Genomic DNA, 72089 nt, shown 5'->3' with positions numbered 1-72089 from the left:
CCGACCAGTAATTCTTCTTGACCCTTTTGAACCTTGCTAAAAAGCTAGTTTTTCTCTCTCTTGGGTCACATTTTCTGATTTTCCACCATACAGCTGTGTTGCACTCATCTGGGAGGCCACCTTTCTGGGGTGGCCGGCCAGCATTTCTCCTTGAACCTTTTGACCCCTGATCGGCCGACCAGGGGGAGTGGCCGGCCGACCACCTTAATTGGTCGACCTACTTCTTGCTTTTTGCTCTCTCTGAATGCATCATAGCTGTGCCAGCTGGGGGGCATTTGGACCATCCTCCATACACGTGTATGGAGGATATTTGAAGCTTCCAAGAGAAGCTTTGGCCTCTCCTCTCTATAAGAGAGGCCCTCATCTTCCATTAGAGGGGTTGAACAACTTTCAAGGCTTACAACTCTCTCTCGCTCTCTCTCTCTATATCTCTACACTTGAGCCTCCAAACCCTAGTTTTCTTGGACCATTTGCACTACAACCCTTAGCACCACACCTCCACCATCCATTCCAGCACTTTGGGACTGATTTTCAAGGGTTGAAGGTTCACCAACTTGCTCCAAAAGCTCCAGCTTTGCTGTTCTTCAAGGGTAAGCACCTATTTCTCTTAAACTTGCATTTTTTTGCTCCATTGGTTAGCCTTACTCGCAAGTATTTTTGGACTTTGTCATAAACTAAAAAGTGTCATATTTTGACCTCCTCTTGAATAGTTATTCAGGATACTTTTCTGTTTGAGGTCTCCTACATCCTTGTATGCTTTATCCCTCTTTGTAGGCTTATTTTGCATCATATATTAGTCCTACTTGTGAGCATTTTTGAGATTTGTCATAAACTTAAAAAAGTTTCCTTTTGATCTTATAAACATGTTTACTTGAAGTCACTTTTCTGTTTGGGGTCATCTACCCCTTTCATGCTTTATTTCCTCATGTTTTGAGCTATTCATGTGAGCATTTGCATTGGCCTTGGTTTGGCCTCTTAGCCACTGAAATCCAGTGGATTTTCAGTAGCTTGGATATGTTTTTGAGAGCTAAAATCAGAGGGGGGTGACCCCCACTCTCCTTGTCTTGTTTGTTGGCCCTTTTGGCCTTCCAAAGGGCCCCTCACTTGCATGTTGTGAAGTCACTTTTTGGGCTCAGTTTGGTGAGTTTTAAGATCTGCCTTGACTCTATCCAAAGCCCATTTTCCATATTTTATGTCTATGATGCATGTGTAGAGCAATCCCATTCAAGGCCTTTCAAAGGGACCTTTCTTTACATGTTTCCTAGACTGATTTCAGGGCCTATTTGGTGGGTTTTAGGTCTATCATAACCCATTTCCAGAGGTGGTTTTTCCCTTTTGTTTGTCTATCATATAGGTGTAGAATACCCCCTTGCATGGCCCTCCAAAGGACCTCATCATTTTTGCATGCATTGGATGCATTTCAGTGGTTATTTGGGCATATTTTAGCACATCATATTCCTATTTTTGGCTGGTTTTGTGACCTCTCTTATGCTTCATGTACATGCCATGTAAACCATGCTTACTAGCCTAGGTTGCGTGTTGTTTTAGACCCTTGATTTTAACACTTTTTGGCCATGCCTTAAACTGATATTGTGCTTATTTTGGACTGCCCTAGCTCTATTTTTGGGTCTCATGGTTGAATGATGTTGGTTTTGCATGCTTGTAGTTCAATACCCATGCTTAACTTTGAGTTTTGAGGTTCATTCCATGCATATACTGAGGTGTGTTCATGTTTTGGGCTCATTATACATCATATTTCAGAGCTTGTATCAATGCCATATTTCCATGTTTTGTACTCTTTAAATGCATTTGAGAGTCGGGCTTGTGTGTCTCATTTACCGACCATTGAATGAGCTCCATTTTGTTGCATTCCGAGCCATCATTTTAGGCCATTTCCCCACTGTTTCAGACCTGCCTAGGGTCTGTTTGGGGTTGATTTTTTCCATTAGTGCATTGTTTTAGGTACCTCTAGAGTAACGCACTTCACTAGTTTTGGTACCCGGGCCCCTAGCTTGCATTGTGTGCCATGTTTGCATGTGTTTCAGTTGTTTCATTTCCATCACATGGCCATTGATGTGAGTGTGGCTGAGGTCCACTCATGTTGGTGTAAGTCCATCGTGCATTGTGTATTCCATTCCAGTACATAGCATTGCGTATGTTAGGTAGTATGTTAGAGCATTGTGTATGGCATGTTACGTCTTGTGCATTGTGTATGCCATTTTAGTCCATAGCATTGCGTATGCTAGGTTGCATGTTAGAATTGCATTCATGCATATCATGCATATTGCATTGTGTTTGGAGTAGGGTTTAGTCCAAACACGGGAAACGAGGGACGTTTCGTACTCCAAGTGACGAAACGTGCCTCGATTCCCGATCGCCAACGCTCCAGATTATCCATGATGGAGTTTAGGCCTTGTTGTGTTCATATGTGCATTCATTTCACATCGAGTCGTGCAATTCGATTCCTCGACTATCATGCATCGAGATGCGTAATTGGTGGCACGCGGATCGAGGACTATATTCCCTAGAGCTTATGCAAGGACGGGGAGAGTGGTCGTGCACATATATGTTGAAAATACATTGCCTTTTCTCTCTCTTGCCTTTGTTGCAGAAAAAGCTAGAAACCAGAGGTGGAAACTGGTCGGCTGACCAGGTTTTCTGACAGGCCGACCACCCTCTTTGGTATCCACCACAAAGGTGATCGGCAGGTGGCCTCCCATGCTGATAACTAGTCGGTGGCCTTCCCAAGGTGGAGTTTCAGCCTTCTGGAGCTTTGTGCAAGTTTCTGAGATCAATTGCAAACAAAGGCGAGGCGAGACATCGCGATGGAATTTACCGACAAGGCAACTTGAGCTTGCATACACCCTCCATCATTCCGAGCAGCGCTGAGGCAGTCCATTGCACGTAGCGTAGCATGCTAGTTTACTTTGCTTACCTAGTTCATTTGTTAAGTAAGTAGTGTTGTGTATTATTTATTCGGACCCTCCGAGCGAGGGCACAATTGTAATAAGTGTGCGTGTGTATGATGTATGTCTTCCAACCCCACGTCTTTCTCCCTTTTATTTACCAACTTATGATGGTTAGATTATGGCTTGTTTCAATTAGCATACTTATGTTTGCATGTTTGCATTCATTTATCTGTCTTGCATGCACTGGGCTCGGCGCATCATACTAACTGCATTTGTATTTCAATTCCAAATTGAATACGTGTTAGCTGTAGCATCATCATATGCCATCTTAGAATAGCCGAGCCTATTGTAGTTGCATTTTTGCATGTGTTGCATTAGGCATTTCAACATAGTTAGGATCATGCATGGATTTCTAACATAGCTTCTATTTTGGCTTGGAGTACTCGGTAAGTACTTATGCTTTAGCATCCTTGCATGCATATGAGTGACTGCCATGATAGCATGCTTGCCATGAGGTTAACTGCTTATGTGATATAACTGCCTGAATGCCTGTGGGTGAAGGTTGGGTTATTTGGATTGGAACAATTCATCAATTGTGAATTTTAAGCCCACTTGAGAGTGGCAAATCATCATGTTTTCTAAGCCCACCTAAGGGTGGCAAATCCACATTTTAGCCTACTTGCGAGTAGCAAACCGTTTTTCGAAACAAACATGAAATGTTTTGTTCCAATTCAGGTGATCCAGTCTATACTTGTATGCTGTGCGCATCACATAGTAAATCTAGACTAATAACCGGACTAAGAACGCGTAATATTTTCAAAACTAGATATCATGGTTAGTAGAGGCCGATCTTTGATCGGGCGAGCGGGGGTGCTCACGAAGTGACCTTCCCCAATCGTACCCAGGTTCCCGAGCCGAGGCAACTTTGGTGATGACGGACACGTGGCCTTAGGCAACGAGTCAGGATTTCCTAAATTTCCCAAAATAAAATATTTAAGTGGCGACTCTGTATCTGGCAAAGCAGTCCATGTTTGACACTTCTTTCAAAATATCTGTTTTCAAAAACGATTTGCCGGATTTGGACTTTTTGGTGATTCATCGGTCTTGCATTGCACTCTGCGAGATAGATACAGGACTGTGACTTTGAGTCTTGAACTGTAGTGAGCCCAAATGAACAAAACGGGAGGATTCCCTCCCGGGGCGTTCGGGGACGTCTACAGTTAGCAAAACAGGGACAGATTGGTCTTTTCAAGGCCGGATCTGTAAGTATACACATCCAAATCACTTTAGCTCACAAACACAAGGCCGAAACACATTCTCCTTTGCTCCTAGACCCTTTTCTCTCTCAGATCTGTACTTTATACGCGTTTTCCAACGACCCACGCGAAGTTGTTTTACGAAAACTTTCGATTCTCTTCGTTTTGAACCGATTAGAATTTGTTTTCGGAGTTTCTTTCTCTATTTTCACCACTTGAGGTATGTTTGTCTCGAAGTTTAGTACCTTTTCTCGAGCGTTGACTTTTGTTGACTTTTTCTCTTCCCGAGAGTTGACTTTTGTTGACTTTTTGCAATTTTGGCTCATTTCGCTCATTTTTGTATCTTTTTGCATCTTTTTCAGATGGCTGACGATATTCCATATGGCGAAGGCTCCCTGAGAGTAGAGGATGAGCTCGACATTATACCGTTGCCGCCGAGGATGTGGCCGTTTGACCCGGAGGGGTACCACTCGTAGGAGCACATCCTTCCTTCGAGCACCTTCCACCATTTTACGGACTTCGCGCGACGGGCGCCCGCAGACTTACTGCTACGGGAGCCGGAGTCTCATTTATCTCATCATGCGCGCGAGGTGTGTACTTCACTTTTACATTTTTTGCGAAGTACTTTGCATTTCTTGCAAATTTGATGCTTTCGCTATGTATTATATCTGCTCGTTCTGAACACATTCACATACACAGCATTTCTGCTCATTCGATACACAGCTTATACACAGCACAATACTAACTTGGCACACAGCTTATTCATAACACAATCCTGACTTAGCACACAGCTCACAACACAACACTCTGTTAATTTGGCATGCAACTCATTTGGGCACACAGCTCATTTTTGGCACACAGCACATTTGGGCACACAGCTCATTTCGGGCATACAACTCATTTCAGGCACACAGCACATTTGGGCACACAATTCATTTTGGGGCACACAGCTCATTTCGAGCTCACAACACATTTGGGCACAAAGCTCATTTTGGGGCACATAGCTCATTTTGGGCACATAGCTCATTTCGGGCACGCATCACATTTGGGCACACAGCACATTTAGGCACACAGCTCATTTCGGGCACACAGCACATTACACTGCTCAATCTGAACACACAGTTCATAACACAGTATTTTGCTCAATCTGAACACACGGTTCATAACGTAGTATTTTCCTCAATCTGAACACGCAGTTCATAACACAGTATTTTGCTTAATCTGAACACACAGTTCATAACGTAGTGTTTTGCTTAATCTGAACACGCAGTTCATAACGTAGTATTTTGCTCAATCTGAACACACAGTTCATAACGCAGTATTTTGCTTAATCTGAACACCCAGTTCATAACGCAGTATTTTGCTCAATCTGAACACACAGTTCATAACGCAGTATTTGCTCAATCTGAACACACAGTTCATAACGCAGTATTTTGCTCAATCTAAACACACAGTTCATAACGCAGTATTCTATTATTTGCACACGGCTCATAACACTGCTTAATCTGAACACATAGTTCATAATACAGCATTCTGTTTATTTGCACACGGCTCATAACACTGCTCAATCTGAACACACAGTTCATAACACAGCAATCTGTTTATTTGCACACAGCTCATAACACTGCTCAATCTGAACACACAGTTCATAACACAACATTCTATTTATTTGCACACGGCTCATAACACTGCTCAATCTGAACGAACAGTTCATAACACAACATTCTAGTTATTTGCACACGGCTCACAACACTGCTCAATCTGAACGCACAATTCATAACACAGCATTCTGTTTATTTACACACGGCTCATAACACTACTTAATCTGAACACGCAGTTCATAACACATCATTCTGTTTATTTTCACACGGCTCATAACACTGCTCAATCTGAACACGCAGTTCATAACACAGCATTCTGTTTATTTGCACACGGCTCATAACACTGCTCAATCTGAACACGCAGTTCATAACACAGCATTCTGTTTATTTGCACACGACTCACAACACTGCTCAATCTGAACACACAGTTCATAACACAACATTCTGTTTATTTGCACACGGCTCATAACACTACTTAATCTGAACACATAGTTCATAACACAGCATTCTGTTTAATTTTTGAAACTGAATACATCTGTTCATTCTAAATACAGGTATCTTCCCGTTTCACACGGGGTTACGGATCGATTATTGCGAGAGAGTGGTACATGGAGCTCCCAGATGCCATTCGACATATTGTAGATGAGGCAGGGTTTGGCCCATTTTGTATGGGGTTCTCGTATCATCCAGCGAGCAGGACCCTTTTGGGCGCACTTGTGGAGAGATGGTGGGACACCACCAACTTCTTCCATTTTTCTGCCACCGGGGACATGACGATGACCCCGTATGACTTTTCCATACTGACGGGCCTCGATGTGGCAGGCCGGCTGATCCCGTACGATACCAATATAGGTGAGTGGGAGGCGGCTTGGACTTATCTGCTCGGAGCCTATCCCCCGCCTTGCAGATCACCAGGCATAGTTAGGTACACCTGGTTTGCAGAGCAGTACAGAGGGACCACGCCCGAGACTATTGAGGCCATACAGCAGTATGCCCGGTGATTTTTGATGTTCCTCCTCGAGACCACACTGTTCTCTGACATGGGGAACACTGTTGGGCTATATCTGCTGAGTGCTCTGGTAGACCTATCACAGGTCTGGCACTTCAATTGGGGCGGCGCTGGCCTCGCCACCCTTTATTGCTACATGAGCGCGACCTCTCGAGAGCAGGGGACCATAGTAGGTGGCTACTGGCGAGCTTGGAAGGTACATTCTTCCCTCTTGATTTACATTTCTACTTTTCATTATCTGTACACTGCACACGGCACACATTACATTCTGTACTCTACATTCTGCAGTCAGCATTTTGCATTTTCTGTATATTCTGTATTCTAACAGCAACCGTCTTGCCTTTCATAACTATGGGTTTATGCCTACATCCCAACACTCGCTCCTGAGCTCGAGGTCGAGACACCTCTTGAGATCCCTTATTCACGCAGATTTGAGGGTCGGTGCCGGCCCAGGCCTCGGGAGACATTGCCATATCTCCGGTAGTACTTCGACATGGTGTGGGCGGCCGAGGTAAACCAGAACTCTCAGTTCTTCATGCTTTCAGCTTTGATTCATCTTGCATATTCATGACATCTAATCAGTTTATGCACTTGCTATCCGTAGATCACTTAGCAGCCTTGGCTGGCGATGTCCGGATATTCTCGGTTCCAGTTCGCCGGGGCATGGGGCGCCTCCCGATACAGGGTTTTGTTTGAGGGACCAGTCGGCAAAGCCTGGTTTCTTGGGGATCACTTCATGCGCCAGACGATAGGCAATCCCGCTTAGGAGATCCCTTCAGCACCTCCATTGGACATACGGTCCACAGAAAGCCTCACTCCCCGGGAGGTTGACGACCTTATGCTGGGTGTCGACGCAGTTCTTTTCCTGGAGGAGAGGGAGTACGCGACATACCGCCATACATACTTGATGCCTCCACTGACAAGTGTCCGTACTCCTATGAGGAGGGGCTGTTGATATGCCGTCGTTGAGTCGCGCTTGAGCTGGAGACATCCCTTCCACCAGCAGGGCTAGCACATCGAGGGGTAGGGCTAGAGGGATGCCCTCAACTTGCTAGTATGTTGGGTAGCCATATCTTCCGACCGAGCTAACGGGCTGGCAGTATGGGACATCTTACCCGATTCCACTGGAGCCTCTATTGCCTGATCATCGATACATCAGTGACCCTGACTCACCACCGGTATGCTCTACAGTTTTCATTTATCGCTTAGATATTTAGACATTCATTCATTCACTGATGACTTGAACTTGCATCTGCAGCCTCCCAGAGAGTATACTGAGGGGTTGCTCGTAGTGGTGGCCTCACTTGAGAGCATGGTCCTGCGGAGGGAGACGCTGTTGTACGCCTCCGGCATTCTGGTACTTTTCGATTTCCTTGTATTTATCATACTTCTGATGACATACTGAAACTGAGAACTTCACTATATTGATTCACTGCATGTGTAGAGCACATCTGACACATCACATTCACATACTACATCTGAATGCACACACTTCATGCATCATTCTTGCATCTGCATCTGATATACATAGTCTGACTGATGTATTCAAACTGCCTTTTCAGGTCACACCACTACAGGCCAGGCCATCTAGGCCTTCTCGAGCAGCTAGGAGAGGGGTCTCAGCACGCAGCCGGGGGAGGCGTAGAGTGCCTGCTAGACAGGATGACGAGTCCAACGAAGAAGAAGAGTCAGCGCATCCTTAGTCAGAGACGTCTACAGGTAGAAAGGACGACTCTGGTTCTGGTCCTGAGGACGGAGGTGACGCCGAGGAAGATTCCGAGGATGGCGACTCCGATTCAAATGGTGGTGCCGACGGCGGTGGTGTAGAGGCTGCTCAGCCAAAGAGGGCGAAGAGAGCCTCTCGGTCTTGAGCTTGATAGCATTGATGCAGATGTTCCTGCTTTATTTTTCTTTTTACATGTAGTTGTAGCACATTGTACAGCGTTAGACAGTTTTACTTTCTTCAAAACTTGTACCCTTTTGTAAAATGTTGTAAAAAGAAGCTATGATGGAATGAAAACAACTTTTTGTTCAAAAAGTGTTGCATTTGTATTCTTAGCATTGCATCGCATCATTTTGCACAAAAAAAGAGATTGAATAGAAACTGAACATCGTGTATTGCCAAGTCAGGTAGTGCACCAACGAAACAATCTAAACAACTTAACTCACTAAGAAACAACAAAACCTTAGCAAGTTTACAACTCGATAAGCAAAGAGCAACAACTCGATAAACAAATAGCAACAACTCGATAATTAATGAGCAACAACTTGATAAGCAAAACTTAACAACTCAATAAGCAAATGCATTTTGGACAAACAAAGTGACGGAACGCATCCGAAACAGAGGTAAACTCAAACCTTCAATACTTTCAACACATAGGAAAGTTAGAGACTCTCTTTTGGAGACAAGAAACAGCTGGAGACCACATTTTTGCACATGGCCAACCACTTTTAGAGCTGGCCGACCAGAAAAACTGGCTGGTCGACCGGAAAAAGTGGTCGGCCGACCACTTTGCCTGGGGACCTTCAGTTTTCTGACACTTGTCCTCCAAACAGTGCCTTATCCTTCATAAAGGTTCCAGCTTCGTGGTTCCCTCATTCTAACTCAGTTTTGCACCAAAATGGAGGCATTTCTTGTCAAAAATCTCACAAATTAGATTGCTACCTTGGATGGCTCAGAAAAGTTGAACTTCCGGGGCTTCTGCATAAATGCACTATTCACGCTGGGCCACACCCCGCTGCATTTTTCGTTCCTTCATGCCGCGGAACGGTTTTGGAATCCGATCACCCATGTTTTTAGCTTTGGCGGACAAGAGATATGTCCCACTTTTGAAGACTTCCAAGCTTTGATGGAGTCCGAACGCGAGGAACAGATTTTGCCACAATTCCGTTTTGGCCACATCCAAGCCTTAGGACGGATGTGCGGGCTCACTATGCATGACGCTCGGTCTTTGATCCGCGATGGGGAATTGGACATCCCGAGCTTAGTTTATCGATTTTCTGATGCCGGTGACCGCGGCGATCATCACTGGCAGGGTTTTCGGCGACATGCGCTTTGCTTTTGCATGCTGTCTCATTTCTTGCTTGCCTCAGGCTCCAGAGGGTCTAGCGTCCGTTTGATCGAAGTTGCCCAAGGCTTAAGAGGGGGCAAGAGCTATATCGCCATGACACTGGATGAGACATTGATGGGTTTGGATGCCTTCCATCGCTAAGAGACGACTAGATTCGTGGGGAGTCCACTACTGCTGGAGGTAACGTTTCCCACCCTATCTCACATATATTTCTCACATCACTTCGCCCTCAAGCTCGGTTTTTCTCTCAAAACCCTTTTCTCGCTTTTCTCTCAACGTACACCTCTCTATTCTTTAATCTCTCATTTTTCATCCCTCCCCAGATATGGTTGATGGATAAATTAAAGGTTGTGGACTCATGCCCAGCATATTCAGCTCGCGGCTATTTCTTCCGGCGATGTCTAGTCGATGCCCCTGATGAGGGATGGTGGTGCAAATGAATGTGCAATCTATCCGCTACCAGTATTGCTTGGCGCTGCCCTTGGCTCAATCTGCCGGCGATGAGTTACAGCATGTCTCGCCAACCTGGGATTCAGTTGATTGGCCTGACACACTGTGTCTTTTACTTTTCATTCCGATTCTGACGTCAGTTTGGACATGATCAGACTTGCCTGGCAGAGGGGATAGAGTACCTTGCTGTATTTCCAGTCTGAGGCACACAGCTAGCTTGGTTTGCCACAGCATGGAGGACGAGAGAGCTTCTGGCCCCTGCTCTCACCTTCAGTTGCACCCTCTCTGATGAGTGCATAGCTTGGATTGATGAAGAGGCGCAGATTGGGCCTTCTTTGGCATCAGAGGCTTCTACAAGCTCTGGGAGGGGGCGCAGGAACACCTGACTATGTCCCGAATTTATTGCTTTATCAGTACTTTCAAGTTTCTTTATGAATGTAATAAAAAGCAACCTCAATTTGTATTCAAGAGTAGGAGAACTCTGTACTGAAATCAATGTAATTGAAGGTTGTGGGTACTAAAAATTTTCCGTTTGGTCCAAAAATGGTCTAAGTCGTAAAAAGATTAATTTCATCAAAATCAACTTTTATTAAAACTTTTCAAAACCATTTTCGATATGGATCAAAACTAGACACACCCGATATCTAACACTGAGATGTACAACCCCGGATCCCAGCAACTGGAAAGTTGCCCCTAGTCTGAATAGCACTGCACTGGAGATCACAACCGAGCTCTTGAATGCAGAATAAACAAAAATGACCAACATGATCACACAGACAAAGTTGATTTGGAAGTGTTTATGGCTGGACTTCAGAATGAAGTTACCTATGTATCCCGAGGATGATAATCAAGCCTTACGTAGTTCGGCTTAGGTTCACTCGTGTATTAACACTCTCCTTTTTGCGCTCTAACTTTTGTCACGGCCGCCCTTTCTGAGTTTTCAACCTTGCGAGCTTAGTTTTTAATATTTCAAATTTTTCATGCTCTAACTTTTGCCTAGGTCACCCTTTCAGGTTTTTGGCCTAGCGAGCCACTCAGGGATAGTATTTGTTCAACTTGTCCATGTTGATCGGTTGGGAAAACTCTAGGCCATCTAGGTCCATCAGAGCGACAGCTCCCCCCGACTAGATAGACTTGATGATGTAAGGGCCAGTCCAATTGGGTCTGAACTTGTCCCTAGGGTCGTGAATGGGAGCTCGGTTGTCTTTGAGCACAAGATCCCCTTCTTTCAAATTCCTGGACTTAAGCTTCTTGTTGAAAGCCTTGGCAATTCTTCGTTGATAACCCTGAACATGATACAGCGCTTTCAGCCTTCTTTCATCAAAGAGCATAAGTTCTTCGAACCTGCTTTGCTGTTAATCTGCCTCAGCTATCTGACACTCAGCCAATACCCGTAATGACGGAACCTCAACTTCGATAGGCAGAACAACCTCCATCCCATAAACCAAGGAATACGGAGTTGCTCCATAGAAGTTCGGTAGCCCCACAGAGCAAATGGCAACTTATCTGGCCAGTCTCGGTAGGTTTCCACCATCTTCTGCAGAATGTGCTTGATGTTCTTGTTGGCGGCCTCAATTGCTCCGTTGGTTTGCGGCTGATATGTAGACGACTTATGAAAAGCCACGTTCTACATCTCCAACAAATCGATCACCTCTTTCTTGAAGTGGGAACCATTACCTGAAATGATCTCATTCAGAACCCTGTAGCGACAGACGATGTTGTTCTTGATGAACTTAGCAACATGCGATGCCTTCAACACCATGTAGGATTGGGCCTCAACCCACTTCGTAAAGTAGTCTATCGCTACTAGAATGTACTCATGCCCGTTGGACCCCTTCGGAGTGACAACCTCAATTACATCAATCCCCCAGACTGAAAACGGCCATGGCGAAGTCATGTTGTACAACTTGGACGGCGGAATGTTCATGCGGTTTGCATGGATCTGACATTTGTGGCATCGCCAGACAAAGCCAATACAATCCTCCTCCATGCTGGACCAGTAATAACCTTGTCTAAGGATCTTCCGAGCTAGCATCACCCCGTTCATGTGCGCTCCGCACTCTCCTCCATGGATGGCCTCCATCAGGCGCTTGGATTCTTCAGTATCAACACGCAATTTATGCATCTTGAGATGACCTCTCTTGTACAGTTTACCCCCGCAGACGATGCACTAGCAGCCTTTCTTCGAATTGCCCTCTTATCCTTGGTATTTGCCCCTAGTGGATACGTTTCTTTTTCCAAGAAGTTCTAGACATCGTAATACTAGGGATTCTCATCTTGTACTTCATCTATGGCAGCAATTAGCTCGTAGGCTGGCACGAATTTCTGTTCGATGATGATAGGACGCATCCGAACTCCGAACGAGATGTCTATCATAGAAGATAGAGTTGCTAATGAATCTGCGAACCTATAGTTCTCTCTTAACAGATGGGCAAAATTCAGCTTCTTAAACTGAGGAATTAGCACATCTAAGGTCTGGTGATAGATTCTCATCTTTTCTTCTTTAACTTCCCAATCATTTTTAGCTTGAGATACAACAAGGTTCGAGTCTCCGATGACATCTAACCGTTTTGCCTCTAGTTCTAGGGCGGCTTCCAAACCAGCAATACATGCCTCATATTCTGCCTCATTGTTCGATACTCTAAATCAGAGTTTGAATGCTAAGGGTATGCAGGAATTGTCGGGTGCTATCAGCAACACTCCTATCCCATACCCGTATTGGTTTGACGCTCCGTCAAAGTACATCGTCCAAGTCTCTTCTTCGACATACAAAATGGCCTTGTCTGGGAACAAATACTTAATTGCTTCATCCCCTTCAACTGGGTGATCAGCTAGGAACTCCGCTACCGCTCTCCCTTTCACTGACTTGCGCGTCATGTACTTTAGATCAAATTCAAAAAATAGAAGCAACCAACGGGCTAGCCTCCCTGTAAATGCTGGTTTCTCGAAGAGATATTTGATGGGATCTAATCTCAAAACCAGTATTACGGAGTGAGCTAACAGGTAGTGCCGCAGCTTCCTGGTAGCCCATACCAAGGCCAGACAAGCCTTCTTCCAGCAGAGTGTAGTGGGTCTCGTAATCCAGCATTTTCTTGCTCAGGTAGTAGATAGCTTTCTCCACTTTGTCCTCAGACTCCTGCACAAGCATGCAGCCCATTGTAGTTTCAGTCACTGAAAGGTATAGAATCAACGGTTTCCTTGGCTCAGGCGGTGACAACATAGGTGGGTTCTGTAAATATTGCTTGATCTGTTCAAAAGTAGTTTGGAATTGGCCGTCCCATTAGAACTTTTTTCCTTTCTTCAGGAGACCAAAGAGTGATTCACAAGTCAAGGTTAATTTTGTGATAAACCGTCTTATGAATTGCACTTTACCCAGAAAGCTTCGCACCTCCTTTTCAGTCATCGGCGGTGGCATTTCTAAGATGACCTTGATTTTAGAAGGATTGACCTCGATACCTCTCTGTGTGATCAAGAATCCCAGCATTTTTCCTGTTGTAACACTAAACATACATTTCTGAGGATTCAGCCGCAACCGATACTCTCTGATCTGTTGAAAGAATTTCTGCAAGGCGATGTAGTGGCCCTCTCTTTCCTTGGACTTGACAATCATGTCGTCCACATACATCTCAACCTCTTTATGGATCATGTTGTGCAAAATTGTGGTTGCAGCCCGTTGATATGTATCCCCAGCGTTCTTCAGCCCAAACGGCATCACCCTATAACAATAGGTCCCCCACAGGGTGGTAAAAACAGTCTTCTCCCAGTCTTCAAGTGCCATCAGAATCTGATTGTAGCCAGAAAACCCATCCATGAATGAGAGCAACGCATGCCCAGCAGTGAAGTCCACTAATTCGTCGATATGCGGCAGAGGAAAGTCGTCCTTTGGACTGGCTTTATTCAAATCTCTAAAGTCCACACATACCCGAATCCTACCTTCCTTCTTCGGCACTGGAACTATATTGGCCAACCAAGTTGGGTATTCAGATACTAGCAGGAACCCTGCATCAATTTGCTTGGTGACCTTTTCTTTGATCTTGAGAGCCCAGTCCGGACGGATCCTTCTGAGCTTTTGCTTAACAGGTCGGGCCCCTGGGTCAAGAGGGATCCAGTGTTGTACAATCTTAGGATCGATTCCAGGCATGTCTTCGTAGGACCATAAGAAAACGTCTTTGAAATCTTTTAACGAAGCGACTAAGCGCTCGCGTTCCTCCGAAGACAACGTGGATCCGATATGGACCAGCCGCGGGTCCTTCTCAATACTAACATTAATTGTGGTGATTTCATCAACCAAGGGTTTTACAAACCTCTCCTGCTCTTGATCAAGCAAATATTTCAAAACTAGAGGAATTTCTTTCTCGTCGTTTTCGTTGAAAATAAATTAAGGGCACAGAAAAGTACTCGAAGGCCACAGCCGCACTATTCTCATTAATCACTTCCAAATTGCCTGATTCCTCTGTTACAACAGACTCAAAGGAAAACAAAAAAGATGACCTAGACAAGACTGTGGCATCTGGGTTGTCACCCCCAAGAATACCGGACTCAGACTCAGACGAGCTGGAACCTAATTTCGACTCCACAGACTCGGTGGAATCAGATTTCGGCTCACTACCTAACTCGATGCTACTCGATAAAAATCCCTCCTCGTATTGCCAGACGAGGGAGGGTGCAACGGATGCATCCAGAATTTTGAAGATGGGCTCACAGCCGCTTCATTCCCGATCATGGACACCAAGAAGTTATCCCCCAAGCACTCATGTATGATTCGAGGATCTGAGAGTAGACAAGCCAGTGCTACCCCCATTTCAATCTCTGTGCTGTCAGAATCCTCCTCCTTGCACTGTTCAGCCTCAGCCGGTGGGTCTGTCTGCTCTTCGGCAACATCATCCCCAGACAATTGCAAGTCAAAGAATATCTCAAACCCCAGCAACCGCCGCCTTTCTGTGTTTAGCCATGGCTCTGGGAAACCGCAGAACGGGAAGTCATCTCCCTCCCGGACAAAGCGTCTGTTTAGGGTCCTCTGGATAGGTCGGTGCATCAACTAATAATGCTTCTCGGCCTATTTTGCTCTGGCTCTTCCGGCCATCTCTTTGCCTTTCCTTACCCAATCCTCTTTGGTAGGCAGATAACCTAAGCCAAAGGTATGTGGGTTGTGCGGCACTTCGGCCGATGCTGCGACGTCTTTTCGGCCATTTTTCCCTAATCCCATCCCGAGGATGTGGTGGAGCTTGTTCATGAGGTACACAGACTGTGCACTGACATATAACCCCTCATCAATAGCTAGTATGTTCTGTACAACCCGGGCCTCGGCTAGGGTAAATCCTGACAGGAACACATCCTCCGTGCCATGCTCGATCTCCAGAATCAATGTAGACACCTCTGGCGGCAGATGGATTGAACAATTCCCAAAAACTATAGCCACCCCCTTCCCGTGGGGATACTTCAACATTTGGTGTAGGGTGAAAGAGACCGCCTTCACCTGGTGTAGCCACGGCTGCCCCAGGAGTAGATTGAAGGTTGTGGGAACGTCCAAGACATGAAAGTCAATATCCTGTTGTCCTGGACCAACCTGAGTCCGAATCTGTACAGTCTCCATCACCTTTCTGCTAGTATTGTCGTATGCCCATATCACCTGGGCAGTAGGCACAAAGTCTGCGGGCTTCAACTCGATTGCATATGCCGTCCTCGACGGACACACGTTGATAGCAGATCCTGTGTCAACAAGGACCACTGGAATCCATTTCTCTCTACACTCCATAGAGATGTAGAGTGGTTTGTTATGATTTGCGCCCTCAGGTGGCAGTTCCTTGTCAGTGAAGGTCAACATCGGGGAAGCTCCTCTTGGAAAAACCAACCCTACCAGCTGTTCAAGCGTGGTGTCGATTGAAAGTTTGGCCTTGTCTATCGCAGAAAGGACAGTTTGTCTATGAACTCTTGAGGCCATAAGCAGTCCCCAGATGGAGATGTCTGCTTGGATCTTCTTAAGCTGTTTCATCATAGCCTCCTCCTCGAGTAACTTTTATTTCTGCCTCTCCGCCTCCTTGTTCTTCCCGAACGCCTCTAGTTGATCCAGGTGTAGGGGCTTGAAGAACCACCCACTTCTGGTCATGTGGTCCACCTCTCCCATATACCAGGTATCATCCGGTTGGTTTTGTCCCCAATCTTCATCGGTGTGGGCAAGACACAGGTCGTCGTTTTCCTACCACATACCATCGGCAACGAACAGACACCTGTCCGGTTCCGTTACCACTACTTCCGTGCACACAGCACGTTCCGTCCCCGCAGGGGTTTTGGTCTTTCTGGCCCTCTCCAGATCTTTGATCTTTTCCTGCTCAAACTGCTTCAGTGCAGCTTGCTGTTCAGCATCTTTTGTAATCAAACTGCCCATGTTCTGAGCAAAATTCTTAACACTGGTGCCCTCCGTCGATGCTCTCTGTTCCTTGGCCATTCTGGCCACTGCTGATGTCCCTGTGTCTGACGGATCCCGTTCTGGCTGAGGCTGCTCAATAACATCCGGCTCGTCGCTGAGCCACCCAGTAGCTTCCACTAACCCTTTCAGATTGAACCAGTTGACAGTCACGTCCCCTGAGTCCTGCTCATTGAAGAATTAAAGGTTAGCTATATCCTCTTCTAATTCTGCTAGGTCATCTAGCCCTTGATTAGGTCCATCCTCTCGAACTACATAGATCTCTGCCCTAACCAGCAGCTCTACTCTAGGCCTAGTCTGGCCCGTTGATGTGATGTAACCACTCGGGTTGTACACAAAGCTTGCAGACCCCTCAGGCTCTGAATCATCATTCTCATTTGCCTCAACAGTCGACCCAATTCTATCTTCGATAGCAACCACCACCAGTTTAGGTTGGTTTTTGGAGATGCTCAACATGCACAAGTTAGTGCTGTCAGGAATGAACACCTCCGGCTTGGGTAGGTGGGAAGGTGTGATGTATATACTAGGGTCGTATGACACAACCCCAGTTTGGATCAGGTTGATGCATTTGGGAGGTGGAGCTTGGTTATGTGGTGGGAGTGGGTTAGTGGTGACATTTGGTTTCTCCGGAGGCACGATCACCCTGTTGTCAATGAGATCCTGAATCTCATGACGCAATCTAAAGCACTGGTCGGTTTCATGACCATGCTGTTAGTGATAGGCACAATACTTCGCCGGGTTATGAGAGGGAGGAAGCTTTTCTGGTAAGGACCGCGGCTCTAGGGGCTTTAGGTGCCCTTTCTTGATTAAAACCCCCAAAGCCTTGGACAAAAACATGTATAATGGGGTGAAGGTTCTTTGGCCTCGGGGTGCATACTTGGCTGTTTGCGAGCTACTTCCGAACGCACAGGTAAAGGGTGTAGCTGTAAGGGTTTTTGGAGTGGTGGTGGTGACCATTCTTATATCTGAAGCTTTGGCAGTTGCAGCACTTCTTGTGCCTGCATTCATACTACGGTTGAATGTCCTCTTAGGCTACTCTCTTTCATGGTCAATCAAACCTTGTTTCATGGCGTCCTCGATCTACACCCCGATCTCATGTAAATCCGTAAAGGTGGGAAAGGAGAGGACAATCATCTTCTGCATGAGCTTGGGCTGGAGGTTGCGTATAACCATCTGTATTTGGTCCTTGTCGACCGGCTTGATGGTCATCATCGAGGCTTTAGCCCTCCAGTGGGTCATAAAATCGGAGAAGCTCTCCTTTGGCTCTTGCCTAGTTGTCTCAAGATCACGAGTTGCGATCTCGATCTGCGTATTGTAGGATTATTGAGCTATGAAGGCCTCAGCCATCTCCTCCCAGATTCTCTTGACAGAGTCCTCCAGTTTTGCATACCAAATAGCCGCAACACCCGACAGGGTCCGGCCAAGCAGGGAAAGCTTTTGTAATCTGGAGAAGCCCAATCAGAGTCATGGCCGAATTGGTATATCCATCCTCTATATCCGGAATGGATTTCACGCCTTGAGCCTTCTTGAAAAGCTTTTTTAGCTTGCTCACTTTCAGCGCTGTTGGATCCACCTCAAATTCAATGGTGAATCCACTAGATTGGTGGGCGCTTTGCATAACTGAGGTAGGATTGGGGGCGGAGCTGGCCCCGTTGGCACGTCCGTATTTTCCTGGACGTTTGCGGTCTCCCCGAGTATTGGAACTCTAAGTGGGGGAGGAGGTGGGTGCGAAGCAGATGCTCCGATTTGCTGTTGTAGCTTGGCAATTAACTCTGCCTATTGGGCCACTACTTCTGCTTGATGTGCAGCCACTTCTGCCTGGTGGGCAGCATCCCGCTACATGGCTTGCATACTTTCCTGGAGCTAACGCATCGTCTCTTCCATACCTGCCATACTGTCCTGATCTAACTGAACAACCGGTATATCTGTCTCTACAGTAGACTCGGAAATCTCAGCCTGACTACTCAAGGACCACTGATCTGACAACCGCTGTACTGATACACTATGCCTTACTGACCTCCGTCTAGTAACCGGGGGTAAATAAAGGAACACTTCTTGTCCGTCTATCAGATCCTCGGATCGATTAAGTCTTCGACCTCTAACCCAGAGTGCTCGGGGAATATCTGCCTGGTCGGATGCAATTGTGCTAAACTACCTTGCAAAAAGATAAATAAAGCATAATAAGGAAATGTACAACCAGAAAAAACGGACAGCATAACGGCTTAAATAAAGACAACGCACAGTTGACATGACAACACACAGTTGGCACTTGTAAGCTAAACACACTGTTCTCAACACTATTTACTGTGCCCAAATCGCTGCCCCAGATCTGATATCCTTAGGTAAAACTGATTTCCCAAACACTGATGCCCTCAGGCCTGATACCCAGCATGCATTCCTGTAGAGGCACACTCTAAAAGCACATAGCAAGCAAATGAGAGCCAAAACACCCCTATGGAGGGGTAGGGTTTCCCTATCCTATTTTGTCAAGAGCTAGGGTTTCACTACGCACACAGCGGTTTCAAACAGCCTACAACCGGATAAGCAACTTGTCCTAGTTTGGAATAGTCACTATGGATTCCGACATGCACTAGGTCGAATAGTCAAAAAAGGGTGCTTCGGTGAAAATCGAGGTTTGTGTTCCCATCGTGGCAGAGCCCGTAACCGGTCAACCTTATAGCACGCAGCCTCCGGCTAACCGTTCAGGAATAACAGACGGCAAACATGGTGTCCTAGGTGCACCAATGCACATGCAATGCAAAGAAACACATAAGTATAATCAAAACAAGATATCATGAGTTCGAGTCAAGTTCTCCAAGTCCCCAGCAGAGTCGCCTGAAACTGTAGACCGCCCCGAGAACTCCCGGCTCCGCGCGCGAAGGCGCGAAATTGTTTGTTCTTAGCTACTACAGTTCAGACTCGTGTTACGATTCTGAATCTAATCTCACAAAGTGCAATATGAGACAGATAAATCACCAAAGAGTCCAAATCCAGCAAATCGTTTTGGAAAATTGATTTTAATAAAGAAGTGCCAAACATGGACTGCTTTGCCAGAAACAGAGTTGCTACCTAAATATTTTATTTTGGGGAAATTTAGGAAACCCTGACTCGTGCCTAAGGCCACTTGTCCGTCATCACCAAAGTTGCCTCGTCTCGGGAACTTGGGTACGAGAAGGAAAGGTCATGCAATGAGCACCCCCGCTCGCCCAATCAAAAGATCAGCCTTTACTAACATGATATTTTGTTTTTGAAAGCACATGTGTTATTATTCCGGTTGTTAACCTAGAATTATTATATGATGCGCACAACATACAAGTATAGACTAGATCACCTAAGTTGGAACAAAACATTTCATGTTCGTTTGTTTGAAAACGGTTTAGAGGTGCTACTCACAAATAGGCTAAGTCGTGGATTTTGCCAACCTCAAGTGGGCTTTGAAAACATGATTTTGCCACTCTCAAGTGGGCTTAAAACACACACTTAATGAATTGTTCCAATTCAAGCAATCCAACCTTTACCCACAGGCATTCATGCAGTTAATCAACCAAACAGTTAGCCTCATGGCAAGCATGCTAGACATGGCAACATACACATCTTATACAGTATGCTAAAACGAAAACACTCACAGTGTACTCCAAGCCAAAATAGAGAACTAGTCATAAATCATACATGATCCTAGTTCATGTTGAGATGACTAATGCGACACATGCAAAAGTGCAACTAAGATAGGCTCGGCTATTCTAATCATGTCATATGAAATGCAACTTGGTACATGTATTCAAATTGGAATTGAAATGCAATGCAGTTTGTATGATGCGCCGAGCCCGGTGCATGCAAGACAGATGAATGAATGCACGCATGCGAAGCATAAGTATGCTAATTGAAATATGTCCTAAAACTAACCATCGTAAGCGGTTAAGTAAAAGGGAGAAAGAAATGGGGGTTGGAAGACATGCATCACACACACGCACACTTATTACAACAGTTGTGCCCTCTCGCAGGAGGGTCCGAATAAGAAGCTAACGAGCTAATCTAAGCTAATTAAACTAATTATTACATCACAAAAACTAATTAACTAACAAGTTAACTAATTAAGTGCAAAACGAAACTAATTAACTAGCAAGTTAACTAACTAGTTATTATAACACAAATAAGCAGCTAAACGCATTAACAACTTAGGTACAGAACCAAAGCATAAACTAGTTAAGCAAATTAGCTAAGTAAAGCAGTAAAGAAATGTCCTCAGAGTGAGAAGCACATGCATGCTCGGTCGCCTGGTTCGGAAATCCAACGTGATGCCCTGATTTGCCTCTGTTTGCAACTGTTCTCAGAACCTTGCACAAAGCTCCAGAAAGCTTCTAACTCACCTTGGGGACCTGTAGGAGCATGGGCGACCACCTAGGGGTGTTGCCAGCAACTAGCCAACTAGTTACCATTGCTGCAGACCAGAAAAAGTGGTCGGCCAGCTAGTTTTTCTGGCCTGTCGACCACTTGTTGCTGCACTTCTCCAGTTTGCTGTAATAGAGAGCAAGAAAGGGCATGGCAATGTATTTGCAACATATGTGTGCACAACCACCCTCCCTATCATTTCATGAGCTCAAGGGAGTGTGGTTCTCGATCCTCGGGCCATCAATCACGCATCTCGATGCATGATGGCCGAGAAGCCAAATTACACAATTTAATATGAAATGAATGCACACATAAACACATAAAGCCTTGACCTCTATCATGTATGATCAATAGGGTCGGCGACCGAGAATTGAGGCACGTTTCATCGCTTCAAGTATGAAACGTCCTTCGTTTCTCGTGCTCGGATTAACACTTAATCCAAACAAATGCAATGCAACTCAAGCATGCAAACATGCAATGCAACTCAAGCATGCAAACATGTAATATAACATGGCATACACAATGTAATGTAAGATGGCATACACAATGTGAAGAACATGGCATACACAATGCAATGAACAACATGCTCAATGGGCTTAAACTAAAAAGGACAGACCTCAGTCATGTTCAAATCAGTGGCCATCATGATGAAACTAAGGCATGAAGATCAAGACAAAACATGCACATGCAATGGCCCATTGACTAGGCATAAGAGCACAACTCTCAAGAGTGCTCAAGGAGTGACAAATGTGGTAGTGTAACAACATTAAATGCACTGAAATTAGGCAAGAAATGATGCAAAATCATTCAAACAACACAAGCAAGGCATGCTATGGTCCTTAAAGCATGAAGCTAGTAAAGAGGACTACAAAGGGGGCATGCCATACATGGCACAAATGCATGAACTAGCCACAAACAGAGCTCAAATAGGTCAAAACAAAGACCAAAGCATACTAAGATGGGAGCTCAAAAGTCAAGGCATGCAAGCATACAAGCTATGCCAAAAGCTAGGCAACAATGCACAACCCTTAAAGGCATTCAAAGCATGAAAGAAGTGGGAACATAGCAATGCTATAAGCTCTAAAATATCATGTGAAATGATGCCAAATCATGTACATGATACAAATTAAGCATGCTATGGTACCCAAAACTTGAAGCTAGCATAGGCATTTGTACTGCAACTATGCAAAACATGAAGCATATGGTCCAGGCAACCCAAAACAGTCCTAGAACATGTCAAAATGATGCTAAAACATGTATGGAAGGAAGCCAAAACAAGCTAGCATGAAGGGCGTGAAGCATGGAATATGCAAGGCCAAAAGGGAGGGTTACACTACACCTACCAAGACCATGCATGGGGTGGCTTCACCAACAAAAATCAGAGTTATATCATGGCAAAATAATCCCAAAAACACATTGAAATGATAGCTCGCAAGCTTAGGCATGAAGGCATACACAATGGCTCATGTTTAAGGCATAAAGGACCAACCCTTCAAAGCATGGAATAAGTGAAAGATGTGAGTGTAGGACCATGAAACATGCATTGAAATCTCATAACAAATGATAACAAATCATTGAAATAGGCCAAGCAATGCATGTTAGTGGACTCAATACACAAAGCTAACAAGCTAAAATGCACTATGGCTATACAAAGCATGGCATTCATGACCAAGACAACACAAATCAGAGCTTAAGCACGGTAAAACATGAACAAAAGCTTCTTGAAGTTAAGCCAAAATCATGCTAGAATGATGGTCTAAAGCATGATACACATTAGGCTAGTTCATGGAATTGCACTACAAGTGCGTGGAGCATGCATGGGGCTATCAAACCAAACCTTAATAGAGGTATATCATGGAAAAAAACCACCAAGAGCATGCTGAGATGGACTCAAAATAAGCTAGAAAGACATGCTACTTCATGAAGCACACAAAGCTAGTTTGCAAGATTTACACTACAAGTGTATAAGGCATGCAAGGGATGAAAAAACCAAATCAAAAAAGTGGTATGCCATGTCAAAATAACCCCAAATACATGCTAAAATGGAGCCAACATAAGCTTAACAAACACACTCAAACATGAGGCAAATGAAGCAAGCATCCATGACACAAGGAGAGGGGATGACCCTCTCCTATTTGGGACCTCAAAACCACCTTTCCACCATTGAAAATTCTCTGAGTTTCAGTGGTGAGAAGGCCAAAACAAGGTGGTCCCAATAGCTTAAATGGATGGCACAAAAACAAGGCCAAACAAGGCCTAAAAGGGGGTAGACTACCCCCAACAAAAAAGAGACCTCAAACAAACATTACAAGCATGCAAAACCAAACCTTTTTGTAGTTTAAAGTCAAGCCAAAATAAGCATGCAAATAGGTCCAAAAGCTTAAACCAAAACAAGGGTTTTAAGGGTTAGAAGCTCACCCTTGTAAAACCACTTCACAACTACAACTCCAGCAGCTTTTCTGAGCTCAAACCTCTCCAAAAACTCCAAAATCAACCTCAAAGTGCCTCAGCAACAATAGGATGGTGTTTGAGTGTGTGTTTGTGAGCAATAGTATGAAGAATATGCACTTTCAAGCACAAAACAAGAGACAAATGAAGAAGTATAGATATAGATGATATGTATAGCTCAAGTAAGATTTTCTGAACCTAAGGCATGACGGAGGAGGCTCCCTTATATAGAAAAACAAGCAAGAAGCTTGTTAAACACACTTGAGGCTCTAAGCCATCCCTCCATACACGTGTATGGAGGATGACTTCTGTGCTTTCCAAGTGTCACAGCTGGTAAGAAAATATCTCCAAAAAGGTGATGGAAAGCTACCGACCACTTGAAATGGTCGGCCAGCTACTTCTACTGGTCGGTCGGCCAAGGAGAAATGTGGTCGGCCATGGTGGGAGATGGTCTGCAGCATGAAAGCAAGGCAGTGGTGTGGTGGCCGACCAGAAAAGGTGGTCCAAAGACCAAGAAAACCAGTTGGCCGACCAAAAAATTGGCTGGCAGGAAGGAAAGTGGTCTCTAAGGGAAAGAATTGGTCTCCCACCCTTGTACCACCTTCCAAACAAGGAAAATAAGGTTTGTACCAAAAACAAACCAAAAAGGATGCAAGACAAAAGTCCGGGAGGCAAGGCGAGCGGCCGGGAGCCTCAAAAACTAGTCTATGGGCATCAAAAGTGGTCTACGACCACAAAAAGTGGTCTCCCGAAGCACAGTGTCCCTCTAGGCAGAGGCAACAAGGCATGGTTCAAAAACCAAGCCAAACGGAGAACGTTAAGCGGTCCCGAGACAAGGCGCATGGCCGAAGGCTTCGAAAATCGGAAACTAGTCTCCAAAGTGGTCTACAACCACAAAAAGGTGGTCTACAGACCTCTCCCTCCCTCCAGGGAAGGGAAACAAGGTTTAGTCCACAAACTAAGCCAAAGGACAAAGAGTTCAGAGGCCCGAAGACAAGGCACTCAGTCGAAAACTCCAGAAACTCGAAACGAGCACAACATGCACTATCACCGAGCGCTCAATCGATGACATCTGAGTCTTAAGGTCGATCAAAAATGGGGTGTCTACAGATGCCACTGATAAGGACGTAGTTTGATGATTGAGCCCTGACTTTGGCAGCCTCCTGTCTGTCGTCTGGTAGTACTCCTTGTTCTAAAAAAGTGATAATGTCCTAGGCCCGTGGGATGGGTTCGTCTTGGAGCAGATGGATCGCTTGTAGATCTAGTGAAATTGCTGGATGGGTCAGGAATTCAATCCTGACGCCGTGGCGGAAGTCAAATTGATCTGTTGAGGCTAACTGTGTCATTTCATCTGCTGGGGAGTTTTCTGTCCTGGGGACATGCTTGATGTGAAAGCTATTGAACAGGCAAGTGGGGGGAAGAGCGATGTCCCTGTAAGATCGCATTGCTTTTTCTTTGGCGTCAAACTCCCCTGTTATCTGACCAACGACCAAACGAGAATCACTAAACACTGTGAGGTGTCGACCCTAATGTCTCTGGCCAGTAGGAGACCTGCTATTAGGGCCTCAGATTCGGCCTCATTGTTACTTGCTAAAAATAGGAATCAGAGGGCACATTTGAAGTACTCACCCTCCGGAGTGGTGAGGATTAGACCTGTTCCACTACCTTCTTTGCGAGATGATCCGTTAACACTGAGAGTCCAGGAGTGAGGGCTTCTATATCAAGAATGACATGTGCTGGCAAAGGGGATGTGCTTGGGATGAGATTTGTGAACTCTAGGATGAAATCTGCAATAGCCTGGCCTTTGATGGCGGTTCGGGGTCGGTAAGAGATGTCATACTGGCTTAATTTGACAAACCACTACATGAGTCTACTCGACAACTCTGGCTGTTGCATGACTTTTTTTAAAGGTTGGTCAGTGAGGACCGCTATGGAGTGGGCTTGGAAGTAAGGTCGGAGGTGTCTGGAGGTGATGACCAGAGCTAGGGCCATTTTTTCCAGTAAGGGATAATTTTGCTCTATCTCTCGAAGTGCACAGCTGATATAATAAACCGGGCGTTGGACTGAGTCATCCACTCTGACGAGGGCTGCACTGACTGCAATGTGGGAAACGGCTAGGTAAAGAAAAAGGGTCTCCCTTGGGAGTGCTTGAGAAATAAGGGGAGGATTTTTCATGCATTGCTTGAGTTGTTGGAACACCTCCTCGGACTCAGTAGTCTAGTTGAAAGAGGTTCTGAGCACTTTCAAGAATAGAAGGCATTTATCGGTGGCCCTTGAGATGAAACGATTGAGGGCAACTACTCTGCTTATGAGTCGCTAAACCTTCTTCACCGTTCTGGGAGGCTGCATTTCCATTAGGGCCCTGATCTTTTCGGGGTTGGCCTTAATACCTCTGTGGCTGACCATGAAACCTAAGAACTTACTGGATCCAACGTTGAAGGCATACTTTTATGGGTTGACCTTCACTTATACTTGCGCAGGGCTTGGAAAGTCTCTTGTAGCTCGGTTAGGTGATCAGAGGAGAGTCTGCTTTTGATGCGCATGTCATCGACGTAGACTTCCATGTTATGACCTATCTGGTTCTTAAAAACGGCATTGACAAAACGTTGGTAAGTAGTCCCCGCATTCTTCAAACCAAATGGCACACGGTAATGATAAGTTCCTCTGTCAGTAATGAAGGAGGTGTGCTCCTGGTCAGCAATGTGCATTAAGATCTGATTATAGCTTGAGAAAGCATCCATCTGATGTCCCGCAGCTGCGTCGACCAATAGGTCTATTCGGGGAAGTAGGTAACTATCTTTGGGGCAAGCTCGGTTGAGATCAAAGTAGTCGACGCACAGTCGCCATTTGCCATTATTTTTGTGGACCAAGACCACATTAGACAACCATCAGGGATAGTCCACGTTTCTGATGAACTGGGCCTTTAACAGTTTGTCCACCTTAGTGGCAATGAGGTTATTGCGTTTTGGATGGAAAATGCGCTGCTTCTGGCGGAATGATCGGAGCTAGGGCTCAATACTAAGGCAATGGGTAATAAAGGAAGGGTCGATACTTGGCATGTCAGAATGAGTCTAAGCGAAGACATCATTGTGCTTGGTTAAGAGAGCCGTGAGGTTGGCCTTTGCCTGAAAGGACAGGTGGGTGCCAATCCTAGCCGTCTTTGTTAGATCAGTGGGATCAATTAGTACTTCAACTAGTCCTTCCACCGGTTCTCCTCTGATTAGCTCCTTTTCATCCCAGACATCAAGGCCTTCTATGATCATGGCTTCCCTCATCCTGACCTCTTTTGACGAGGCAACATAGCATTCTTTGGCCACCATTTGCTCACACCTCATTGTGCCGACCCCCTAATTAGTCAGAAATTTCATGGCCAAATTGTATGTGGAGGTCACAGTTTGGAGAGCAATAAGAGTTGTGCATCCAAGTATAATGTTGTAAGCAGAGGGGTAATCGATGACGAGGAAGGTGAGGAGTTTTGTGGACTGCCATGGATACTTGCCGATGGTGATAGGAAGGTCAATAGAACCAAGAGAGGTCACTTGATCCCCGGTGAAACCGACCAGAGGGGTTTGTAAGGGTGACATCTTTTCTTCTCCGACCTGGAGTTGTCGATAGACATTGAGGAAAATGATGTCGGAGGAGCTACCATTATTGACAAGTACCCGTCGGACTCAGTAGTTTGATAAGAGGGTAGAAATGACAAACGAGTCATCATGGGGGAAACTAACGCCCGTGCAATCCGCCTTCGTGAAGGTGATCGGCTCCGACCATTGCTTGGGTTGTTTGTAGGGGCAATCTACTGTTATTACTTCCTTATCAGAGCCTTGCCGAATTTTTATGAGTTCGGCTCACTATGCCTACCGAGATGGTCCGCCGCACGCTAGCCCACCAGGAAGGACTCTGACCTCGCCTACAGGGGGGCAGGACCGCCTTGCACTACAACAAAAAAGGTCTATGGTGACGAAAATGCATGACGAAAAAATATTTCGTCTCCAAATATACATGTTTTAGTGATGAAAATAAGATTTCGCCTCCAATTGTACTATTTTTAGAGACGAAAACCAAATTTCGTCACCAAATGCTTAAAATCAAATAAAACAATGGTGACAAAAAATTTATTCGTCTCTAAATTTTATTTTTTGTCACAAAACAGTTTCTCACCCTGGGAAAATTTGACGGAAGATTTGGCGCCATTTTGGAGACGAAATTTTTCGTCATCATTGTAAAAAAATTTTAAAGGGGAAATAATTTCATCTCCAAATGTATTATTTTTAGAGAGGAAAATCAAATTTCGTCACCAAATGCTTAAAATCAATAAAAAATAAAATTGAACCAAGAGATAGATATCTCTCTGTTTAGATGCATGTATTTTACCTTCTATATCTCTCTGTCACCCCTTCACCTATTCATCTCCGTCACACCGTTCGTCCATCTTTGTTGCACCGGCTAACCCGTACGTCGCCGGCCGGCGCTCGCTACAACAAGTATCTCTCTCTCTCTCTCTCTTTCTCCCTCCCTATTATTACTACAACAAAACTGGGTTTTCACGGCACCACATCAACGACATACAATAAACACACGACGTGATTTCTCACTTTTACGACTTTCTTTTTTGCACATCGTAAATAATTTCTCAACCACGATGTGTCTATTGTGTAGGTTGTGAATGCTAATAATGATGATTTTTTTGCGGCTTGCAATATTAGCCGTAAATAATAAGACTTTCTATGGCGTGCATATGACATGTCGTTAATACATCAACTCTACATGACACATGTACACCGACTATTAAAAATATTAAACATTTTACGATGCACAAAAAATCAACCGTTAAAAAATACACCTTCCACGATGCACATATATTAACCATTAAAAATATTTTACTTTTTACGACACGCAATTCCTATCATGAATAATATAACTGAAATAAAAATCGGCGCCAAAATAAAATACTCTAGCCCCAAACCCCCAAACCCAAAAATATATTAGACAAAAATAAATAAATATATCGAACTTCTTCTAATCGTAAAGGAACGTATAAGCTCAGAAGATGGGGGAGAAGAGAGAGGGTTCGAAGAAGACACTTGGGCAAAACCAAGAAGAGAGGGTTAACCCAGAAGGCTTTGCCTTTGGCTTCTAATCAAAGTGAACCCAGAAGGTTTCATCAAAAGAGAGAAGTTTGGAGGGAGCTCAATCTCATCTCTCTGAATCGTCTCATCGAAGAAGGGTTACCTGGTACATTGCTTCCTCATCTCATTCCTCTTATCTTTGTTGATTTCTATTAAAGTGATTACTCATTGTTTGTTTGGTTTTGATTTCGATTTTGATTTCGATTTTGATCATCTCATCGATTTTGATTTCAACTCTCTATTACAGATTCTCTTTCTTTTTATGGTAAACTATTGCTTCTTCTCTTTCACTCTCTCTCTCTCTCTCTCTCTCTCTCTCTCTCTACGAAGCTAGGGTTTCAAAACCACCACTGTCAAGAGGTGTTGATTGAACGGAGGCAGATTTTTCTGTTTCTTGTGAAACTTAGTTCATATTTTTCTATCACCATTTGTTCTATTTCATGTATATGTCTAGTGATTTGGGGAAAAAATGGTTTTGAGAAGTTAAGTTTTAAATTGAAAATTTAGGGTTTTTATTTGGGGGTTTTGATCCAAAAATTAAGATTTTGTTGCCATTGCCAATTTTTTAGGTAATTTTATTTTTATTTCTAATGGCTCCTATTTTACTTTGACCATTTGTTTTGTTCAAGATTTGTGCTAGGTTGTTGCTGGAAAGAAAATTTGTATCAGGTGATTCTCTTCCTTATCTCTCTGTGATGCTTGCACATGTTTGTATGTATCTAAATATTAACATATACCCAAAATTGTGACTCCATAACAAGATGATTTGTGTTTTGTATGATGATTTCTTGTCTTTGTTTCTCGTTGTTGTCTTTGGCTGATTATGTTTGTGTATCTGTGTTTGCTTAGGTATCTTTATATATCTTTATTTTGTTTCTACTGTCCAGCAGAGAAGAAAACTATATACATGTTATTTATGCTTCCTAGGTGCTTGATAAAATGCTACTAAGAGTGATTGGCTCTTACTATACTTTTATATTGTTTTCTTCTGAGTTTTTGTTTTAAATATATATATTTATATATATAGTAAATGGCTATATTTGAAACTTGTCATGTTATATATGAGAAATCACCAAGGAGATGAAAAGTTTGGTGAAATAAAAATGTTATACATAATAGCCCTTAAAAAAAAAATGCTGGATTTTTTTTTAAAGAATTTTTTTTTTGGGTTATTTAAAAATAAAATAAAAATTAAAAAATAAATTCTAAAATGTATGCTAAAAGGACAATAACATTGGCCACAAGCCCAAAAGTCCACCGGGCAATCAAACTAATGGTTAAAAGGGGTCTAAGAACTTGGGACGATACAGTTTGATTGTAGAGAGAATGCTCTGCCATGTCTTAGCTGCTATTGATTGTTCCTTGGTGTAAATCACAATTATTGTTGCATTTTAGAGTGTATGATTTTTACCTTTTCTATCTTTGTAATTAAAAATTATATAAATATTTTACCATGTATAGTTCTCAGTTTGGATTGAATGATCTTTTACATACATACATAATCCATTTAAATTAGTGTTTGGTTCATTGGAATGAAATGTTTAATACATCAAAATATGCATTATTTTATGTTTGGGTGACTAAAAGAATAACAAAAAATACATTGCAAATGATCATTCCATAGGGAAATTTAAGAAATGAGTATTCCATTCTATTCCATGTGATTGTTGAGAACTAAATAGAATATCAGTTTTTTCTAGGCTTTGGTGATGAATTTACTAATTACAATCACTCCTAGACATTGGCATATGTTATCTAAATATAATATGTAATTTGTGGTTTGACTTTCATATCCTTTGCTTGTGTTTTTGTTTTTTGGTTTTGAATCCCTTTCTTAGCACAATGTATTTTTCAAGCACATGGTTGGATATATTATTGAATATCAGTTTTTTTTCTAGGCTTTAGTGATGAATTTACTAATTACAATCACTCTGGACATTGGCATATTTTATCTAAATATAATATGTAATTCTTATTCTTGTGCTTTGACTTTCATACCCTTTGCTTGTGTTCTTGGTTTTTGGTTTTGAATCCCTTTCTTAGCACAATGTTTTTTTCAAGCACACGGTGGGATATATTATTGAAAAGTGCAATTCCTTTTACTAGGTTGATTAAATTTTTATATTTTAGCTTTCATGTTGGTAAGTTAACTTATCTCAGAGCTTGTGATTTGAAGGTAGCTCTTTTAGTTAAACTGGGTTTCTATGATCAATTTTCCATCACACATCCTACTTTTTTTTGGCACGTCCTTTAATAGGTTTTAGTTTTTTTTTTTTTTGCTGATGATTTCATTGTCTAGATGATTTAAGATTATTCTAAATAACAAATATAAGTGGTAAATGAATACAGAAAGACTGATCTATTTATTTATTTGCCTTTCTTACAATTCTTGTATGCATTACCCTGCCTCTACAAGCATATAATTGATGAAGGCTGATGCTTTTACTTCTATTATTTTGAAATTTTATGCCATATTGGTCGCAATCAATCTTGTGTGTTAATTAAGTGGCCACTTTCTCCTTTGTTTTGTGGTATACCCTTATTCCTTCTTCAAAAAATTTAAACAGTATGGAAAATAGTAAAAGTGAAGTTGTTGCCTCTATATTGGCATATAAACTACAGACAATTTTCCTAGCAAGGAAATAGCTGAAAATCAGTTTTCCCTGCTCTACTTTATTTTCATTATTTTGTTTTGATTTTGTAATTTCTTTTTCTTCCTTTTTGTTGATTTTGTTAAGGTTGGAAACCTGGAATCCAAGAAAGGGTAGCTGATTGGGATGAAAATTTGGACAAGTTTGAAGATTAAGGTATTTTAAACAGTTTTCGTATAGGATTAAGTGGATATTTACCTTGAGTATCTTTTTCGCAAGAATTGTTTGATGCTGGATCTTTGAGTGTTTTGTGGATTGAAAATTTTGTGGTGTAGGGAATTTGAAGCCAAGATGTGCAAGTTGTAGTTGTATTATTGTAATTCTGATGACCTCTTGCTACTTCCAAGTTTCACATTTGTCAAAAAGCTCACTCTTAATGTGGAAAATGTTGTAGCCCTTCCCAAACCAAAATCCTCTTCAGTTGTTAGTAAAGCACCATCCACAAAAAAGGGTGTACATGTTTCATATTCTTTAACTTCTCTTATGGTTGAAAGTTATGAATACCATGATTGCCTATTGTAATATCTCTTCACTTTTACATATGCATCATGCACTTTGATCATTAATGCAAATAGTTTGTATGAATATTATTTGCACATAGATTGGGAAGCATAAGTTATTGCTCTTTAATAGTGCTGTGGTGGTTTCTGATGCTAAGTATCCATATTATCTTTTCTAATTTCTCCCTTGGGTGCAGAAAGTCGCAATCAAGAAGATGGATATACAAGTTTCAAAGGAATTTCTTGCTGAACTGAAGGTATAGTCACATGTTCATTATCTGAACCTGGTAGCACTCTTATCCATCTTATTAGTAAATATATGTACGTGCCATTCTATTGTATTTGATATGGACTTTGCTGACATTTAGAACCTAGAGCAATTTGAATTCATTCCATTTTTTGAAATCCTTTTTATTTTTAATCCTCTAGAATTTAACATTATATTATGGTAATTTGATAACCAATATATTTACATTGTGCCATTTAGCAGCAGTTAGAGTCCTTTGGCTTCAGATAGAGTTGGACTTGCTTTGTTTTTTCTTTGTTGGCTGTTTGTACCTAACTAAATGGCCTATAGATAAATCTCTGGTTATGTTATGAATTTTATAAAAGAAAATTTGAAATGAAAGTGGACTTGTTCTATGTTGTGTTCAAATTTCAGAACCTAAAGAGATCCTAAATGGTTTACAAATCCATTCTTTTGGCCTGTGTTTCTAACTTGTAAAACTGTAGATATTTAGAAGTTTTCAGGTAACATACTTAAAGATTATCATATGTCGAAATGTTTAATGCCTATTCACCCTGAAGCTTGAGTTTTGTTGCATCCTTGTTACCAATCACTTTTATTGTTTTATAATTCACTGCATGCAGATTTTCTGCAGTCATTTTGAGTCCAGTTTTTTACTTTTGGCTGTGAGTGCTGAATATTTTATATTTAGAATGACAATCTCATTTTAATTTTTCTCTGCAGCTTGATATTTCTTGCATATGTGATTTGGTTATCTTGTCATATGCAGATATTGGGGCAAAAAATATCTCAAACTTCATCTCTAATTATGCAATTAGTGTGCCAAATTTAGCGGTGAGGAACTTCTCATGAATGCTACTGGTAATTTCCTTAAGGCCGCAATTTTCTGAAGCACTTTTGCACTACAAGCAGTTTGCTCTTCCTATTTTTAAGTATATAAGCCACCTGCATTAACTCAAATAAACTTAAATGGTGTAGTTTTCAATTAATTATTCTTACAATTTTAGTTACAAACTTGAAGTTTTTTTTCTTGATAAGTGAAAATTTACAAATATTCAATGGGCATGTCCAACTAGACATATTGGACAAATATTTCATATCCTTACTCAAGTGTCGAGTGTCTGATATGGTTAATTAACAAATTTAGAAGAGCACGTGTAACACAAGTTATGATTTTCATTATTAACACAAACTTGAAATTAAAAAATAAAAATAAAGAAACAGGGAATAAGAAAGGTAGAGAAGGATTACTTCAGGTTATGCATCATACTTTCTTTTTTCTTGACAAGTATACATGTCATACATGACTTTATTTTCTAAGGATCCATTATTGCATAGCTTTGAGTTGGTTTTGTGAAAGAGAAAGGAATCGTGAAATCAATGTGCTTAAATTATTTGTAGCACTCAAGAGGATTCACATTTGCTATATATCACTTGAACATAAAAAGGCATCCTGAAGTTGGATAAGCCTCTAGGAAATTGGCTCAAGTTTGCTGTCTGAATACTCGAAGTTATGCCTATTTATGGTGACTGGATAAGGCCATACTTTGTGAATACTACTACCTATCATCTTTCCATTCATATGATGCTTACTTCTTTTTATGCCTTTGTTTAGAATTAGTTAGTATTCAGATCTGAACAATGAGGAAGAACTTTTTGTAATTGCTGTGAACGATCATTTCATTTTTACTCCAGTAGGAAACTGTTCATTAAAATAAAATGGAAATAACGAAGGTACTGGTGTTTGCTTCTAATACAACTGGTTGAGCCATGCCTTATTTAATTAGCAATGCTAGAGTTGTTATGATTTTCAACACCCAAATTTTCAGTTTAGTTTAATTATATTTCAAAGTTTGATAAGCATAAGTAATATGAACTAGGTGTCTGAATTGTGACATGAGTGGCCTGTAAAGCCCCATTTATAATTCATATTTTAGAATAATTTGGTTTAGTAGTTTAAACTTTATGGCCGATGTGCCCATTGTAGTAAGACTTGTCTTATGCTGAAAAATGCATATATCACAGTTGGTTGCTGCTACGTCTAATTGTGTATGTGAACAAAATTTAGCTTATTCTTAATCAATGGACATCTCTAATTGACAAGAAGTGGAATAGTAAAGAATTCATGGTATAATGTTTTATGTTAATTGTCAAAAATTAATTTTCTTCTTACTAATGTTAAGTTTTGTTGTTTTTATTGGTGTTTTAATCATGTAGGAACAATCACTAACTTATGTTTATATGTTAATTTAATAGAATATTTCTTCATCAACTAGGGTAGAATAAAAAACTACTTTTGACATTTAGGCACAAGGTCCCTGGAAAATAGTAAAATATGCATCTAACGGCCCGAAAAACATCACAAACACCTTGAGATTATCAAAAATTATCATGAACACTTTGGGAGGGATCAACATAAGTTGTGAAAACTTACAGAACAATCATAGGACTCTCGATTGGAAAACATTTAGGCTTGAAAATAGGCCGTTAAGGAGTAAAATCTTGAAATAGTCGTTAAAAGGCCAAGAAATATCATGAACACCTTGGGAGAAACTAATGTAAGTTGTAAAAATTTACGGAATAAGCACGGTAAAATTTGGTTTAAAATTTACTTTGAAATTTTTATTTTTTCTCTTCTAGGTTGCATATTAACATATTTAGTGAATGGTTACCTTAACCTTTTGTTGTTGTTTTTTTTTTTTTTTTTTCTTTTTTAAATGGCTGATTGGAGATGAACGAATTTGGTAACCTGCATAGCAAGAGTTTTTTTGTTGATATTACCAAACATGTATTTTGACTATGTTATTATGGGTTATGATTATATTGTGATGGATCTTATCTTTTTGTTGATATTTTATTGAATAGATTAAAATGAACAGGTTTTTGTAATAATTTGTAATGGATATTATATTCAGTAGGTTATTAAAATGCACAAGTTATTTTGATTGTGTTGTAGTTTTTGATTTTACTAGAATAGATGTTATAGTTTGGATGTTATATATTAATTTCTTGATACTATGAGACATGTATTTTGCTTGGGTTGTTTTATGATAATGAACAATTTAATTTTATATTGATTTGTATTAGATATTTTATTCAATAGATTATTAAAATGTACAGGTATTGTTTATTGAAAAAAATATATAAATTGCAAATATAACCCTCCCCTCAAATTTTAAAATTTATTTATTATTGGCGACGAAAAAAAAGTGACACTAAAACTTTCTAATCCCAACAAATAATTTCGTCACACATTCATTATTTCATCACTAAATTAAAATATTTGTTGACAAAAGTTTTCGTCACTGAAGGTTTTTTTTTTTTCCATCTTTTGGTGACGATATTTTCATCACAAAAAATTTTATCGCTATTTTTAATGACGAAATATTTTGTCACGAAAACAAATAGAATAAAAGTTTATTCAATTCTAGTGACGAAATGGACGTTATAGGTGACAAAATATTTAACATTTAGTGACGAAATATTTCGTCACCAAATACCAATAATAGGGGACAAAATAAATTTTCGTCACCAGGTACTTTTAGTGACGACGAATTGATGACGAACGTGGTGACGAAATTATTTCGTTACAAATTAATTTGGTGACGAAAATTTCACTATTGGAGACGAAATGATTTTGTCATTAAAGTACCATTTTGTTGTAGTGTTGCGTACGGGGTTGTTGTGGGGCCTGGTCATCCTGCCACCTAGGTGGGTCAGGTTGTCTGGGGGGATTATGCTGGTCATTGTGCCCTGGGGGGTTAGTCCTGCATCTTTCATGGGGAGGGGCTGTTGTGAACCGGTTAAGGCGCTCTTGGTGGATTAAGGTCTCAACTTGGTCCTTAAGGTTGACACATTCTTCAGTGGTGATGGAAACGACAATACTTAGATTGGTCCCGCCGAATGGAGGGTGATTTTGACGATTGGGGCCATTTGAGGCTATAGTCGTGTTGGGTTTGGTGCAAGACTTGCTCCATGGGTGAGTTGAGAGGTATGTACTGTTTGAACCAACCTGATGGGCAGGTAGGCGGCGGCCGGTCTGAGCGTGGAGATCGGTCTACATGTTGGGGGTGTCGATGGATATATTGTGAGTGCCTGGGCTCAGGTCCCTTTCTCTTTTCCCTGGATTGTGTGATTTTGGATGTGGAATCTTGGCAAGATGCCATTGAGTCTTCGGCATTCATGTATTTCTAAGTTTTGGCAAGAAGAGTGGCCATTGCAGTCGGGGGGTTTTTGGAGAGGAAAAAGAGAAAGTCTGACGGGCGCAAACCAGCCATGAAGGCTATGAGAGTGACTTTGTCTTCGTTTTCCTCCACTTGTAAGGCCTCTGTGTTGAAACGAGTGACAAAGCTGTGGAGTGATTCCCCCTCAGTCTGCCAGATGTTTAGTAGTTGAGTTGCCGGATGTCGTTACCGCTGAGCACTGATGAAGTGGTTGAAAAAGGATTCACTGAGCTGGTGGAATGAAGTGACAAAGCCCAAAGGAAGCTGGCTGAACCAAAGTCATGCTGACTCCTTCAAAGTGACGGGGAAAGCGCAACACGTGATCTCGTCAGGAAAAACGTGGAGGATCATAAGTGTCCGATACGTTTCCACGTGGTCGACCAGATCGGTGGTACCATCGAAGGTGTCAACCGACGACATTTTGAACTTAGGAGGTAGAGCTTTATCCCTGATAGAAGCAGTGAAAGGGGAGTTGACGATTGAATAAGGTTTGTGTTGCAAATTTTGCATGACTCTTTGCAACTGAATCTTCATGGCCCGTAGTTCTTCATCCCAAACGGGGGCATTGTCCCCACAGGCATGAATCGGGGGTTAAACACTACTAGCTTCGCCTTCATGGACGACAGCATGGTGCGGCAGAGTATGGTTATGGAAAGGTGGTGGTCCCTCTTGGTGGGATTGTGGTCCTGGAGGAAAAGGGTTCAAACCGTCTAGATGTGACGGTTGAGGACGCGGGGCAAATAGGGGGAATGTTCCTTGGGACACACGTGGTGGAAATGGGTGATGATCGTGGATTTGTGCAGGGTCTGGGGGAACTATCTGTGGCAGTGGGAGAGGGACAGGCAGATCACGCTGGAGTAGGGCATTAATCAGGGCTTGGTTTTGCTCAGTTAGCTGGTTGATGCTGTTGGTGAGCTCGGCAAAATATGGAGGTGGGTTATTTGGGTTGGAGGATTCGGCTTCGAGATTGCTAGTGTTGTGTTGTGAAGCCATGGACCTTGTCATGACCATCCACCCTAGGGTAGGAGATGGGTGATAAAGGAGTTCCCTCCGATGACAATGAACACAACTGTCGACCAGAGATCATTCCCACAGACGGCTCCATCTGATAATGCGAGTACCTGTATGGTAGACAGGTCAGACTGATCCACGCTTCTAGCTGTTCCGTTGGCCTTGGGGTCTTCTAACCGTGCCTGCAAAAAGGTCCACAAAGGGGAGTCGACCCCTAACGGACACTCTAACGATCAAGTTAGGTCAAGGTAAACTGCTATTTTCATTGAGAGAGGGAGAGGGAGGAGTAAGAAGGTAAAGCTTAACCTTTAACGTATCTCGAAAGTTTCCTTCTTTCGTTTTGCTCATCATTTCCTTGTCTATTCCAAGCTGTCTTGTTGGCTGAAAGTCTATAGTCTAGTTAACGTCGTTCACGGTGATTCTACCTTTCTGACGTGAGAGGTCTCTGCCGCATTTAATGCCACAGTGGCCTCATTAAATGGTAGATGTGTGGGTGCAATAACTTTGCAGGATCTTTGTCTGCTTCTATGGCTAATTCCTTGCCTGACAAGTGTTTGAATGCCACTGGCCTTGGCTCGGCGTTGATACCTGGTCTATGAGTTAGGCCCTAAACCGTGGATTGGGCATTCTTGGGTGTCCGTGGGTTAGGCCTTCTTGGGTGTCCATCAGTATCATAATCTTTTAATTTGATAACCCTGAATAACCTTGGCAGATCTGTTCACATAGATATTACCATAATGTAATCTAGTAGTAATCTGAGCAAATACATTTTGCTCAAGCTCTATATAAGATAGTTACAAAACCATTGTATAGTATACATTTTACAAAATATAGTCATGGCTTATCACACTTCTCCAATCTTATCTACTGGCTCTAGCTGCTCTACAATCCATTGTTGCTGTCAAATTTGATGTCAAGAATGTTATAGGAACATCTCCGGATGGAGCAAGATTCACGAAAGAGATCCCCGTCAAGTATGCTAAGAAAACAATGAAAACCACCACCAACTTCATTTTGAAGATGTTATAGGCAAGGATGGACATAGGGATCCCCTACGATTTCAAAAACAAAAAACTCATCTTAGCACACATTTCCTATGCCCGAAAATAAAAAATTTAAAATATTTTTGCACAAGAAAAAATAAAAATCAACGGAAAACAAACTTACTTGAGAAAAAATATTTTTTACTTTTGAAAGGTAGAAAACGTTTTTCAAATTAAAATCTTACCAATGTCCTCATTCTACCACCATCACCGCCACCACATTGCCAATGCCAATGCCACCAACGCCGCCACCACCACTACCAATACTAAAATCATAGCCACAAGCACATTAATTTTAAAATCGTAACTGAACATCCAAAAATATTTTTTATAAAAAAAGTTTATTACAGCTATTAATTATTTTCAAATTATATAAACTCGTCCCAATCCATTTTTAAAATAATTTAAATAGTTTCATTCTACCATTTGTTTTCTATCTATACATTATCCCAAATATATAATTATAATTATCAATTTACTATAATATTTTTTGAAGTAAATAGAAAGATTAAAATTTCACAATCTTTGCGTGTTTTTAAGTGACTACGTCCAACATGACAACAATATCATTTTTTTTATTTTTTATGATAGAATTTGATTTTCGACTCCATACTTTCTTTTCAAATATTTTGTTATTTGCTCGCCCTAAGTTAAAAATATGAATCATTACAGGGAAACAATGCTGCAGACAGGAGAGACATCAATAAAGGGGATGGATGATGAGGGATGATTATAGTCCGAACTACTTTGTTGAGTTGCTGGGGAAACCAGTTGATCAGCTGTGGAGAGGATACAAAGCCAGTATGGTGGTGGTGGAGGAGGAGTAGTAAGCAATGGTAGTATACATTCAAATGTAAGCTGTGTATGTATCTCTCAATTAGCTTAGTGATTGAATGAATACAAGGATAGGATATTGAGGCAGAGCTGCGTTTGTATCTCTCAATTAGCTTAGTGATTGAATAAATGGATAGAATGAGTTTTTGTACTAGGAAATGAACTGTCTAAATAAGATATGGAGGAGAATGGATTTTGGTTCCACTTTTATATAGCAGGAACGAATTAAGATTATTTTCAACGTAATACTTTTTTTTAAAAAAATAATTTTATACGTATGTATATATATAAATAATTTAAATTAAAATTATCATATATATTTATTCAAAATATAAATTTATAGCACGATACGATTGAGATTATTCTATAGTATTTGATAAATGTACCGAGACTCACACAAATAGTTTAATTAAAATTTATGAAAAAATTAATACCAAACAATTTCAAGTATTTATAGGTCCCCAAAATTTATATGGATTAATTATAGTTGTCCTTCTAATTTGACTTAAATTTGACTTTATTTCTATTATTCTAATTTGAACAATTTAGTTCCTACCTCTCTATCTATAACTTTCTATTTCAAGCAAAAAAAAAAACTGTTACGTAGCATGATGGAAGGCTTGGACGCCAAGTCTAACTTTTACTTAATAATAGTATAAATAGATGGGAACCAAAATGAAACTTAGGTCAAACTATAGGTCTAAAAATGAAATTAACCCTTTATATAATTTTACTTCCATCCATCCAAACTTCACAAAAAAATTCATTAGGCTGTGCAGTTTTAAGTATTTGTAAAATCAAATTAACATTTTAACTCTCAAAATCTATATAAATTTTACTTTAGCCCCTAAAAAAAATCTAATAATTTTTATTATAACTCCTACTTTGTAGAATTTTTAGATCCACGTGGACGAATTAATGTCTAATATGCAAGCTTTTAATTTCCTATCCGCATGAATATCCATTGCAAATCTTTACATAAAACACCACAATATACATTTAGTCACCTTAGTAAATACATGTTGATCTAGCTCTATATAAGATAATCACAAAACCATTATACAACATACGATAGCCATGGCTTATCACCCATCTCTTCTCCAATGTTGTCTGATAGCCCTAGCAGCTCTACAATCCATTGCTGCTATCCAATTCGATATCGACAATGTTGCCAGAGTTGATGGGTGCTTTGGAAGCAAATATGTGTTTAAACTACAAAGGAATCAATCTAGAACATACAAAATCAGATCTGATGTTTTTTGCAAAAAATAGAGAAGAAAAAGAGCCAAAGCAGGGGAGAAGATGGGTCACTATTAACAGCTCCTTTTGCAAATTTTTCTCTTAACTTTTTAGCTTCCCTTACAAGTTTTATATATGAAATTATATCAACCCAAGTACCAATAAAACATCTTGACAAATTTCCTCCACATATATTAACTCTAATTAACAAAACCTAACCCAAAACATAACTAGAATTAAATAAGCATAAGTGATTGTTTGGATACAAAATTAAACAAGCACATTATATCAACATTGCTCCTCTCTAATGTGTTGCTCCATAACTCCAAGTAATTCTCTGAAATGTTGGAACTTTTCTTTAGGAAGAGCCTTAGTGAATATATCTGCAATTTGTTCACTTGACCTGCAAAATTTGAGCTGCACTTCACCTTCTTCAATTGCATCCCGAATAAAATGATATTTAATTGCAATATGACAAGTGTGACTGTGAAAAACAGGATTCTTAGCCATGGCAATGGCTGATTTGTTGTCACAAAAAATTTATGTACCATCTTCTTGCTTTTCGCAAACATCTTCAAGTATTCTCCTCAACCAAATTGCTTGGGAAGTTGCCAAACCCGCTAAAACATATTCAGCTTCAGTAGATGATTGCGCCACACTTTGTTGCTTCTTTGATGCCCAAGAAAATACTCCAGAACCCAAGGAAAATACATACATCAGTGCAGCCACCCCAATCACTATCACAAAAACCAAACAATGTCACAGTTGAATCTTTGCAATACTTGATACCATAGCTGGTTGTGCCTCAAATATATCTCAAAACTTGTTTTGCAGCACCAAGATGCTTTTGGTTGGGATTATTCATAAATCTAGAAAGAAAACTTATAGCATACATTATATCCAGCCTTGTAGCTGTAAGATACAACAAATTTCTAACCAAGCTTCTATACAATGAACAATTGACTTTTTTCTCTCCATCTTCCTTTGTAAGCATTTCATTCACAACTAGTGGTGTGGCCATGGGCTTACAACCACTCATGCCAAATTTCATTAAAATATTTTCAGCATATTTCTTTTGAGAAATAAATACTCCATCTTCAACTTGATAGACTTCAAATCCAAGAAAATGATTCAACAAACCCATGTCACTCATTTCATATCTTCTTATCATGTCATTTATAAATTCTTCAATCATTATCTCATCATTATCGGAAAATAACAAATCATCAACATACAAAGCAACAAAAAGAATTGACATACCTTGATTTTTCACATATAAGGTTGGCTCACTCTTGTTCTTCTTGAAGCCCTTGTTGGTGAAATAGAAATCAATTTGGCTATACCATGCTCTTGGAGCTTTCTTTAGCCCATACAATGCTTTCTTCAATTTATACACCTTGTCTTCATCTCCTTTCATTAAAAACCCTTGGGGTTGTTCAACATACACTTTCTCTTTCAATTCTCCATTTAAAAACACGGATTTAACATCAAGTTGATACAATGACCAACCTTTTTGGGCTGCTAAAGCAATGAGAGCTCAAATGGTGTCAAGTCGTGCAACCGATGCAAATGTTTCTTAAAAATCGACTCCAGGCTGTTGTGTGTACCCTTTTGTGACCAGCCTTGCCTTGTTTCTTTGGAATGAACCATCCGAATTCAACTTTACTTTATAAATCCACTTCACCCCGATGATTTCCTGGCCTTGTGGTCTTTCAACTAATTCCTATGTGTTGTTCTTCTCAATGATTCCAATTTATTCTTCCATTGCTTTCTTCCAAGCTTCCTCTTTAATTGCTTCTTCAAAACTTCCAGGTTCTGTTACACAAAAATTGCATCTAGCATACACATCACTCAAACTCCTTATTTTTCTTAGAGTTGAGCTAGGTGAGAATGAATTAGTATAGCGATCCCGGGTTTACCCTTGTTATACCATGATCCGGACATGTGTCCGTGGATGTTGGTAGTTGTTTATTATCTTGTTTACATCCTTTCTTACTTTGTATGTGAGTTATAGGATGTGTTGGGCAGGTTTGTTTCAGGTTGGTTGAATTTAGAAACCAAAACTAGTTGCCCAGATTTTGGCCTGTCCGCTCGAGCGGGGGTTTGGGCGCTCGAGCGGAGAATACACCAATCCAGTATTTCCTGTGTAGTGTTGGACGCTCGAGCGTGGGATTGACCGCTCGAGCGGGAGTGTTGTGTGTGACGCTCGAGCGGGGGAGTTGGCGCTCGAGCGGAGACCTGATTCTGTAAAAGTGCTGGGAGTGTGTATCCGGCGCTCGAGCTGGAGTTTGGTCGCTCGAGCGGAAGTCTGTGAGTGACGCTCGAGCGGGGGTTTTGACGCTCGAGCGGAGAGACTTTTATATAAATCCGAGATCCGACTTTTGGATCACTTTTTCAAGATCTTTTCTCTCTCTTACTTTTCCAAAAAGCCATTTTCAGAGCTTCTCACTCTAAACCGGCCCTTCTCTCTTAGATTTGATCTAGTAAGGATCGTTTGCTCACCTTTTGTCTTCACGAAAGTTGTGTTGATCGTCGAGGGCTTCCTTTTGATCTGAAAATTTCGAGGTTTGGAGCGTTTTGGTTTTGGTCTTCATCTCCTTTGGGGCTCCGGGTTTGAGGTAGGAATATCCTACTCCTCTCTATGAATTTTGTCTTTAAATTTTGGTATTTTGAGATGTTGGGGTTGGTTTGGTAATTTGGTAAAAGTTGGGGCTTTTGTGCAATTTTACAAAAGTTGGGTTTTATTCATAATAAACCTAGATGCATGTTTGGCATAGAGAAATGGAATGAATGTTAAATCATTGATGAAAATGGGACCTAAGGGTTGAAATGTTAATTATGGGAATTGACCTAATTACATTGTTTAATTAATTGGGAAAATTAATTGAGAAGAAAGAGGAAATGAAATGTTGATTGAATATCCATTGTGCATTTATTTTCTATTTAGAAATAACTGCTTTGGGCTATCGGTGGAGGATAGTCGTGATTGTTGTAGACAATGCATGTTGATTAGGCAAACTGAAACTAATCAATGAAATGTGTCATGGAACTTGACGGTTGGTAGAATACATTAACTGTATGTATTGAGTGATTGTATATAGAACCATTGTGTTTGTATACGTTATGTGTAGAGGAGGAGATGGGGGATGTACTCTGCGGTTTAGGGAAAGATAGGGGATGTACCTCTAAACCGGATAGTGTTGGGAGAAGAAAGGGGATGAACTCCGTAGATACAGCTCATATGCTTGTCTAGAGAAGTGAAGATAGAGCTCATATGCTTATCTTTGTGAAGTGTGGATATAGCTTATATGCTTATCTGTGGATATTGTTGTTATACATATCCGTTGAGAATGTGGATATAGCTTATATGCTTATCTGAACGTGGGATATAGTTTTTATACATATCTGTGGAAATGATGATAGAGCTAGCATGCTTATCTGTTGAAAAAGGGAGAATGAAAGGAAACTTGGATTCATTAGTCGGTTGACATAAATATGTGATTTATGTGATTGTATCAGTGTTGGCCATCTATCAATTGCTAATATTTTAGTCATTGTTCATGGTTGGTTTAGTGTATTTCTACTGGGCTGTGGCTCACCCTATATGGGAATATCATTTTCAGGTGCAGGAAGCATGCCACCTCCAAGGACATAGCTTGGGAGGCTTGAGGCGGACATAATGCTATCGTTTTACTTTTGATGTATTACATGTAAATACAAGCCAAGGGCTTAATGTGTATGAGTTAGTACTCTTTTGTTGTAACCAAGTGTTGACTTGGAAAGCTGTAAGCCCGTAGGGCATTTTGCTTTTGTTGTTAACATGTAATACTTTTGTAATGAAACACTGATGAATAGAAGAATGTGGTTATTTCATATGTTAATGAATGTCTTATTTGATGGGTTTATTGTCATTATTTTGAGGGCGTTACAATTAGAATTTGAGCTTGAACTTGGAGAAGAGCTGGAAGATGATGATGAACCTGTCCTAGGTGAGAATTGGTGTGAATCTTCATTATTTTTACCTTCATGTGTTGAATTTTCTTGCTCCTCATCAACTAGAATAGATTGCTTCTCAATTTTACCTTCTTTCCAATTCCATGAAGCATTCTCATCAAATAACACATCCCTGCTGATTATTATATGATTTTTCTTCAAGTTATACAATTGATAACCCTTGGATTTGCTGCTACATCTTACAAAGTTATATTTCTGACTTGCTTCATCTAATTTGCTTCTTCTTTCCTTTGAAATTTGAGCATAGCAAACACGTCCAAACACTTTGAGATGTTTTACTGATGACTTTCTCCCACTCCAAGCTTCTATGGGAGTTTCATTCCAAACGGCTTTGGTAGGACACCTATTTATCAAGTACACTGCTGTGTAAACAGCTTCAGGCCAAAAACTCTTTGGTAGCCCCTTTTCATGCATCATAGATTTGACCATTTCTATCACTGTTTGATTCTTTGTTTCGGATACTCCATTTTGTTGTGGAGTATAACCCACTGTTAGTTGCCTTTCTATACTTTCATTTTCACATAATTTGTCAAACTCCTTAGAGTTGTATTCTTTGCCATTATCACTTCTCAAAGTCTTTATGTAGTGTCCACTTTGCTTTTCCACCATGCTCTTGAATCTCTTGAAAATAATGAACACTTTGAATCTTTCCCTCATGAACTACACCCATGTCATCCTTGTATAGTCATCAATAAAGAGAATAAAGTACTTGTTTTGGGCATGAGAGGGAGTTCTCATAGGCCCACAAACATTCGTATGAACTAACTCTAACATTTCTTTGGCTCTCTAAGCAACTCCTTTAGGAAAAGGTTGCTGATGATGCTTCCCAAGTGCACACCCCTCACAAACATCATGTATTTCCTCAATACTTGGAAGTCTTTGGACCATATTCATTTGGTGAAGCACTTTAAGACTATGAAAATTCAAATGCCCAAGTCTTCTATGCCACAACCATGACTCATCATTCGTATGAGCTTTCAAAGAAACATTTCTAGCCTAGTTGAATGTGAGTGGGAAGCTTTGATTCTTCTCCATTTGAATTTTTGCCACCACTTGCTTTGCATTTCTATCATGAATAATACAGCTGTTAGCTTCAAAATGGACTGCATATCCAGGTTCCACAAGTTGTCCAACACTTAGCAAATTTTGCTCCAAGTCTAGAACAAGCAACACATCATGAATAAACTTAGTCCCCTTCTTTGTTTCAACTCTTATGGTTCCTTTTCCCTTTGTATTTACTAACACTCCATTTCCCATTTTAACTTGAGAGCAAATTGAAGTGTCCATGTCTAAGAAAATAGACTTATCACTTGTCATATGATTGCTACACCCACTATCAAGGTACCAAACATCATTTTTGTGTTCTGAAGCTGCTTGACAAGCATAAAATAAGTTTCCTTCTCTATCTATCTCCTCTGAAAAATTAACTTGTTGATTGCTCTTGACTTTGCAATCCTTTTGGAGGTGGCCAAAATTCTTGCATTTATAACATTGTGGTTTCCCTCGGAACTAACAATCCTTCTCTAGATGATTTCCCCTTTCACAAATTCTGCACTTTCTTGTATTTTCTTCCACACTTGAACCTCTATAAATGTTGCTTCCGCCTCTTTCCCTTGATGAATTTCTTCCTCTACCTCTTCCTCTTTCTTGTCTACCACCTCTTGATGATTCCCTCCTTGTTTGTTCATTACTTGATGATTCTCCATGACTTTTAGAATTCAATTTAACTTTTGATTGGAATGCATTCTCCAAAGGCTTCTCTTATTGTTTTAATAACCTTTGTTCATAAGCTTTCAAAGAACCCATCAGTTCTTGGACATTCATTTCAAAGATATCCTTTGTTTCTTCAATTATTCCCACCATTGTGTTATATTTTTTCTAGTAAACTAACTAGAATTTTCTCAACAATTCTCTTTTGTTCAACTCTTTCACCATATGATTTCATTTGATTGACAATCTCCATTAGTTTAGAGAAATAATCAGTTAAACTTTCAGATTCTTTCATCTTCAAATATTCTAACTCTCTTCTAAGAGTTTAGAGTTTGATGATTCTTACCTTTTTGTCTCCTTGAAATTCTTATTGTAAAATTTTCCATGTGTAGACACCTCTTTTTTGACTGCGCTTAAGACTTGGACGCCTTAGGTTGATCACTTGATGATGAAAGTTATGCTGTACAAACGTTCAATTTCTTCAACAAGAAAAGCTTCTAAATCACAACCTTACACCAAAACCATTTTAGACCAAAACTATTTTAGACCTTAGAATCCTCTTTTTTCAAAATATTTCTACGATGTTCCAAGACTCGCATTTCGTTTTAAATATTGCACTTTTCGGTAAACCGAGTAAGGACAAAGTGGAAATAAATGAAAGGGAGGTGAATTATTTGAAAAATATTTAAAAACATCTTATTTATAAGTTTGGAGTTCAAGAAAATAAGAGGGGAGGGAAGAAAACTAGTTCGGAGAAAGGTTAGACATCAATCCGTTAAGATAGAAATGAGCATCCTTCACTAAAATAGGCATATCTCTTTGAAAACTTAGAATTTAGATGTGACGCTACCACCATTGGAAAGTAGACTTTCGGGGCTTCAATTTAGACTCAAGAATCATCTAAAACTGAGTCCGGATGAGGGAGATATGCCCATTTGAAGTCGGACTTGAAAAAGAGATTTTTGTCTAGTCGCCCACTAATAGTGTACGGCCGCCCACTATTAGTGGCCTACCGGCCACTTGTGTCAAAAAATAGATTTTTGCAAATATTTGTTGCTAGCTATCCCCCACAAGTGCATACACGGCACCAGCTGTCTATACAAATATTTCTAACTGAGTAACATGTTTTTCTATATATAGGGGACCTTCCCTCTTGGTTTTAGGTTAGAAAAAATTCCAAAAGTCTAAATACTTGCATAGCACTCTCTCTCTCTCTCTCTCTCTCTCTCTCTCTCTCTCTCTCTCTCTCTCTCTCTCTCTCTATCTATCTTACAATCTACACACTCTCTCTTTATACTTCCTTAACCAAAAATTTGGCTCTTTTTGCTGAGGTTCTTGAGCTCAAATCTCAGTCCTTGAGAGTGAGAACTTGTGGGTTTGTTAACAAAAGAGTTACCTTGCTTCAGGAGGTATAATTTTGAGCATATCTATACTACTTCTACCCTATATTTTCATGCTGTTTTTGAACTATTTTTACACTATTTTTATGGGCTGAAGCTTGTGGTTTAAGACTATTAAAGGTAGAGCGGTTAATCACCTTTCTTTGAACCTTGTCTCTTAAGCCTTTATACTTGTGTTTCCTATCTCTTCCTCAACTTTTTTAAAACTTTTTACCACTAATTTTCAAAAGTTTTCAAAGGCTAAAAATATTGTTTTGAAGTCCCAAAAATGGAAGGGTTAGCCACCCCTCCTTATGCTTGTTTACTAGCTCAAGTTCTCCATTATTTTAGCTAACTTTTTCAAGCTTTTCTCTTAGAATTCCAGCAATATTTTGAGCTATTTTAGGACTGTTTTAGGTTGTTTATTTCATTTATGTTTTGTATAGCATGCTTGTAGTGTAACGGTCCTCATAGGTTTGGTGTTTTAGGCATTAGACATCAACCTATTTAAGTTGATAGCATTTATTTCAAGCTTTCCATACTTGTGTTCATCTCTAATCATCTCTGTACTTCTCTCATTTATTGGCTTCTTCCTTTCTTGGAGAGTCGTTTCAAACCGATTGTTTGTTTAAGCTTGAGATTTGTTTGACACTTCCCTCCTTTAGTGGACTTAATACTCATTTTGGATTAAAATGACTAATGAATGGAAAGATAATTAAAAGGGGTAATCAATGGCTTAAAATGGAGCAAGATAATAAAATGGTTTGGGTTCAATCAGACGTTAATTGAACCTATTGAGTCTTGAGTCGTTTAATACTTGTTAGTAATAAAAGCGGTTCAACAGTCGATGTCAACTGCTTCCCTTAATACCATGATAGGGAACAGGTTCATGAGTCTTTAATTGTGCATTTATTGAAATTGTATCCCTTGGTTCATAAGTCATCATGCAATGAATTTGCGCCGATTGATGGCTTCCGAATCAAGCATATCCCTCATTTGATCTTTCTGATGATAAGAAGAGGCAGGGTGGACAAACATCCCCTGAGAATGCTCTGTTTATTTTCTGTTACAGCCGAAGAAACCCAACATTAGTGGCTGGCAGGCCACTATTAGTGGGCTGCCGGCCATCGCTTCTGGCCTGCCGGCCACCTTTTTCAACTAGGCAGTGCCACTTTCTTCATAGAACCGAATAGAGGCTGAGATGCAAAAAAAGACAGAGTTATTCTCGACGGGGAGAAATTCATGTGCATGCATAAGCCATTTCCTTACTCCTCAGGACCCGTTAAATTTGTTTTGTTAATAGTAGTATGTTGTACCTAAAGTAGTGAACTTGTAATTAATTATTTAGTTAATTAATTCTGTAATGTAGCTAATTACTTAGTTTAATTAGTAATTTGTATTAATTAATTTTGTGTTGAAATTATTTACCTGAGGTAGAATAGTTAGATAATTCGTAGTAATTAGCTAATTCATTCATTCGGACTCTTCTACGCGAGGGCAAATTGTAATAATGTGTATGTCTTCCAACCCCCATTTCTTTCTTCCTTTCATTTACTCGCTTTTGATGGCATAAAGCATCATGTTTTAATTAGCATTTTCCATGCCTTGCATCCATTTGTCTTGCATGCATAAGGGTTCGGCTCATCATACTAATCAATGTCAATTGCAAAATTCCTTACTCGAATACGTACGCTATCTCATGCCTTGAACTGACTCACATGTCATGCTAGTAGTGAAACCTAATAGTTGCATTTTGTATGTGTTGCATTAGTCACTTGCATATTAGAGCATATATTTTTCTAATTGTTTTGTTTCTTTTGGCTTGCCTTGGAGTACGAGATAAACACTTATCGCTTTAGTGTATTGCATGCGTGTGATTGTTGCCATGACAAGCATGTTTCCATAAGGCTAATTCCTTAATTAATATACTTGTTTGAATGCCTGTAGATAAAGGCTAATTGCTTAAGTTGGGATAACTTGATAAATGTGCATATGATATCACTTTTTCAAGTGGTACATATTCAAACAATTTTCAAACAAACATAAATCAAAGTATTCTAAGTTTTGTAAATTAGTCTATACTTGTGTGCAATACATAGTAAGCTAGCCTAATAATCGGAACAGGAGCATATAATGTAAATAAGAATCACATCATGATTAGTAGAGGCCGATCTTTGATCGGGCGAGTGGGGTGCTCAATTCATGACCTTCCCCTCTCGTACCTAAGTTCCCGAGCTGAGACACTTTGGTGATGACAGACACGTGGCCTTTGGCACGAGTCACGGGTTTCCTAAATTTTCCAAAAATATTTGGGTGGCGACTTTGTAATTTGGCAAAATAATCCATTTTTGGCATTTTGATTCAAAACCGATTTTCCAAAAGATTTGCTAGATTTGGACTCATTTGTGTTTATCTATTTCACATTGCACTTGTGGAATCAGATTCAGAACCACAAGAATCCGAACTGTAGGGCTATCGTATCTGAAAGGAGCACGAAAGTCAAGCTAAACCATGCTTCCTTTGATTTCTTCGCTTCAATGATTCTTGGAAACGACTCATCTGAGAGTGCTTGTTGGATGAAGAAGAGTGCTTTAGCATTTTTTTTTTTCTGGTTTCCTCTAGCTGCTACTTTTGTGCTGAAGTTAATATAGTTGTTGAATCGGGTTCATCATACCCATTTTGTATCAAGTTCCATAAACCTTGGGACTGAAATAAGGTCTTTATCCTCACAAACCAATAATCATAATTTTCTTCAGCAAAAATGGGCATAGATGGTTGCTGGATACCTATACTTTGATTGCTGGAGTTAGCCATGGAGATTTTCTGCAAAACCCACACACCTTCTATTTTCAGCCCTCTTTTTCGAATCCAAGCTTCCACTTCGAACTAGAATCTGATACCACTTTATGTTGGGTGTTTTGGAAGCAGATGTGTGTTTAAACTACAAAGGAATCAATCTAGAACACACAAAATTGGATCTAATTTTTTCTACAGAAAATAGAGAAAAAGAAGAGCCAAAATAAGGGAGAAGATGGGTCACTGTTAACAACCCCGTTTGCAGATTTTTCTCTTAACTTTTTGGCTTCCCTTACAAGTTTTATATATGAAATTATATCAACCCAAGTACCAATAAAACATCTGGAAAAATTTCCTCCACATACATTAACTCTAATTAACAAAACCCAACCCAAAACATAACTAGAATTAAATAAGTATAAATGATTGTTTGGATACAAAATTAAACAAGCACATTATATCAACAACCCTAAGAGGAGTTCGATTCACAAATGAGATTGGTGTCAAGTTTGCCAAGCAGACAATGGAAACCACCACAAACTTCATATGGAAGCTCTATGAGGAACACACTGACATAGACAGCAAAGACTACCAGAGAGTTCTGATGGTGATCGAGAACTACCAAGGCGCCAAAGCCATGGGATATGACAACAGCATCAACTTCAGTGCGGTATTCTTGCAAGAATTCCAACGAAATTTGAAGTTTAGATTCACTAATTTGATCTATCATGAGATGACACACAGTTGGCAATGGTCTAGGAACAACCAGGCCCCTGTTGGATTCACTGAAGGTATTGTTAGTCTAGCAAAATAGTAAGAACAAGGGATAAATTGTCTTTTTCACCAAGAGAGCCACACACACACCTTAAGAATCTCAGCCACTTCAATCCATGAAGAGTCGTTTCCATTAAAAACCCTATCATTATTCTAATTTTTATTTCTAATTAAAATTCTCCAACAGGTATTGTCGATTATACAGTCTTCAAGGCCAACTATTATCTGCCTAATTATGCAGAGCCTGGCACTAGGAACAGATGGGATGAGGGTTATGGCGTTACAGCGTAGTTTTTGGAGTATTATAACAATATTAGGCCTGGTTTTGTGGTGATGCTGAACATGAAGATGAGGTATGCTTTTAGTCTGAATTACTTTGTTGAGCTGTTGGGGAAACCAGTTGATTAGCTGTGGAGTGAGTACAAGGCCAAGTGTAATTGTGAAGGAGGAGGAGTAAGCTATGGTAGTGAACATACAAATGGTGGAGAAGGAGAAGTAAGCAATGGTAGTGAACATACAAATGTAAGCTCTAATATCAAAATTTTACTGTCCATGATTCAATTCGCAATTCAATTTATAATTTTTGTGAAATCGATACGAATCTTTTAATGAATTTATTTTGAAAGTAAATCTATAGTGAATCACACGATTCACAATCAAATGGGTGAGATTAGATAAACCTAATGGTCCTAAAAATTCTTTTTTTTTTTAAAAAAAAAAAAAATACTTGTTCAAACAATAAGTATATATATCTTTTAAAATATTTTAGTCTTTAAAATAAAATATTCTAATTAATTGTTTTTTATTATTGGGTCATTGTTACTTGTAAAGGTTTGTATACCTGTGAAATATCTAATATCGTTGTTAAGTTATTATTATTTAAAAATTAAAAGTGCCTTTGTTTACTTTCTTTATTAAGAATAGTTAATAAGCAATATCTAAAAAAGAAAAAAATGTAAAATGCTAATTTTACATGAAAATTTGTATTAACTTCTTACCTATTAGACCACATGATTATCATTTAAATAACATTTTTATTAATTTTAATTTAAATATTTTATATTTATAAGATATATTAAATATCTAAATGTATAGATATATTTTTCTAAATAATTTTTAAAAATTAACTAAATTTTTACGATTCATGATTCGATTCGATTCATAATTTGACAACTATGAAGGTAAGTAGAATGTTAGAGTACAAGATAGGTATTGAGGCAAACCAGAGTATCTATCTCTCAATTAGCTTAAGTAGAATGTTAGAGTACAAGATAGGTATTTGATTCATGGATTTAGAAAAAGATTTGAAAAATAAAAGGAAAAAAGTGTATAAAACATAAGTGAAATGTAATTATATTTTATTCGCATTTCACCTATAATTTCTCTTCCTTTATTTAAAAAAAAAAAAAAATTTGCCCCCAAGTTTATGAACCAAACAAAATCTTAAGAAATGTGTTTTGTTCCTATCTTGATCTTCAAGGAGAATAACAGTTATGTGGCATAGGAGATTAAAGGTGATATTTTATGAGAGAGAGTGCAAATTCCATTTTCATTCAAATCATATTTAGACAGCTCATTTGCTAGTACAAAAATTCATATTATCCATTTATTCAAACACTAAGCCTGTGTTTGGTTCATAAATTTGGGAAAAAATTTAGGAAGAAAAAATTGTGTAAATGTAAATAAAATATAATTATAATTTATTCGCATTTCACCTGTCTTTTTTAATTTTTCTTTTCTCTACACTTTGGCAATTTTGAAGTCCTCTTTGTTGAGGCAAAAGAACCGTTAACACACACTACAAGAAAACTGGGTATATGAGACGGAACTATTTGCAACGGCACACTTGCCGTCTCAAAAAGTCACTTTTTGTGACGGCAGAAAATGCCGTCTCAAAAAAGCAGAGTATTTGCGACGGCAGAAAATACCATCGCAAATACTCTCATTTTTTGAGACGGCAAGTAGTGCCATCGCAAATGCTCTGCTTTTTTGAGACAGCAAATGGTGCCGTCGCAAATACTCTGCTTTTTTGAGACGGCATTTTCTGCCGTCACAAAAAGTGGCTTTTGTGTTTTTTTTTTATTGAATATTTTTAAAATTTTAAATATTTTTTTTAGATGTACCTTACTTAGATCTATCTAAAAAATAAAAAATTTATGAAAAAATATTTTTAAAAATTAATAAATACATAAAAATACAAAAAAAAAAATGTATTGAATTATGGTATTTTTTTTTTGTATTTTTGGTATTTAGTGAATTTTTAAAAGATTTTGGTGATTGTGGTTTTGAGATAGCTTCATATATATACAGTCACAAAATTATTTGAATAAATTCAACGGTATTTTTCTGTCGCAAAAAAAATTAAAAAAAACAATGTCGTCTTACTCTTTTGATATAACATTTCTCTTTTCATTCATTTTTTTATTTTCCTGTCTCTCTGTCTCTATCTCTCTCTCTTCTCTTTATCTCTTTTCATTCATTTCTCTCTATCTCTATCTCTCTCTCTTTCTATGTCTGCCTGTTTATCTCTCTCTCATTTTCTCTCTGTGTCTCTCGCCTATCTCTCTTCTCTCTATCTCTCTCATCTGTTTTCTCTCTCTGTCTCTCTCGCTTATCTCTCTTATCTCTATCTCTCTCATTTCTTTTTTTTTTCTCTCTTATCTTTCTATCTCTCTCGCTCATTTCTCTTCTCCTTCTGTCTCTCTCTTTTTCTGTGTCTCTCTCTCGCTCATCTCTTTTCGCTCTATTTCTCTCTTTTTTTGTCTATCTCTCGCTCATCTCTTGTTTCTCTCTCTTTTTCTATCTTTTCATCTCTCTCTTTCTTTCTCTCTCTATCTCTTTTTCAGTCCATCTCTCTCCCTGTCTCTCTCTCACTCATCACTCTTTTCTCTCTCTGTGTCTACTTGTCTATTTGTCTATTTCTCCCTCACTATGTTCGACTTGCTCACTCTCTTACTCCTATCTTCTCTATTTATCGAGCTCCTTCTCGATTTATCGATCCACTATAAGAAAATACACTTTTGGCAACCACTTTGTCTATCTCTCTCTCGCTCATCACTCTATCTCTGTGTCTCTCTCTCTCTCTATCTCTGTTCTTTATCTGTCTCTTACAAAATTAAAATATTTTTAAAATATTTAAATATTTAAAATATTTAAAAAATTGATTTGAATTATGTTTTGAACAGAGTTTTGAATTATCTGTCTTCTTTATTTATTGAGCTCCCTATCGATTTATCGATCCACTACAAGAAAATGCACTTTTAGCGACCACTTTGTCTCTTTCTCGCTCATCACTCTATCTCTCTATCTCTTTTCTCTATTCGTCTCTCACTCATCTTTCTCTCTCACTACCCATCTTCTCTACCACATTTACCACTACTGCAAATGCCATTCAACTACCACCACTCTTCTCTTTCTCTCTTTCACTCATCACTCTTATTTCTCTGTCTGTTTGTCTATCTATCTGTTTGTCTGTTTGTCTGTGTGTCTTTCGTTCATCTTTCTTCTCTCTATCTCTCTCATTTGTCTTCTCTCTATGTCTCCCTCGCTCATCTCTCTTCTCTCTATCTCTCTCATCTCTTTTCTCTCTCTGTCTCTCTCGCTCATCTCTTTTCTGTCTATCTCTCTATTTTTCTATTCTCTCTATCGTTCATCTCTTTTCGCTCTCTTTCTATATGTCTCTCTCATCTCTTGTTTATCTCTATTTTTCTATATGTCTCTCTCTATCGATTTCTCTCTCTTCCTCTCTATCTCTCTCTATATCTCTTTCTCTCTTTATCTATCTCTCGCTCATCACTCTGTCTTTCTCTCTCTTCTCTATCTGTCTCTCACTCATTTCTCTCTCTCACCACCCATCTCCTTAAGTGCAATCTCCACTTCAAAGTTTCTAATCTTGCGATAGAACCTATAGTCTTGGTTTATCGTATTACTGACTATTTCTTCCCCTATTGTCGTACCTCAATGTTCCTCATTTAATAGTTTCTCAAAATAATTCTTTCATATTTCCTTAATCTCATCATCCTTCACCAATACCTTAGAATCCTCACTCTTGACGCACTTTACTTGATTAAAATCTCTTGTTTTCCTTTCCCGTATCTTAGCAAGTTTGTATACCCTCTTCTCTCCCTCCTTACTATATAGTCTAATGTATAGGTCATCATAAGCTTTCAACTTAGTCTCTCTCACTGCTTTATTGACCTCCTTATTAGCCAATCTATAACTCAAGGTTTTCTTCAGTTCTATCATTCTGTCACTTTTTAAAGCATTTTTTTTTACCTTAATTACCGCTTGAACCTCTTCCCTCCACCACCAAGTTTCCCTAGAGCTGGGTCCCGTTTCTTTCGACTCTCCAAGCACTTCCCTTGAGATTCTCCTTATACAATTAGCCATCGAGTTCCACATAGTGTTAGCATCGCCTTCTAAGTCCCAAGTATCTTCCTTATCCATTCGATTCATAAATATTTCTATTTTATCCCTTTTTAGGTCCCACCATCTCGTCCTATGACGCCCACTATCCTTCCTAGCTTGGTATTGACCTCTAAAACATAAATCTAGTACCAAAATCTTATGTTGAGAGACCAGACTCTCTCTAGGGATCACCTTACAAAAAAATATTTAAAAAATTTAATAAAAATAAAAAAATATGAAAAATAAAAATGTAAAATTTTTTAAAAAATAAAAACAAGCAAGCTTTCTTTGAAATTAATGGAGGTGCGTTCGGAAAACCAATTATTAAAAGAAATTGGAGATTTATTTTTTATTTTTTTAATCATGTTTGTGGCGGTGGACTGGGCTTATTACACGGGTTAGGAGGTCTCAGTGCACTCTCAGTGCACCCAGATAGATATATCTTCTCTCCTCCGTTGATCTAGCAAAAGCTTCCCACCCCCATTTTACTCTCTCTCTCTCTCTTCACACACACAGACCCACACTCTCTCTGACACTGTTTCTCCGCCAAATTCACCGACTCGAACCACTCAATCCACCGCAGATCCGAGCCCTCCGCCGCCAGATCCAACCAGAGAAACCCTAAATCTTCGAAAATTGCGGCAATGGAGGAGGCGCTGGAGATGGCTCGAGCCAAGGACACCAAGGAGAGAATGGCTGGTGTTGAGCGCCTGCACCAACTTCTAGAAGCCTCCAGAAAGAGCCTGTCGTCGTCGGAGGTCACTTCTCTCGTCGACTGTTGCTTGGATCTCTTGAAGGACAACAATTTTAGGGTTTCTCAAGGTGCTCTTCAGGCTCTTGCCCCCGCCGCTGTTCTCTCCGGCGAGCACTTGAAGCTTCACTTCAATGCCTTGGTTCCTGCCACTGTTGAGCGTTTAGGCGATGCTAAACAGCCCGTTCGTGACGTTGCTAGGCGCCTCTTGCTCACTCTCATGGAGGTTCGCTCGCACACTCCTTCTCTTTAATGCGTCTGGATATATATTTTGTTTTAGTAAATATGTGATCTAATTATGGTCGTTTGGGCCAAATTGCATACATGCAGGGTTCGAAATTGTTGAATTTATTTTTATTTTTTATTTTTTGGGGGTGAATTCCAGTGTTTGTTGATTATAATATTTTTATTTTAATAGTTGAATTTCGGTGAACTGAAATTCGGGTTAAGTGCGTATAGGTATTTTTTTAAAAAATTTCTTTCATATTTGGAAATGAACTTAACTGAAGTGCACTACTGTATAAATCTGTTGAATCAATGATTTCGAATCAAATCTTTTGATTTGATTTAAATATCTTGAATATTCTTTTTTTTTTCTTTTTTTTTTGAACTTTCTCAAGTCAGCGGATGTTGATTTTGTCTGGTAATCATGTTTGTTTAATTCCATTCTTGTTCCACTATGTAGTTAATAGAGATATTTATAGTTTTAGACTAGAAACATTCAATTTTGATATTTCTCAAGTCAACTTACTAGGTTTTTTTGGATTATTAGATTTTGCAGATGTTGAATGATCCAAATCATGGTGTAAGGGAAGCGGCTATATCATGTATTGAGGTTTGTAAAACTTATGGTGGAATTGTTTTTATTGTACACACTACTGACTACTCGTCCAAACCTGAACTGTATTTCCCATTGGTCTTGATAAATATGAACTTTGTTATATTTTCTACAGTAACGGAGTTGCAAAAACTTTATTGCTTTGCTCTTTTCAGGAATTTAAATTTTTGTGTGTGTGTGTGTGTGTGTGTGTGTGTGTTGGGGGTTGCTTGAAAAGGGAAATTAGTTTTAATAATGGTGCTCTTGAGGGAGTTATCTGAGCCTCCAAGATTCCAATTTTGTTTTACGGGGTGGCAGTTTTTTTACTATTGATTCCTCTGCGCAAGATGGCTTGAAGGGGTTTCTATGACCAGACAGTAACGAATGAGTAATTTGATGAGACATGAGAGGCTATGAAACAAATCAAATCTGCGGTAGAAGCTACCCTAAACATTGGACATTTAGCTCAAACTGTTCACTCTTTGTTCTGACGATGAGATGCTGCTTTAATGCTTCTTTGAATTATTAATGAACCATTTCCATTGTCTTCTAATTATAAATTTGATAATTAAGCCCCAGTCAAATCAACCTCTGCTTCTTCAATGGTAGAAGGATATCAAGCGCCTTCCATTCCTAAGGCGTTCCTATAACTTGAGCTGAAACTTAGTAGAAGGATATATGCAAAGTTTGAACATCATATTATGCATTTAAAACGACTTTGTTAGTAGTGGTATGTGTTGTATACATAGGGTGCTTATAAAGAATATTATATGAGAAGTTGTTTGGAAGAATGAGGAGGTAATAAGATAGTATGTAGAGAAGATTGCATCTTTTATTTTTAATCTGGATAATGAATGAGAGTTTCTGAATTTTTCTGCTCAATTATTCAAGTTTGTTTTGTTAGGGAATTTATCTGATTTTTGTTCCCTTCTCAGGAGATGTATACTCAGGCTGGGCCTCAGTTTCGTGATGAACTTCAGCGTCATCATCTTCCCACATCACTGGTGAGTATAATCTGTATGCAAAGCTATTTGAATCTGCTCTCTCCTTCCCCCAATGGTTTCAAGGTCAAGAACTCCTGAGATTGAGGTTTTATGTTTATATATGTTTCAATTTTAGATGATGATGTTTTAGTGTAGGATAAAATTTGAGCCTTATTTAGTTGATATTATCACTCAACTGTATTGATTAATATGGTATTAAACTGCAGTTAAGAGATATTAATGCCAGGCTAGAGAGAATTGAGCCAAAAGTTCACTCATCAGATGGACTTACAAATAATTATTCTGCTGTTAAGATGAAGCCTGCTAACCTTAATCCCAAAAGGAGCAATCCAAAAGCCAAGAATTCCACTCGGGAGGTGTCTCTGTTTGGAGGTTTATGTGCTTCAATCTAAAACTTCACAGATATTTTGGCGGTTGTTGACATATTTATGAAGTCATATGAAAAGTTCTTTCTCCACATCTTATATTTTGTTATTGCCCATTCCTACTTGGTATGATGATCGCATTACTGTATGCATTGATCACTTAAATATCTAAGACTATTAACTTACTGTATTTTTGTCAATTGGTTTGAGTTTGCTAGGTTATGCAAAAAACTAAATTGCCTATATTCTTTGTGGTTGATATCCTTAAGGTTGGAGCGAGGTTGGTGGATGGTGTGGAGGATTATTGTACTGTAATTTTTAGTTTATTTGGAAAGAATGGAATAGAGGGACATTTGAGAGGGTTAAACTGTTCCTTCAAGTGTTGGATGCTTGTAGCATTGGCTTTTATTTTTCTTCTATTGTCAAATTTGTTAGTGGTGTTATTCATGAAAATGATACTTTTGTTTCAGTTACTTTTGATATTTCATAATTTTTAGGGTAGTCTGAAAATTTGGCTGGCTTGGTCAGTGTGCACGGTTTTAATGTCGAATTTGCCCCAATATATATATATATATATATTAATTCTGGTTAATGCTTTACTCTTTAAATAGTGAGGTTTTTATTATTTATTTCCTTTTCCCTGTAGTCCACTTTTGGCTTTCTAGGTGATTGAATCACTAAGTTTTGTTACCTATAAATATGTGCATATACATCATTTACTGGTTGTGCCATGAGATTTATTGAAGGTAAGGAAGTTTTAAGTTTAGGTTCTTAGATGAGCTGATTTTTCCCATGTTATAATCAGTCTTTGCCTTCTTATTATATGAAGATCCACCAATGTGCTCTATCTCTCTACACCAACAGACTAATAGGCAATGTGCAAGGTATTAAATCTTTCTTTATGCGAGGATCGTCAATGATGCTCTGTGGTATGGATCGGGTCTAGGTGTATGTGTAGCCTTACCTACGGATTTTGCTGGAGTGCAAAGCCCCAATGTTGGTGGGGGATATTGTAGAAAATTCAGTAGAGCACCCAAGACCCTAGGCAAACCTAGGTGATTGTATTATTATTTTTCCTTTCATGTGCAAAATTTATATAATCGTTGCTCATGCATGAATTTACAACATATAGCATATATTTGATGAGATCACATTGTTAGTTTAGTGCCTTGGAGCTGAATGATACATGAAACTAAGTATACCTTAATCTATAATTGAATGATAATAATTGATGATGATGTGATAGTGAAATATTGGTGTTAACTTTGGTTTGTTCTTTGTGATGTTCAGGAGATAGTGATGTCACAGAAAAACCAGTAGACCCGATTAAAGTTTACTCTGAGAGATATGCAGTTGTTCCTGATGACAACGTAAGTGTTCTTTCCACAGTTTTCATTGTCTTCATTACTGGTGTTTAAATAGTTGGTTTCTCCAAAAGATTATAATTTGCAACTGTTATCTATTTATTTGTAGGTCAAAAGGATAAATTTTGCCGAGGGGAAGATTTGATTCTAGAAATAAGGAATTTGCAGCTTGATTTTTGAAATAGGCTCAAAATTGAGATCTTGTTGGAAATTTTTTATTTTTTTATTTTTTGTAAGAGCATTTAAATATCCAATGTGCTGATTGGTGAATTTTAGATTTTATTTTATTATTTTATTTTTTTTAGGATTTGGGTGAATTTTATAATTTAAATATGCTTTTATGAACATGTACAGTTTAATTATTCTTTGTAAAATATTGAATTTGATGGTTTGATCAATTTTTATTTTTATTTTCTGTTATGATGTTTTTGTGAATGGAATGTAAATAATCAGCTCTTAGAGAGTGAGAGACGGCTCCACCGTCGGAAAAAATAGAAATTTTTAATATTTTTATTAATTTTGTTATAGGTTTTACTTTTTGCGACGACATTATACTGTCGCAAAAAATAGAAATTTTGTTATTTAAAATAAAAATTTTATTATTTTTTAATATTTTTTGCGACGGCATTACACTGTCGCAAAAATAGAAAATTTCATATTTTTTATACTTTTTGCGACGGCACCACACCGTCGCAAAAACAGTGTTTTTTTTTTTAAAAAAAAGACCATTAGCGATGGTATTTTTTGTCGTCTCAAATAACCTTTTTAGCGACGGTAAAATAGGGCCGTCGCAAAAAAGTCAAGAAATTTCAAACGTTATTAGCGACTGCACGGTGCCGTCGCAAAAAGGTAAAAAATGCCGTCGCAAAACATTAGCGACGGCACTTACCGTCGCAAAAACTCTATTGCAACCCCTGCAGTTGCGACCCCCCTCTTGCCGTCACAAAAAGTCATTTTGCCGTCGTAAAAAGTATTAGCGACGGCATTAGGAGTATTAGCGACGGTATTTTACCGTCGCAAAAAGTCAATTTTTTTGTAGTGACAATCGTTTGATAATTGGCTTGAATTTAATCTGTAAGGATTTTTCAATCCTTGCTGGCACGCTCGCATTTATGATATTTTCCTTCGTAGGAAAAATAAGCCAACAATTTTTGGCACGCCCAGTGGGACCGCCAAGTGTAAGAAATGATAAACAATTTGAATTTTGCCATTCGAACTTGTCAATTTGAAATATATTTGCGTGAAAGAAAAATTTTGGATCTTCAAGAAGAGATCCATTTGCTTGATGAAATAAACTTTCATCCATTACAATATTATTTGGTGGAAGAAAAAAGACACCATTTAATTGGAGAAATTCATCAACTTGATATAGAAATTCACCAATGGAATGATGAGTTATCAACTCTCACTACCAAGTCTTTAACTGAGACTTTAATGACCGGAATTGGTGAATTTTTTCAGAATTTTTCCATGGTTGAAAATAGCAAAAACAAAGAGTTGATTTCATCAATGGCTCGGGGGGTTCAAGAGTCCGTTTTTAAAAAGCTAAATTATGAAATTAACGTAATGAAAGAGCATGTTTTTTAGCCAAATTTGGCTAAGAATGATGTTTCATGCATGGCTCGGGGGGTCTCAAAACCAATTTTTAGAGAGTCAAGTAATGAAAATAACATATCTATAGGTGATTTTCATAAGCCATTAATGGCTAACATGGAAAAACAACCCACTTTGCCAAATAATTATGAAAATCAATTCGGCAAAAGTCATGTTTTTAAAGCAAACATGGTCAAGAATAATGAACAAGCCACTGTTCATAAATTCAAAATTTTTGACATTTTCCAAAGTGTCAAAAAGTATGAATTTTCATGGTCACACTATACCATGACATTTGTTATTCGAAATCCATTTTGGATTTGTGGATCATATCAAACGTTGACTTTGATGGAATGGCTAGCAAATAATATTTTGTTATTAAAACATATTGGGCCAAAAATATGGTTAATCCATAAAACCATCATCATTTGGTTTAGTGGTTACCTTCGAAATATGTCCTAAGACACTTCGAAGCATGTTATTCATTGAAATATCATTTATAGCCATTAATGACTTGTTAAAATGCCAAACTAATTTCATAGTAATCCAACTCTTTGGATTTTGTATGAAGAGATGTCGTGAGCACTTTCAAATGACGACTTTGATCCTTTAGTAACATATGTGACTTTCGAATGGTGGTTTTGTTATCAATAAACACCTTCGAAATGTAACATGGGGCAAAAAAAAACTTTCGAAATGTGTAACTCTCTTCAAATATATGTAAAATGGCAATTAATTAGTTGTCGAATAATGCCTATTTTTGGCATGATAAGTTGGTTCGAAGAAACAATAATGGTGGTTATGAACCTTCGAAGCTTTGCCGAATATTTCCAATGATGTAATTTGTCCTTTGTCGGCACTTTCAACCTTCGAAAGATGATTTTGGTCCTTTATACCACCTTCGAAGCTTGTTACTAGTCCATAATAGCTAGCATTCGAGACATCTAGTCATAATTTCATACTCATTCGAAGCACTTCATTGGTGCTATTATATCATTCGAAGCGCTTTTTTGATATTATTCGAAGCATTTTATTGCTTAGATTAATCATGTGCTTGGTTCGGCCTTTCAAAAATTCAAGTAAACATCATTTTTAAAGGTCGCGGGGGGTAATGTTAGCACCATAAATCTGTAATTTTTATTATTTATATAATTGCAGGACACGTGGCATCCTCTTATTCATTTGGAAGTTAAAAGAAGTTATAGAGATGATGGAGAATATGAAGGACAAAGTGGATGAGTGGAAGGACAAAGGGGATGGGTGGAAGGACACATGGCAAGACAAGAATGAAGATGGAAGAAATGGGTAGTTACTAAGTAGTTATTGTTATATTTTTTCCTCTATAAATAGCCATTAATGACTACATTGTAAAGGATCCAGAATTCAAATAAAAAATAATTGATTTCAATATTTCTTGTCATTTTCCTTATCTTAGGAGTAGTTTAACATAGATTTATATTTCGAAGCATTTATTTTCAGTACTTTCATTTCAAAACATTTCATGCACTTCCTTTTCGAAGCATAGGAGTAGAGGTAAGTAATTATTACTTTGATTGTTCACTCAATCGTCTTTCTCCATCTCCCTTTCTTCTTTAATTTTTCTTTTCTCTACACTTTGGCAATTTTGAAGTCCTCTTTGTTGAGGCAAAAGAACCATCAACACAATCACTTAATAATTGGCTTGAATTTAATCTGTAAGGATTTTTCAATCCTTGCTGGCACGCTCGCATTTATGATACTTTCCTTCGTAGGAAAAAGTAAGCCAACACCGGGATAAGCGGATAAGGGACAAGAGTCCTAAAATAAGAGAAGACTTTAGTTTGGGTAAAGATAAGACTCTTAGAGAGTTTATCCCAATCCTACTGGGAATCCAAGATTAGCAGTAATCCTAAGTCCACTAGAGCTAGGCTTCTATTAAGACTAGGATTGTATTGGCTATAAAAGGGAGGTATCTCCATGGGTCTAAGGTACGCAATTTATATTCTGAATAGTGAGTTAAGCATTTTAGTTATCTTTGAGAGATAACTGATTTGATCATTGGAGTGCCTCCGGGTGGACGAACCACCGCTGGAATCTCTTCTTTCTGTTGTAGGTCGTTCGGACTTAATCTATTCTGTCGGTGCTCTCCAGCTAAGTACTAATTTGGCAGTGCGGTCGGAAATTGACACACACAATTTGGTGCCGTCTGTGGGAAAGAAAGGAGAATAGATGGCCAACAACGGACAGAAAGAGAAGATTGGAGATGACACTCCTACTAGGAGTGGGAAACCTGTTGACCTTGACGTCGAAGAAGACAACTGCAACGAAGAGACTCGTGATCAGAATCACGGAGGAAAGGACGTCGGCCAGGAAGGCGACGTACCAAAGAAAATGGACCAAAGCGGGTATTACAACGAGGACGACCTTCAAGTATGGAAGGATAGATGCCTACGAAGGGACGATAAGGTAAAGGGAATGGCAAACAAATTGGCGGACCTACAAACGGTCGTCAATTTCATGATGCAAAACAACGTTTTGCAGCCACCGTTCCCACTACAAGATACACCAATTCCAGCGGCCAAGAAAGATGCCCGACAAGATGGGCGAAAAATAGTCCCTACAATCCCCCAGCACACCAAGAGCGAAAAATACTCTCACCGGCCTTCAAGGGAGGTCGGGTGTAGACACCCCATTTTTGACCGACCTTAAGACTCAGACGTCACCGATTGAGCACTTGGTGATGTTGCATAATGTGCTTGTTCAGAAGTTTCAGAGTCACGGCCGTGAGCCCTACCTCCGGACTTCCGAACCCTTTTCTGTGCCTTGTCTCGATTTGCGAACCAGACTCGGTTTTCTCTGTTTCTTTTCCTGAGAGAAGGGAGAGGTCCCGTAGACCATCTCTCAATGTCCGTAGGCTACATTTGGTGGCCGTAGGCCATTTTTCCCATTTCGGAGTCCGGTTTCCGGTTTTTCGGGACCGTAGGCCGTGTGCCTCGGTTTGGGACCGCTTAACCATCTCCTATTGCTCCGGTTTTTGGCGTACTTCCTATTGACTCCCTTTTGAGGGACACTGGGGGGTGAGAAACCCACTTCGTGGCCGAACGCCACTTTCGATGCTTAACAGCCCATTTTCGGGACCTCGAACTGCGTGTTTTGGTCCCCGAGCATTCGTTTTGCAACGGTTTTCGTTCATTTTTGGCAGGTACCTCTGTTTTATCACCGGGGAGGTCACTGAAGGGTGGGAGGCCAGCAATTGTTGCAGCAACCAGTTATACATCCTCTGACGCCCTCCGGCACCCGTTTTTCGCACTTCCGGGCTAATGTTGAACATCTTGGGCCCATTTTCTCCAACTTTGAACCACATATTTGTGATGTACACACATGAGAGGACCCTAAAAAGTGGTGGCCGGCCATTAATGCTACTTGACCCTTTTGACCCCCTCCTTCCGGGCTAATGTTGAACCCCTTGGACCCATTTTCTCAAACTTTGAACCACATATTTGTGATGTACACACATGGGAGGACCCTAAAAGTTGGTGGCCGGCCAGTAATTCTACTTGACCCTTTTGACCCCCTCCTTCCGGGCTAATGTTGAACCCCTTGAACCCACTTTCTTGGACTTTTAACCACATGGTTGTGTTGTACACACATAGGTGGACACTACCAGTTGGTGGCCGGCCAGAAAATCTGATTGACCCTTTTGACCCCTAGCCGGCCGGCTAGGGGGTGTGGCCGGCCGGCCACCTGCAGCAAAAGTAACAGGCCGGCCGAGATCTTGGCACTGTGCACTTTACAGCTGTGGGGCTTTATCCCCCAGAAAAGATATTTATCCGGGGGATATTTTGTGGGGGAAAGTTTGTCTCCTTTTCCCCCACCTTTACACCCCCTTGTTGGCCTATATAGCAAGCAAGCTAGATCATTTGTTGGGGTTAGAAAACTTCACCTTCAAGCTTCCATACACAACTCCATCTCCATACCTCTCATTTCTTCAAAAATCTCTAAGTCCCTAAGCACCATTTCTTCTACACCACCAAGCTCTACCACCACCACCTCATTTCCAGCAACAAGGAAGGTTTCTCAAAGGCAAAAGGAGCTGCAAATTGGTCCAAGAAGCAACAAAAGTTTTAGTCTTCAAGGGTAAGTGATACTTCTACTCTTTTGACCCTTTTTCTTGATCCAATTGTAAGCCCCACTTGCTTTTTGTTTCAAGCTCCGGCCCTAACTGAAAAGGGCCCTCTTTTGAGCTCATCTTCACTTTTCATTAAGGGCTCAACCCTGTTTGAGCCCTCCATGATACACTTGCTTCATTGATCCTCTTATATGTCATAATTTTGCATGCTATTTTTAGCCCGTGAGTAATCTGTTTTTGAGCATGTTGTAAACTGATATTAGGCTTATTTTGAGCCCCTCTTCAACATTGAAGAAGGGCTCAATACCATTTGGGACTTCCATGTTGTACTTACCTTTATACTCCTCTTTTGGTCCCATTTTTGCATGCAATGGCAGCCTACCATGCTTTTGTTTTTGGCCATTTTCCAATTCTGAAAAGGTGCTTATTTTGGTCCATTCTTCATTTTTAATTTAGGTCCTTTCATGGTTTGAGACCTCCTTATGCCACTTCATGTTATATCTCTCTTTTATTCCCCATTCTTGCATGTTTAGTTAGCCTACCATGCTTTTGTTTTTGGCCATTTTACAGTTCTGGAAATAGTCCTATTTTGGCCCATTCTACATGTTTTATTAAGAATCTTTGACTGTTTGGTGATTATTTTGCATACTTCATGTTATAGCCATTTTTGAGCCTCATTTTGCATTGCATTTTTAGCATGTTTGTATATTGATTCGAAGCCTGCCATATACTGAAAATGTTCATATTTTTGGTCCCTCTTCAATTTTGTAGAAGGGAATTTTTCAGTTTGGATTTTTCTTATATCACTTGCTTCATTACCCCTCTTTTGGCCCCTATTCTTGCATGCCATTTTTACCCTACCTATGCTTGCTGTTTGGCCATGTTTATAACTGTGAAAGTGCCTTTTTTGGGACTGCCTAGCTTCTGTCTTTGCATTGCATGTCCATATTGTGCATGTTTGGCATAGCTATAGGCCATTTCGGGTGCCTAATGTTGCATTTCGGGACTATTCCGTGCATTTGGTGTCATTTCACCTCATTTCGGGACTGTTTTCCCCCGTATTTTACTGCTGAAATTCCATTAGAGTGATTGTTATCCATTTCATGTCATTACATCGCATTTTATCATTGCCTCGGTTTGCGTGCCCGTGTGCACGCATTTCGAGGCACCTCTTTTTTATCCGCCGGCATCCTATGTGAGTGTGGCTGAGGTTCACTCATGTCGGTATAAGTCCATATCATGTTTTCATGCCATTACATCGCATTCCGCCATCGCCTCGGTTTGCGTGTCCGTGTGCACGCATTTCGAGGCACTTCATTTTCATTCACCGGCATCCTATGTGAGTGTGGCTGAGGCTCACTCATATTGGTATAAGTCCATATCATGTTTCCATGTCATTACATCACATTCTGTCATTGCCTCGGTTTCCATGCCCGTGTGCACGCATTTCGAGGCACCTCATTTTCATCCGCCGGCATCCTATGTGAGTGTGGCTGAGGCTCACTCATGTTGGTATAAGCCCATGTCATGTTTCCATGTCATTACATCACATTCTGTCATCGTCTCGGTTTGCGTGCCCGTGTGCACGCATTTCGAGGCACTTCATTTTTATCCGCCGGCATCCTATGTGAGTGTGGCTGAGGCTCACTCATGTCGGTATAAGCCCATATCATGTTTCCATGCCATTGCATCGCATGTTGTCATTGCCTCGGTTTGCGTGCCCGTGTGAACGCATTTTGAGGCACCTCATTTTCATCTGCCGGCATCCTATGTGAGTGTGGCTGAGGCTCACTCATGTTGGTATAAGCCCATGTCATGTTTCCATGTCATTACATCACATTTTGTCATTGCCTCGGTTTGCGTGCCCGTGTGCACGCATTTCGAGGCACCTCATTTTCATCCGCCGGCATCCTCTGTGAGTGTGGCTGAGGCTCACTCATGTTGGTATAAGCCCATGTCATGTTTTCATGTCATTACATCACATTCTGTCATTGCCTCGGTTTGCGTGCCCGTGTGCACGCATTTCGAGGCACCTCATTTTTATCCGCCGGCATCCTATGTGAGTGTGGCTAAGGCTCACTCACGTTGGTATAAGCCCATATCATGTTTTCATGTCATTTGCATTGCGTATGCCATCGCCTCGGTTTGCGTGCCCGTGTGCACGCATTTCGAGGCACTTCATTTTTATTCGCCAGCATCCTATGTGAGTGTGGCTGAGGCTCACTCATGTTGGTATAAGTCCATATCACGTTTCCATGTCATTTACATTGCATTCTGCCATCTCCTCGGTTTGCGTGCCCGTGTGCACGCATTTCGAGGCACTTCATTTTTATCAACCGGCTTCTTATGTGAGTGTGGCTGAGGTTCTCTCATGTTAGTATAAGTCCATGTTACCTTTCCCATGCCATTTTAGTATCTTAGATTGCATTCTGTCATTTTCTCGGTTTGCATGCCCGTGTGCACGCATTTCGAGGCATATCATTTTCACAGCATAGTGCATACTAGGTTGTATCTTAGATTGCATTCTGTCATTTTCTCGGTTCGCGTGCCCGTGTGCACGCATTTCGAGGCATGTCATTCCATAGCATTGTGTATGTTAGGATTGTATCTTAGTTGCATTTCATGCATATCATGCATATTGCATCGTGTCCGGAATAGGAGTTAGCCCGGGTACGGGAAACGAGGTACATTTCGTACTCCGAGTGACGGAATGTGTCTCAATTTCCCAGTCACCGACACTCCGGATTACCCATGATGGAGTTAGGTTTTAGCTGTAGTTTCATGTGCATTCATCCTATATTGAGTTATGCATTTCGACTCCTCGGCCATCATGCCTCGGTATTGTAGACAAGCCCGCGGGGGGACCTCGCTACAGCTCGGACTCGATTTTTTGTAGTCACGGTTCTAAGTCTGAACCAAAGAGTCCAAATCCGGCAAATCATTTTTGAGAAAAACTGATTTTTTGAAAGAAGTGCCAAACATGGACTGCTTTGCCAGATACAGAGTCGCCACCTAAATATTTTATTTTTGGGAAATTTAGGAAACCCTGACTCGATGCCAAAAGGCCACGTGTCCGTCATCACCAAAGTTGCCTCGGCTCGGGAACTTGGGTACGATTGGGGAAGGTCACTTCGTGAGCACCCCCGCTCGCCCGGTCATAGACCGGCCTCTACTAACCATGATATCTATTTTTGAAAACATTGTATGCTCTTATTCCGGTTATTAGCCTAGGTTACTATGTGATGCGCACAGCATACAAGTATAGACTGGGTCGCCCAAATTGGAACAAGACATTTCATGTTTGCTTTTGAAAGATGGTTTGCTACTCGCAAGTAGGCTCAAAATGCAGATTTTGCCACCCTCGGGTGGGCTTAGAAAAGATGGTGTTGCCACTATCTAGTGGGCTTAAAACAAACAGTTGATGATTTATTCCAATTCAAATAACCCACCCTTCACCCACGGGCATTCAGGCAGTTATATCATATAAGCACATAGCCTCATGGTAAGCATGCTATTCATGGCATTCACTCACACGCATGCAAGGATGCTAAAGCATAAAGCTTACCAAGTACTCCAAGCCAAAACAGAAACTTCATTAGAAATCATGCATGATCCTAAGTATACAAAAATGCCTAATGCAACACATACAAAATGCAATTATAGCGGGCTCGGCTATTCTAAGATGGCATATGGAATGCTACAACTATCATGTATTCAATTTGGAATTGAAAATACAATGCAGTTAGTATGGTGCGCCAAGCCCGGTGCATGCAAAACAGATGAATGATGCAAACATGCTGTCATTCTGTATGCTAATTTAAATATGCCCTAATCTAACCATCGTAAGCGGATAAATAAAAGGGAGAAAGACGTGAGGTTGGAAGACATACATCACACTCACGCACACTTATTACAGTTGTGCCCTCGCGCAGAGGGTCCGAATAAATAATACAGTCCGAATATTACAGCCCCGAATAAAAGAATATTACAGTCCAAAATATTACAAAATCCTAATTAATTAACAAATTAACTAAGAAAGCTAATAAAATTGGCATGCAAGCCAGGGACTGCCTTGCTTCTAATGGATGATGCATGTCCGGGTTGTGCTGCGCGGAAATCCACCGGAATGCCCCAATTAGCCTCTGTTTACACCTGTTCTTGAAATGCGTGCCAAGCCCCAAAAGGTTGCTGATTCTTCGTTTTGCTGCAACAGAGAGCAGGAAAGGGGCATAGCAATGTATTTGCACAGATATATGCATGTCTCGATCCTCGTGCCACCAATCACGCATACCGAGGCATGATGGCCGAGGAGTCGAAATGCACGATTCAATATAGGATGAATGCACATGAAACTACAGCTAAAACCTAACTCCATCATGGATAATCCGGAGTGTCGGTGACTGGGAAATTGAGACACATTCCGTCACTCGGAGTACGAAATGTACCTCGTTTCCCGTGCCCGGGCTAACCCATATTCCGAACACGATGCAATATGCATGATATGCGTGAAATGCAACTAGGATACAATCCTAACATATACAATGCTATGAAAATGAGATGCCTCGAAGTGTGTGCACACGGGCACGCAAACCGAGGCTATGACAGAATGCGATGAAAATAGGATGCCTCGAAGTGCGTGCACACGGGCACGCAAACCGACGCGATGACAGAATGCGATGTAAATGAGATGCCTCGAAGTGCGTGCACATGGGCACGCAAACTGAGGCGATGACAGAATGCGATGTAAATGAGATGCCTCGAAGTGCGTGCACACGGGCACGCAAACCGAGGCGATGGCAGAATGTAATGAAAATGAGATGCCTCGAAGTGCGTGCACACGGGCACGCAAACCGAAGTGATGGCAGAATGTAATGAAAATGAGATGCCTCGAAGTGCGTGCACACGGGCACGCAAACCGAGGCGATGGCAGAATGTAATGAAAATGAGATGCCTCGAAGTGCGTGCACACGGGCACGCAAATCGAGGCGACGGTATATGCAATGCAAATGACTAAAATGGCATGGAAAATGCGACATGGACTTATACTAACATGAGAGAGCCTCAGCCACACTCACATAAGAGGCCAGTTGATGAAAATGAAGTGCCTCGAAATGCGTGCACACGGGCACGCAAACCGAGGCAATGGCATATGCAATGCAAATGACATGGAAACATGATATGGGCTTATACCAACATGAGTGAGCCTCAGCCACACTCACATAGGATGCCGGCGGATAAAAAATGAAGTGCCTCGAAATGCGTGCACACGGGCACGCAAACCGAGGCGATGATAAAATGCGATGTAATGACATGGAAATGATAGCAATCATTCTAATGGAATTTCAGCACTAAAATATGGGGGAAAACAGTCCCGAAATGAGGCGAAATGACATGAAATGGATGGAATTGACCCGAAATGCGAATTTAGGCACCCGAAATGGCCTATAGCTATGCAATGCGTGCACAATATGGACATGCAATGCAAAGACAGAAGCTAGGCAGTCCCAAAAAAGGCACTTTCACAGTTATAAACATGGCCAAACAGCAAGCATAGGTATGGCAAAAATAGCATGCAAGAATAGGGGCCAAAAGAGGGGTAATGAAGCAAGTGATATAAGCAAAACCCAAACTGAAAAATTTCCTTCTACAACACTGAAGAGGGACCAAAAATATGAATATTTGCAGTACATGGCAGCCTCAAAATCAGTATACAAACATGATAGAAATGTGATGCAAAATAAGGCTAAAAAATGGCTATAACATGAAGTATACAAAATAATCACCAAACAGAAAAAAAAATGTTAATGAAACATGAAGTATAGGCCAAAATAAGGCCACTTTCAGTTTGGACCAAGGTCCAAAAACAGAAGTAAAGGGGGGTGCCAATTTATGTAAAAATGAGGCCAAATAAGGGATATAACTACAAGTGACACATGAAAGCACCAAACAATGTTGAGCCCTTCTCCAATGTTGAAGAGGGGCTCAAAATAATCCTAATATCAGTTTGCAACATGCTCAAAAACAGATTTATCATGGGCCAAAAATAACATGCAAAATCATGACATATAAGAGGATCAATGAAGCAAGTGTATTATGGAGGGCTCAAACAGGATTGAACCCTTAATGAAAAGTGAAGATGAGCTCAAAATAGGGCCCTTTTCAGTTAGGGCCGGAGCTTGAAACAAAAAGCATAGAAGACTTACAAATAGATCAAGAAAAAGGGTCAAAAGGGTAAAAGTGTTACTCACCCTTGAAGACTCAAACTTTTGTTGCTTCTTGGGTGAATTTGCAGCTTCTTTGGCCTTTGAGAAACCTTCCTTGTTGCTGGAAATGAGGTGGTGGTGGTAGAGCTTGGTGGTCTAGAAGGAATGATGGTTAGGGACTTAGGGTTTTTTCAAGAATTGAGAAGGATGAAGATGGAGTTGGCTATGGAAGCTTGAAGGAGAATTTTTCTAACCCTTAATTGTGATGCCATCAGCTGGTTATAAGGGCAAAAAGAGGGTGTAAAGGTGGGGCAAAAAGGAGGTAAGCTTTCCCCCACAAAATATCCCCCGGATTGGGATATTTTCTGGG

At 40.1% G+C, this 72089-nt stretch overlaps 2 protein-coding genes, 1 long non-coding RNA gene and 1 pseudogene across 4 annotated transcripts; all 4 read left to right on the top strand.

Moving 5' to 3' along the window:
* Window positions 1–28570: 28570 nt before the first annotated feature.
* Window positions 28571–39405, top strand: LOC114261124 (uncharacterized). Its single transcript, XR_014360792.1, has 7 exons — window positions 28571–28792; window positions 28934–29063; window positions 29316–29355; window positions 31425–31493; window positions 32035–32094; window positions 32854–32945; window positions 39034–39405. It is a non-coding gene; the product is annotated as an uncharacterized LOC114261124 (long non-coding RNA).
* Window positions 39406–50856: 11451 nt separating this feature from the next.
* LOC114261102 (uncharacterized) lies at window positions 50857–51398 on the top strand. The gene is made up of 2 exons (XM_028201310.2): window positions 50857–51124; window positions 51295–51398. Exons 1-2 carry the CDS (start codon window positions 50857–50859, stop codon window positions 51396–51398), a joined length of 372 nt encoding a protein of 123 aa, XP_028057111.2.
* Window positions 51399–56158: 4760 nt separating this feature from the next.
* Window positions 56159–56518, top strand: LOC114261104 (CLIP-associated protein pseudogene; annotated as a pseudogene).
* A 67-nt stretch (window positions 56519–56585) lies between these two features.
* On the top strand, window positions 56586–60235 carry LOC114261139 (CLIP-associated protein-like). 2 transcript variants are annotated; one of them, XM_082914065.1, is made up of 5 exons: window positions 56587–57100; window positions 58018–58086; window positions 58293–58458; window positions 59742–59821; window positions 59925–60235. In XM_082914065.1, the coding sequence occupies exons 1-5, from the start codon at window positions 57047–57049 to the stop codon at window positions 59958–59960; spliced, it is 405 nt and encodes a 134-aa protein (XP_082770191.1). In that variant the 5' UTR covers window positions 56587–57046; the 3' UTR covers window positions 59961–60235. The 2 variants fall into 2 exon arrangements, with proteins under 2 accessions (XP_082770190.1, XP_082770191.1); XM_082914064.1 differs by lacking the exon at window positions 59925–60235 and having other exon boundaries at window positions 56586–57100; window positions 59742–59918.
* The last annotated feature ends 11854 nt before the right edge of the window (window positions 60236–72089 follow it).

Source organism: Camellia sinensis, chromosome 2 (genome assembly GCF_055761805.1).
Source record: "Camellia sinensis isolate YWXY chromosome 2, ASM5576180v1, whole genome shotgun sequence".
Lineage (NCBI taxonomy): Eukaryota > Viridiplantae > Streptophyta > Magnoliopsida > Ericales > Theaceae > Camellia > Camellia sinensis.
This window is presented reverse-complemented; position numbering and strand designations above follow the sequence as displayed.

Excerpts from the sequence above, each read along its gene's own strand:
- LOC114261102 (XM_028201310.2), top strand. The coding sequence starts at position 50,857 with ATGGAAACCACCACAAACTTCATATGGAAGCTCTATGAGGAACACACT. Across the intron at positions 51,125-51,294 it reads CCCTGTTGGATTCACTGAAG|GTATTGTCGATTATACAGTC; the intron begins GTATTGTTAGTC and ends ATTCTCCAACAG.
- LOC114261139 (XM_082914064.1), top strand. The coding sequence starts at position 57,047 with ATGTTGAATGATCCAAATCATGGTGTAAGGGAAGCGGCTATATCATGT. Across the intron at positions 58,087-58,292 it reads ATCATCTTCCCACATCACTG|TTAAGAGATATTAATGCCAG; the intron begins GTGAGTATAATC and ends ATTAAACTGCAG. Across the intron at positions 58,459-59,741 it reads GGAGGTGTCTCTGTTTGGAG|GAGATAGTGATGTCACAGAA; the intron begins GTTTATGTGCTT and ends TGTGATGTTCAG.